Raw genomic sequence first — 72,089 nt, 5'->3', positions numbered from 1 at the left:
AAGGATTAAACCCAGGGTGGGACGTGGGCTCAGAAATCACACCACTGGACTCTGGGCACTAGGTCAGATTTGGGCCAGTAATAAGTATTCTTAACATCAAGTCCCTGAGTGTGTGGCCATAGCTGTTGAAGTACCACAGGGCCTCTGCTAGAAGGGCTGACACTTTCTGTGGATAGGGATCAAGTGGCCTTGCTGTGTTGAGGAGGCTGCGTGTAGAGGCTGGAAACTAGGCTGACCCTGGCAGATTGGAAGGTTGTTCATGGACCAAGCATATGGGCTTCAGTCTGCGTGAGCCACTTGGCATCATTACACAGCTAATGAGTGCTGTTTGTGAATGCTCCTTGAATGCGCATTGTAGTTGAATGAAAAAATTCATTCATGTGAATTAATGAGAGAGGGAGTTGGAATAGTAAGAGGCTGGCACAAGGAGACCCTCATCAAACTGCAGAATTAATGAATGACTAATACAAAAAGGATCACCAGCTGGAAAAAAAATCACTCCACGCACTCTAGTGAGAGGAAAGAATCATGAGGCTGTGGCATATGGCAGGGTTTGTTGGTGGGTCAGTGACAAGGTTTCAGTTTGGAGGATGACTTGAGTACACTGGAGACAAAATAAATCAGTACAACTCTCAACATTTTTGTGACAACTTGTCACATTGCATACCTATTTTACCTTTAAGATGACCTCATGAACTGGGCATTATTATCTATATTGTAGAGGCCAAGAAGCTGAGCATCAGAGATGGGTTGACTGACAAAGATCCCTCAGCTCTTGGACACCTAGAACTGTGCAGTTTGAAACAAGCCATGGTGAGAAGTATTCCCTAAGGCAGGGAGAAGAGGCTGGCTCCAAAGAAACAAGCCTTCAGCAAGGCAGGGTTCAGGAAGTCAATGTAGGTGGCTCCAAAGGCAAGGCTAGTGCATTCTGATTCTTGACAGAAGGTGGCTTTTCCTCTGCAGGATGTGGGCAAGTTCATCCCCAGGTGTGCATGACTTTGGGAAGAGGGTCACCTGGCTTATGTTTGAGGTAGGAAGAGACATGCAAGGATTACATTTATACCAAGTTTGCTACAAAGTAATAGATTGTGAAATCTCACAGCTCCAAGTGAGGTAAGCAATGTTCACTGATGCTCATGAAGAGTGACAATACATTTAGTATCTCATCTGTGCAACTTTCAGAAGTGAATGTTTGCATATTTAACAATTATCCTAGACCTCGGACATAGCCAAGGAGTGTCTACAGCAAGCAAGACCAATGGCACCATGGATCTGGGGTCTAGGTCTCCACAGCAGGCTGGGCGCAGTCTCAGGACTCCAGGATGCAGAATCCAATGGCAGAAGCCAGATGAGGGCAATGCACAGCACACACTATGGGCCCACACTGACCTCTTTCTGCAGGGATCATCCCCACTAGACCGTGGAACACTGTGAGGGGATAACTAAAAGGAAAGCACTGAACTCAATGTACATAAGAAAAGCTGCCTCAAATGGTTTTGTGACTTAGGCAAGTCAAGCGATCTGTTTTGGGTCTCATGTTCACCATCTGTAAAATAGGAATAAATAATTTCTTGCCTGTCTCCTATGAGATTGTTCTGATGTTTGAGTGGAGCAATACCTGTAAAGGTGCATTTTGAAGGGGCAGTGTGATGCACACGGAAGAGCACAGTTCACTCATTTCCACCACTGTAGCCACATGAGGGAGTGGGAGTGATATTTTATATCCTTCTGTGAGACTGTGAGCTCAGGGATAACATGAAAGAACCTGATACCCAGGTAGAGAATTTTGGGGAAAAAGGTCAGGGAGGGGAGGGCTGGCACAGGTGCTCTCAGGGTGATGTGTGGTCCTGGAGAGCCTGGTTGGAGCAAGGGCACTGCAGAAGCCATATTTGGGTATGTGGACGTCCTGGGTCTTAGGATTTTATACTTGAAGTATAAGTATACTTTATATTATACTTGTAATATGTGTTATTATAAGTACTTGTTTATTAACACATGTTTCAGGAACATTCTCTTCCTAAACTAGAGAGGACCCATGGGAGGTGCACTTTCTTCCTTTGGATTTTACAAGGACACACTAGAAAGAGCGATGGAAAACTTTCTAATCTGCAGCAGAGCCAGAATGTTCAGAGGTGAGGAACAAGTGGGCAAGTCAGACCAGGGTCTGATCCAGAAGTCATACCTGTCATTTTATCTAAATGAGAGTGAATGAGATGGGAAAGACCTTGTGTGTCCTTTGCTTCTAGAAGTAAAGGCAGTGAGGGTGCCAGCAATACATCCTGAGCATTTACATTTACTGACAGAAACCATACTTGTTTGTTATGCAAAAGTTCTGTAAAAGCTTAGATATGCAGTAGAAATTATTTAGGTTGAGACAAGTGGTAACAATTGTGGCTATTGCTAGAGGTCATTTCACTTAAACACCAAATGCTCTCCTGCCCGGGGCATCACGTTCCTTCTGTGTTAAGCATAGAGTGGACTGTTGGTGTGTTGATGAAGTAGAATTTATGCAGTTTTCCCTCTTCCAAGGTGCTGTCATCCATTGAAAGACTTTCTCAGTCAACCCTGTATGGAAGGAAAGTTGGAGAAATCTTGAAGAATAAAGACTTGCACAGAGTTGAGCAGCAGGTTCTTAGAGAAGGCAGTATGTATTACTGCTGTGTAACACATCACCACAAATTTAGCATCTTAACATCACACATTTATCTCGCAGTTTCTGTGGGTCAGGAATCCAGGCCCAGCTGGGCTGAGTCCTCTGATTCTGGCCCTGGAATAAGCCTGCAAACAAGGTGTAAGCCAGGCCTGTTGTCTCACCTCTCAATGAACAATTTTGTGTGTCAACCTGACTGGATTAAGGGACACCCAGATAGCTAGTAAAGCATTCGGGTGAGTCTCTGAGGATGTTTCTAGAAGAGATTAGCAATTGAACCAATAGACAGTGTATTTGTTGGAATTTTCTAGAAAAAACTGATAGTATATCAATATCTAGCTACAGACAGATATATGTGAGAAGAGACTTATTAGGGGAACTGGATCACATGATTATGAAGTCTGTAAAGTCCCACAATAAGCTGTGTGCAAGCTGGAGACCCAGGGAAGCCCATATGTAACTCTCAGTCCCAGGCTTAATGTCTGGGAATCCAGTGAGGTGGTAGGGGCTGGGGGATGGTTCTTGTGTGAGTTCTGGAGTCCACAGGCCAGAGAGCTTGGAGTTCTGATGTCCAAGGGCAGAAAGGTGTCCTAACTCCAGGAGAGAGAGCGGGATAATCACCTTTCCTCTGCCTTTTTCTTTACAATTATCTCCAGCTGATTGGACAGTGCCTACCCACATCCAGGGCATCTTCCCCACTCAGCCTTACACACACTCAGGAATAATGCTTTATTGGTGCTCTAGATATTTCTTAATCTAGTCAAAGTGACACACAAAATTAACCATCACACAGAGTAAAAAAGAATTGTCCTCACTGATGTGGGCTGGCATCATGAACAAAACAGAACAGAAGCCTGGGGAAGAGCGGATCTGCTAAGCTAAGACATGCAACTACTCCTGCCCTCCAACATAGGGTCTCCTGGTTCTCAGGCCACTGGATGCTGATTGAACTACACCATGGGCTTTCCTGGGTCTCCAGCTTGCAGAGGACAGGTCATGGGGCTGACTCCTCAGCCTCTGTAATCACAATTTCCATAATAAATCCCCTTTCATAAATCTACATATATATGCTATCAATTGTCCTTCTCTGGAGAACCCTGGCTAATCCACACCTGAGATCTTGACTGGGACAGGGCTGTTCCTTCCTCACATAGTATTGGCAGGACTCGGTTCTCTGTGGGTTATTATGTTGACCCCTTTGGTTTCCTGCTGGCTGTGGCTGCAGGACACCCTCAGTTCCTGGCCACATGGGCAGCTCACGGTGTAGCAGTTAGCATCACACAAGCTGGCAAGGGTGAGTGTCTGCTGTCAACAAGGATGTTATAATCGCATGTGAGTCAATCATATCTGTCACAGAAGTGGCATCCCTTCGACCCTGAGAGATCCTAACATCACAGCAAGTTACTCAAGAAGAGGGAATTGCACTAGGCTGTGAATACCAGTAAGCAGGGGCCACTGGGGCCATCTAGAGGCCACCTACTGCAGCCAGCCTGCTGGTCGCTGGTGATGCCACCCCCTAGCATCCAGGTCCTCATGTCACCTATTCCCCTAAGTGTGGGCAGGACTTGTGGAAAATTCAACAGTCCACGAAATATCAACCCTACAAAGACCACATGAGCTTGGAAGTGGATCTCTCCCCAGTCACATTTTGAGATGAGACCTCCAACTGTGGTCAACATCTTGGCTGAAGGCTCATGAGACCTCTTAAGGAAAAGAACCCAGGTGAGCCCAGATTTCTGCCCCTCCAGAAACTGCGAGATGATGACTGCAAGGAGTTTAAAGTTGGTATGTTTGTGGAAATGTGTCACACAGCAATAGACCACTAATGCATCATCTGCAATAATTCCTCCAATGGCAGGAACCACCGACAAAAGGTGTGTGATGCTGGGAGGATTTCTGGTACCAAGAGATTCAGATGCTGTGCATCTAAACTTCCAGGAGAGACTTAATGTAGAGATAAACCCTGGAGTAAATGAAAAGAGAGCACTGTAGCAAGTCTGTGCATAGAGCACTGGCCTATGTGATATGGTGATTAACAAGCCCATGTATTATGTGATATTATAGAATACCCCGCTTTTCTGTGGCTCTTGTTTAGTTTTGTACCTCTGAATGGTGAACTATGCACTTGGCAAAAAGTTTCTGGCATGTGAATATAAATGTCGAAGGCATGGGTTTGGCCTTTCCTTTCCTTGAAGTTTTCACTATTTATCAGCAGACATCAACTATCTGTTTGAGTTTGGCACTGGAGATGTTGACCTGAGCTGACCTCCTGACATAGTTTTTTCAGTGGGGGAAGCTTTCACCCTAAAAATGGCATCCCTCTAGCAAGGAGTCATGTGTCTTGAATCCTACTTTTGGCTCAAATCCTGGCATGGGGGTGCTATTGGCTGAGGAAAAGTCCTCCTTTCACTGCCTTTGAGATGTTTGTAAAGCCCCATGATCCTCCAGCCTGGCCTGTTTCCCCTGGGGGGCCTCCCCATGGGCAGGACATGCCATCCATGTGCTTCTCATGCCTGTTCAGGCTGCTCATGCAGGCCCAGGTGAAGTGATGGGTGAGGGAGCCTGGGAGGGATGGTGTGGGTCCTTATGCTTCTTGCCCTGGTGCTCAACAATTCTCCTGGGGACCCAAGTGGCCCCAGATGTTGGCATGCATCAGGAAGGATCCCAGAACAGCTGGGCTGGCCCCATCGCCTACCTCATGGGTTTCAGGGCAGTGAGAGCTGGCCAGTCACAGTCCAATGGCAGCCCAGCAAGGCTCAGCAGAGGGGTGGGTGGTGGGATGGCGGGGCTTGCAGGGCAGAGCATTCTGATGGGCCAGGGCCTAGTTTGAGCAGGGTTGCTCTGTGGGTCTATATCCACAGGCATTGATGTGACTTTGGCCAGTACCTCTGGGCTCCCTGAACATCAGGCAGCCTCTCCTCCTTTAGGGATGATGGACAGTTACCTCTGAGCAGGGCCATGTGGGGCAAAGCACAGTGGTGGTTGTGAAAATTTTTTAGAAACAAGATACTGTAATCACAACACGTGTGGATTTCCACTGCAGGAATACCCAGTGCCATGTTAAAAGACATGTGAATTGGGAGTTTATGTGGGTGTGGTATTGGCCTAATGGTTTCTCCCCATCTTTTTTGTCTACTTTTCTCTTTGTCCTCCTGCTTGCCATGAGCCTGAGGGCAGGGCCTGAATCCAGCAGCACCAGAACCCAGGTGGCCTGGCTCTCCAAGAAATGGAAAAGAAAGCTGGGTGGAAATATGGAGGATAATGGTAAAGGCCTGGATTACAACTGAGGGTATACAGATCTGAAGTGACCAGCGTCCAGGTGCTGAACTTGTAATAGTCCATGCTATGTGGCTCAGCAGTTCCAGCCATCAGCCATTCCTAGTCCCTGCTCTGCCCGCCTGCAGACCCCAGGCTCCCTGCAAGGCACTTTCCCACTGCCCTTGATCTCAGGGCATTCATGTCTCCCTGCTTTATTTGAAAACTATCCTGCACAGACCACAGCTAAGCACACCCCTACTATAAGAGTCCAGCTGCATTTCTCTCCAGCTCCAACTCTGGCCCTCACTCCTCATTCTGGTTTCCTGTCTTTAACATCTTAGCCTCTGCACTTGCTGTTCCTCTTGCCGAGCACATCCTTCCTCTCCATTCCACGTAGTACAGTCTTACTCATGCATCAAGCCTGAGCACAGGCGGATGGCCCCGACAACTCTGTGAGTTCCCACTCCTCTTAATTTCTATGTTATTAGATGACCAGCCCTCTTATTTTGTCCTCAAATGTAGTTGGACATGATTGATTTAAGCAATAGAGGCATTTGTCTGGCTTTGTCTCTGAGATTGCCATCTCCCTATAGACAGAGAGTAAATGTTGTACATCTTCCACGTGTCCCCACAGCTTGCATGGTGTTGGCAAGTAACTGAGCCTGGCATGTGCAGTGAGGTGGATGGGTGAGCAGGCCAAACACCATTCCCAGGAAGATGGAGAAGATAGGCAGGAAGGCGGCAAGGATGCAAGACAGAGAAAAGCTCAGGGTGAAAAAATCCTATCTAGGTGCAGGTGCTGGGGCTGCAGACCCTAGAGCTTCTCAAAGGCAACTTGATGTTTTACAGTCCCATCCAGTCTCCAGCATCATTGTGCGGCCTCAGCATCTGTGGTGTCCAAGCTACTTTATCCCTGGGGGAATATGGGCATCTCCCTGGGAGGGTGTCCACAGGAGGATATCAGGGCTCTGTGGGTGGCCTGGCATCTGGAGTCTGGGGGTCGTGCTTGGAAGGAATCAGATAATGCCTGGAATCCGGAGCTTGCCTCCTCCTTGTCTCTTAAGAGCTCCTTGGGACTTGGGCTCCCATTAAGTGGTTTTGAACCCCAGTTTTCCTGATTCTCAGATTCATCTGGCATGCAGGCTGGGTAGCTTTTCTGCATTCTGAAACTTTCTTCCCACTGGCAGTGAGTTTATGGGAGTGCTTCTGTGCTGCTGTTCTATTTTTTACACGAAAGGATGAGTGACACTTGGAGGACAGGGCACACAGACTGCCTTTGGGCCAGTTCCCAGGCAATAGAAGGTCACAGCTGGCTTTGGAGTTGGGAAGAGCTGGATTTCATTTTCATGTGGCCCTGAGTCTGTTTCCTTATCCAGAAAACAGAGAGAACAATAGAATCCAGCTAACAGGGCTGGAGTGGGGAGGGATGGCTTATAGCAGAGCCTACCTGGAGACAGGCATGGCTGTGCTGGAGTGGCTGAGGCCACCTCATTTCTCTGAGCCTCAGCTCTCATCTGTAGAATGCTGCATCCTTAGGTCTGTTCCAGCTCCATTCCAGTCAGTCATGATGTGCTGATGGGCACCTCCCTGGTCAGGCAACCATCTATGGCTCAGCAGCCCAGCATGCGAATAAGTGTGTCTGAGAGCTGAGTGGGGCAGAGCCCATGTGCTCCCCCTTCACCCCCTTACCCATCCCCAAAGGTCTCTGCACAGAGACAGGTAGCATATTTGGGAACAGAATAAAAGAGCAATCAAGGATTCTTCTGAGATCTGTGAATGAGGGTAGTAACAGTTATTAAGCTCCTACTGCGAGCCAGAGAATTCTAGGAGATGCTCCATGTGTGATAAGTAACAGGCCTCACAAGAGCTCCATGAAGGGCTGCGGTTGCCTGCATTCTATAGAAGTGGAAATTGAGATTTAGAAGAATTAGCTGATCTGTCCATGACACACAACTAGCAGGCAGAAGTGGAACCTGAGCCGACACCACCTGTGCAGACCTCAGGTCCTCTCACCTGCCCTCCCTAACCCAGAGGGATCTTCTTTTTTTCAGCAGAGCCAGCGCATGGCACATGTGGATGGTGGGTCTCGCCCCACATCCTCTGGGACATCAGCAAGAGACAGGAGTGACTTGGTGGGTGAGGGGCTGGCATGAACACCTAGCACAGTGTGGGGCAGGCAGGCAGGGCACCCCAGGACCCTGTGATGGGCAGCAGGGGCACAACTTCCTCAGTGCCCCGTCCATTAATTTATCACCCAGCCATCTTCCGAGTGTTTGCTGACAACGTGTCATCTTCTGGGCACCGTCTGATCCTCCTGGGTCTGACTGCAGACAGACTGTGCTGCCCTAGGAGCACGTGTCCCAAAGTAAGCCCATGGGAGAGGAGGGATGACACCAATTCTTGCCCCACTCAGCCTGTTCCTCCTTCCCCTGAACCCTGACCTGTCCCTCTCCCGGGGAGCCCCTGGCCTCCAGTCCCCTTCACCCAGACAACTCAGCAGCTCATTCTCCTTTCCAGGGCCCTCTGAGGATAAGCAACACCAGGCTGTGTGCACTGAGATGAGAACTTCTGACCCTTTCTCCTCCTTTCCCTGGAGATCTAATTTAAAAGGTCTGGGGCAGGAGCTTGGAGGTCAGTGCGTGGATTTCTGAAGGGCAGTGAAGAAGCCCTCTGAGCTTCTCCAGCAGCCTGCCTGGTCTCCTGTGCCTCTCCCCTCCTCTCCTCCCCTGTAACCATCCAGCCCTGAGAGGAGACAGAGCTCCCTCCCTGAGGTCACAGCCTCCTGTGCATGGGCTGGCATCCCCAGCCCTGAAGGACAGGATGTCCTGATGAGCAGAAACCCTCTCCGGGTCTGGGATGAGTGTGGCAGCCACAGGAGTGGGCCCTTGAGTGGGATGGGTCCTGGGAGGGGCTGTTCCCATCCATCCCTGCTGGTGAGGGGCAGGGGAGTGTGAGGCCATCAGGAATGGTCATGGGGGTCAAGAATGAAACCATACTGGACAGGGTGAATGCATGCTACTGCCCCATCAAAACAGGAGAGAAACATGTGGCCTGTATAGGGAGTGGGGCTGTGTAGGCAGGGAGGGTGGCATGGAGGAGCCAGATGCTTGAGGACCCCTCTTATCTAAGCATCCTGTGGTGCCCCCTAAATAGCTCAGTGTGGAATGTTCAATGCTTTTGACATTTCCCGGGAGGGGCTGGAACCGGAAAGGCTGACATCATGAGTTTTCTACATCCTGCATCCCTCCCTTGTTACCAAGCAAGGAAAACCTTGGCCACGTCAGGACTGGTGGAGTCATCAGACTGGGCAGATTCTCCTGCCTCAGCCTCCCGAGGAGCTGGGATTACAGGCATGTCCCACTGCGCACAGCTAATTTTTCTATTTTTAGTAGAGATAGGGTCTCACCATGTTGGCCAGGCTGGTCTCAAACTCCTGACCTCAAGTGATCTGTCCGCCTTGGTCTCTCAACTTGCTGTGATTACAGGCCTGAGCCATTGGGCCTCACCCCTTCTTTCCGGAGACTTTCTGGCATGCCCTTCCTTCTCCATCTCATTCTCCCTTCTCTTCTCTCCTTTCCCCCCTACCTCCTTCCCCACAACTTCTTCTCGGGAAGAGGACCCAGAGGGGACAGTGGCACCCTCCTCTCCTTTCCTCCTCTTCCAGCCTCTCCCTTCTGGTGTTTTGTGCTGTCCTCCACCCTCCTGATCTCCTCCCCAGGGCAGGCCATACTGGCTGATCTCACAGTAAGCCACGTGGGTCCAGCTGGGCTTCCTCTCTCCCGTGGGAAGGAACCCAGGGCCAGTGCAAACTCCGGAAGGTTCCCTGGAGGTGGAGGCTGTGGCTGGGTGAGCTCCAGGAGCAGGGGCACAGCCAGAGCCTGGGAGGCAGTGATGGCCCCTGGTGCAGCAGTGACTGGAGCCTACCTTAGGTCCCGCTGCTGTGAATCCGGTGGGGAAGAAGTCACAGAGTGGACGTGGCAGCGTGTATCAAATCACCATGGTTTCCAGTGTGCATTCTGTGCAGTTCCTACGGGCAAGAAAACGAGAGCAAACTTTAATTTGTGTCTAGGCAATTTCACACACACGAAAACAGTTAAAAGCCACTCGCTAGGCCCTGGGTTCCCAGGCTCCTTTCACTGCAATACTGAAACTAGACGTATCTGACAAGCAGTGCTCCTTCCTCCTTACCGCCGCATCTCGCCATATCAGTTCCCTACAGCTGCCTTAACAATGACCACACGCTGAATGGCTGAAGCAGCACACATATATTATCCTACAGCTCTGGAGGTCAGCGTCTAAAGGGTCTAAAATCCAGGCGCGCGCAGGGCTGGTTCCTGCAGAGGCTCTGGGGCAGCCTGGCTTCCTGCCTTCCTCTACCCTTCGGGTCCTGGCTCCTTCCTTGTCTCAAAGCCTGTGGCCCAGTGTCCTCCGATCTCCTCCCATCACAGCTCCGTGCTGGCTCTGAAGGACCAGCGCCAGGGCTCTGCGCTGGCCTGGGTGGTCCAGGGCCGTCTCCTGCCTGGAGGTCCTGGCACCGCCCCTCTGCCAGTCCCTTCCGACCTGGGGATGACCCCCCCGGGGCCGTGAACCCGCCTCGCCCTCCAGCCTGTGGGCTCCTTGCAAGGCAAGGGGTCCCCTGGGCCGGCAGCTCGCGGGGCAGGGTCCACCGTGGCAGGGCCCACCGTGGCAGGGCCCACCGTGGCAGGGCCGGCTGTGTGGCTGTGTTTTCCTATGACTTTCCCGCCGTGCTCTCCCCAGGCCTGGGTTCACACTCGGCCACAGCCCAGCTGTTTATGGCACTTTTATTATTTCGCTGCTATTCCTGGGGTGGGGCTGGTTGAGGATCAGGCCCACCTCTAGATGATAGGCAGCCACTACCGGTCTCGTGGGACCAACTCCAACCGCGGTGGGCAGCGTTGGAAACCACGGCCGTGGCTTCCTGCTCCCCGCGCCTGGCGCGCCCCCTGCTGCCCCGCAGAGCTGCCCACCGGCTTCAGACCCGTGGCTTCCCCGTGGGAATCGCGCCTCGAGGGTTCCTGCATCTGGCCTGGAATACGTTCAGGAGTCAGTACTGAATTGTTGAGGGCAAAAGCCCTAGAATTGTAACCGGTAGTGGGTTCACCTTGCCCGGTGCTTAGACAGAGTCATTTATCAAGATGGGGAATGGCGGTAGAGAAAGGCTAATTCACACAGAACGGGCTGTGCAGGAGATTGGAGTTTTATTATTACTCAAATCAGTCTCCCTGAGATTTCGGAGATCAGAGTTTTTAAGGATAATTTGGTGGGTAGGGGGGTGCCAGTGAATCAGGATTTCTGAATGGTCAGGAAAGGAAATCCTAGGGAGTTTAAGTTGTCCTCTTGTGCTGGGTCAGTTCCTGGGAAGGGGAACTGATCAATGACCCAAGACTAGATGAGCATGTTTATCTATCTGGGTGGTGCCTGCTGATCCATCAAGCTCAGGGTCTGCAAAATATCTCAAGCACTGATCTTACATTTTACAACAGAGATGTGATCCCCAGGAGTAATTTGGGGAGTTTTAGAATCTTGCAGTCCCCAGCTGCATGACTACTAAACCATAATTTCTAATCTTTTGGCTAATATGTTAGTCCTACAAAGGTAGTTTACTTTTCAGGAAAGAAGGGGGTTTGTTTTGGGAAAGGACTGTTATTATCTTTGTTTCAAACTATAAACAATAAACTAAGTTCCACCCAAAGTTAGTTCAGCTTACGCCCAGGAATGAACAAGGACGGCTTGGAGGTTAGAAGCAAGATGGAGTTGGTTGGGTTAGATGTCATGCTCAGTTGTAATTTTGCAGTGGTGGTTTCAGAATTACTGAGCCCTAAGTCAGTCCTGCACCCAGCTAGTAGTGACAGTGAAGGCGGTGTTGGATGTGTGTGTGGTGGACAGGCCACATTTCTCTGGAGATGCACAAACTGTCAGTGGAAGAGCCCCAGTTCCCATCAGAAAATCCAGATGCACCAGAATCTTCCCCAGCCTCCCAACAACCTCGCCTGGTGTTGGGGTGTAGGGGGCCTCACTCCTCTCTAAGACTGATTTCAGCCCTTGCTTGGGCACCCCCTGTGTAGACTTACTGCAGCCACACCCTGTAAAACAAAAGTTCCACTGGATTCTGCATCTCTTTTCAATTGTTGCCCTGTCTTCCTCTCCCCTTCACAGAAAGGCTTTCCAAAGCAGCTCTGGGGCTGCCTTCCCTCGCCACATAGTTCAGTCTTCGCCCCAGGCTGCTCTGGGGAAGCGATCACCTCCTCTATGCCCATGCAGGCATCCCTCACATTTCAGCCCTGGATCTAGGGGTCTCAGCCACAACCAAGGCTCCTCCCAGAATCTTCCATCCTGGGCTTGGGGCCCCATGCCCTGGCCCTGCTGGCCTCCCGGCTGCTTTGCTGCTTCTTAGTCTCTGTGGTTGACACACCTTTTCCTGCAGACCTCAGCAGGCCTGAGTTCCCCCAAGGCAGTCCTGGCCACTCTTTCCCTTCTCACACCTTCCTCCTGGATGGCTACCTGCTTCCTGCCTCCCCAGGCTTCACAGACCCTGCCAGCTGTGTCCCCTACTTTTGTATCCCAAGCTCTTCCCTCCAGTTGGCCTCCACGCTCTGCTGGCCCAGGTCCAAACACACCCCCATCACACCGCACCCTCCCCCAGAAACCTGTTTCTCCCACACAACACTGCACCCTCCCCGCATAATGTACCCTTCCCAACAATGCACTCCCTACCCCACAAAGCACCCCACACACACCACAATGCACCTTTCACCAACACACTGCACTCTCCTTCCGCCAAAATGTACTCTCCCTCCTCACAGCACACTCCACCCATCACAATGCATCCCCCAACACACTGCAGCCTCCATCACCACAATGCACCCCCTTGCCACGATGCACTCCTTCACCTCACAACCCCACAATGCACCCTCTCCTCCCCTAAGTCTTCCCCATTTAAGATAAATTATACCCATAACTACCTATTGCTCAAGTTTGCAGTCTAGAAGCCACCCATGCTGCTTCTCTCTCCTGAGCTCTGTCATGAAGTCCTGTTATTTATAATTAAAATATGTCCTGAAACTATTCAGGGTCTTCGCCCATTTTGCCACCAGTCAGATCCAAGCCTCCTTGTGTCTTGCATGTACCCTGGCAGAAGGACCCAATGCCTGCCTTCCCTTCCTGTCCCAAGCCCTGCCCAGCCTGTTGAGCACCGGCTTCCAGCTTGCCCTATTCTCTACTTCCCTTATACTTAGGACTCTCCTGGTCTACAAGGACCTGCCCAGTCTAGCTTCTCCCCGCCTCTGTGCCTCTCCACAGTGGCCACCCTACCTGCCTTCTCCTCCTCAACCCACAGCTCTTCCACCAGGGTCTTATCTGCAATGCTCTTTCCCTGCACTTTGGGGGTGTCGTTTCCTTCTCAGCCTTTGGGGTATGTCTTGAATGACACGCCCTTGGGATGGGCTTCTTCTGAACAAGATCTGCTCTCAGCCTTACTTCTCAGGGCCACAGATCCTGGTTCCTCCCCTGGATTTGAGGACTGTGCTGTGCCTGCTGTGCACTTAGTGATTGCCCCCACCCCCTCCCATGCAATGAAGCCATGCCAGGAACTGTGCCTCTCCTGCTCCTGCTGCATCTCTGGCAGCTGACATTGTTCCTAGAATAAAGCAAGTGGCCTGCACATTTCACTGACTAAACAAATTAATTTATTAAGTTCATATTGTTTCCATGGCCCTTAGCAAACATTTTATACATTTGTCTCATACATACTCAATGAAGAAACTGAAGGCCAGGGTCATTTCATATTACACACTCACAGAGCTCAGAAGAGGCAGCACTTGGGCTTGAAGTTAGGTCTGAACTTGGTTCCAGGTGCTGAGTGCAGAGCAAGAGCTGCCTATCACTCGAAAGGATGGCACACCACTGCAACTTCAACTCAGAGGAGCGCAGCTCCCCTGAGGCTACACTGGGAGAAGGAGTCAGGAGGGTTATTAGTGAGGCCAGCCTGAAGCTCAATGCAAGCTGGAGACAGTCCTGGACCTCAAGGTGAAGCAAAGAGGAGTGAGGGAAACAGAGGTGCTGAGGGGAGGATGGGGCTCTTGTGAACTGAGCAGGGAGAATGGGGAGGGGCCTCCTGGGGCTGCATGATCTCAAATGCCCTTGTGGTCCCTGACATGCACACGTCACCAATCTTATCTTCCTCTTTAGTCCTCTGTCATTTTCTACCTTCTGGGTAACAAAGATGTAATAAAGCAAGTCCAGGACTCAGTTGAGTTGAATGAGACATCCTTTGAGATAAATACCCCATCCCCCGCCATTTCTTCCGTGTTGTGTTAAATGACCTTTTAATCAGGCTGTTGAGTTGGACTCAACTCCTATACTGGGTCCAACAGACCAAACCAATATGGAGCCATTCACGCTAAGTGAAACTGAGCTTTGTCCTCATATGCAGGAGGGCTGAGCTTGAGGCATCCACTATGGCCAGTGAGTTCGAGCAAGGCTGGAACCCATGAGGCCCCACACTGCACTTCCGGTCTCTGCCCTGGATGCTGCCTGACCATGCTCCTGGCCAGAGTTCTTTGAACCTGTTCTGGTCCTGAGGGCTGCCTGATTCTAGAATCTTGAACAAAAGCCAATTAAGATCTTTAAGCTCAACTTGTTATAGTGCTATCTTTTGACAGTTGCTGCCACTGAGGTCGCACGTGTCTTGGGAACGTGTCTTCCATTTTCACCTTGCTGGGATGTCTCTTGTGGCTCCCACGAAAAACCACTGTGGTGGGTACTCCTCCACTTCCACCTGCTTCCCCCACAGCCAAGGCTGAGAGAGCAAACACAGGGACTGACCCTCACCTGCCATCACACGTGGCTCTGTGGTTAATGAAATTGTCACTAGTGATGGGCTGTCCGGACAAATGCTTGCACTTCTTGAGCAAAGAGAAAAGTGGTCGCTGGCCCACATGGAAAACTGCTCATGCTGGGGCAAGTATGGTGTTGAGAACTTCTGGAGAGAGGAGCCACCCGGGCACTGCTCCTGTCCTGAAGGAGCTTACAGCCCAGGAGGAGACAGGCCTCCAGCTGACTCCTCACATCATGCTAATCAACAGTGGTCCTCAACACAGAGCACACAGCCTCAGGGGGACATGCACAGGCGGCATGAAGACAGGGATCCTGCCCATCAGGGGATCAGCAAATGGCTCCCTGGTGCCAAAGACCAGAGCAACCAGGCTCACTCACAAGCCTCTCCAATCGCTGTGGCAGAGAAGAGAGGCCAGGATGTTAGAGGAGTCAGGCACTGTGAGAGATTCAGGATGAGGAGCAGGCACACTGGGGACTGATGCTCAGATGAGAGGAAGTGCCGAGCAGGAAGTCTACAGTCCAGGGGAGGGGGATTGTGGGAAACGTGAATTATCAGGAGGGCACCTTATTCCCATAAGAAGGCACCCCCTGCAGCTGTTTTTGGGAGAGTAGGTGGCCGGTTTGCCTGCATATCTGGAGGTAACGTGCATGCTAGTTAGGGGTATGGACCCTGGAGCTCCGAGGTCTGGGGTGGGGGCCCCCTCACTACTGGCCCAGTCACTGGGCCTCAGGTTTCCATCTGTAACCTGGGCACTGACACATGCCCCAGGATCTCAGCCCAAGAGATGAGAAGGTGCTCGGCTGAGGTGGCCCCACAGCATATGTCCCTCAGTGGCAGGAGTGTGTGACCCTGCACCCCATGTGAGCTCCCAGACTGTGCCCCTGTATGCTGCATGTGCTCTGAGGAGGGAGGGCAGGGCCACCTTGCAGAGAATCACATAGGCTCATAGATCAGCTGTGAGCCCCTCAGCAGAGAACTGCAGTCACCAACACAGAAGCACAGGAAGAGCTGCAAACTGGAGAACACGGTCTCTGTGAACACAGAGATGCTTGTGAACACGCCTGCACCTGCTGCCTCTCTCTCTTGTTCATTCTCTCCTTAACGTATTTGCCACTACATTAGAGAAACAAAGGCCATCTCAACTTTTCTGAAGACCTCAGATCAGCCCAACAGGGTCCCTTACCATCCTGGTGGAGCCTTTGTCAGACAAATTGAATCACTCCTTCATTAATAATGACAGTTCTCACAGGGAGAGTTCCTTGTGGAAGGCCAGCTGGAGAGGAGCCCACAAGATCACAAAAACAAGAGCTAGTAAGGCAGAAAAAAGTAGAAAATGCTCCAGACTGCCCAGCACTGCCTGACCCCAGCACTGCTCATGTGTCCGGAGCGCTCTGATTCCACCACCTAAGGCAACTAAAGTTGTCAGCCATGCACCGGGACTGCAGGAGGCAGAGGTCCTCCTGATCCTGCACCGTGTGGTTTTAACCGAGTCTCCTGGTGCAGGCCTCTCTCCTTCCCTGGTTGCTAACACACGCTTGAACTGGCAACCAGGCAGCTGGCTCTGTCTTAAATTCCATAACCCCTGTATCCCAACACACACAATTGCATAATTATAGTGCCTCTGAGGCTTGCTCCTCATGCAGATGAATTCACCCCCAGGGTCGGTTTTAACTGGGGATTAGCTTGTCAGTGCTTGGCTCTCCCTCAAGAACCACTGCCTGGAGGTTCCAGAGCCTCCTCTGTCAGCGTACTACCTCCTAGGAGGTAGCAGAGGTGCCTGAAACTCTAAGGCCAAGAGGTGGCCAGGCAGGGAGCACTTGGTCAGCACTCAGCAATCCATTACTACTGGGATTATTTCCACTCTCCATGGCAACCTCAGGCTTGGAAGTGGGCATGCAGATTCTGCCTCTCTGAGGCTCAGTTTCCTTCTTTCTAAAATGTGTTAAGAAACATCGTTTGGGGCAGGCCTCAGGGCAGCCTTGTTGAGACTCTCATGGGGTCCAGCCACAGCTCAACTGTAGGTAAGATGTGCTGGACACCAAGTGAGAGAGGAAGGCTTCATATGCCACTTGTACATTTTCAGAATGTGTCCATACGCTTGTCAGGACACCTGGATAAAAACTGTCTTCTTCCCTGGTGTTGGGCAACTGCAGGCAATGTCACCAGCACTGGTGACATCAGCTGGAGCAGCCACGCTGGAGTTTCTCCTTCCTGATGAGAGACCTCTTTCGCCTTTTTAGGGTAGTGAGTCATGAGCACACACAGGATGCCTCTGTGGTTGGAGGTGGCCAGGCTGGGACTGGCAGTTGAGACTCCCTGAGAATAGGAGGTGTCCCCAAACCCTAGCTCTGTCACACACTGCAACGCGAGCCAGGAAATTGCCTTAGCCTCCCTTGGCCCTAGTTTTCTCATCTATAAAATAGGAATAAAACATGTTAGTGAGTAAATTTTAAAAAATGCATGGAAAGATAGTTTTATGGTACGAAGGGTTGGTATATGTGTAAGCTTTCTTTCAGATACATACTTTGGAGTAAAAGTGGTGGCCATAGATTAAGTCAAGCTTGTCTAACTCATAGGCCACATGCAGCCAGGATAGCTTTGAATATGACCCAATGCAAATTTGTAAATTTTCTTAAAGCATTGAGTTTTTTTGTGTGTTTTTTAGCTCATCAGCTATTGTTAGTGTTGGTGTATTTTATGCACAGCCCAAGACAATCTTTCTTCTTCCAGTGTGGCCCAGGGAAGCCAAAAAGTTGGACGCTCCTAGGTTAAGTCACTTCAGCGTAAGTATTGCCCATTTGCTCCATACAGTGGCTGTACCCTTTTGTACTCCAATTAGCAGTATATGAGAATTCAACTTAAATGTCCAGTAACCTTAAATAATAGACCGTGGCAGATTCTTCAGTGGAAAATTTTAAGACAGTGAGAAATAATGGGCCTGTGAGGCTCTCCTGAGAGCAGCTGAATGGGGGCCAAAACTGAGAGGCAGAAGACACCCCAAGTCACCCAGCACACTGCTTTTCTTTCACAGATGAAGATACTGAGGACAGTGATCCCTGGGCTGCAGGTGGGACCATCAGGGGGATGGAACATGACTCTGTGGAATGCAGACTCCAGCCAGTGAGGCCTGCTCCAACTTCTCTAACCAGCTTCACTACCTGCAAGGGAAAGTGTGGGCTTTTCAGCTGTGCTCTCCAGATCTCCAGGCTATCTGTCCCTAGCCTGCTTTCTAGATCCATCTCCTGGCTGCTCCCTAATGCCCTGCACACCCCTCTTGCTGGTGCCCTAAGGCTGGCAGTGTGTTCCACCTGCTTTCTTCACAGTGTTCTCTCTTGGCCTGTGTATCATCTCTGCTGAACTTCATCTGCTGGCTCTCAGGACTATCTTGGTCATGCCCTCTTCAATTTCATTTTCCTGATACCTCTGTGGATTTTGTAATAACAGTCCTTTATTTTTTCAGCCTTTAGACGTAGTGTTTGTTTGCTCCTCTGAGTCTCCTTCTGAGGCAAGTTTCTTCATCCACACTTTATGGATGAGGGCACAGCACAGCAAGCTAAAGGCTCATCCTGAGGCTGTGCAGTGAGCCGGTGGCCGAGGCTGTTCTTCTGACTCCAGTTCTACACATACTGCTTGTCTCCAAAATTGTCCCAAGCTTCCATTTTAGTATGTGCCATATCACCTTGCTTGTCAGTTACCTGTGCATTTATCTTCCAGTTCTTTTTAAAAGCCTTGTGGGGAGTGTATTAGTCCTTTCTCATGCTGCTAATAAAGACTGGGGAGGCCTCAGGAAACTTATAGTCATGGCAGAAGGGGAAGCAAACATGTCCTTCACTTGGCGGTAGCAAGAAGGGCAGAGAGAATGGGGGGAAAGTCCCTTATAAAACCATTAGACCTTATGAGAACTCACTCACTAACATGAAAATAGCATGGAGGTAACTGCTATTATTATTAAATTATGTCCCTCCTATGACACTTGGGGATTATGGGAACTACAATTCAAGATGAGAATTGGGTCTGGCACAGCCAAACTATATCGGGCAGGAATCATTTTTTTACTCAACTTTGCACTCCTCCAGCTCTTCTCAGCGTTTGGTTTACAGTTAAGGTTTACTGTTAAATGTTTGTTCGCTTCCTAAATGGAATCAGTGCTCAGTATGTGTGTGTTTATGTGCACGCTTAGGTATATGTGCTCATGTATGTATTTGTGTGCACATGTGCATGCATAAGTATGTATATGTATGTGTGTGTGTATGTGGGTGTGTGTATATGCGTATGGATGCACACATTTGTGTGTTTATGTATGTGTGCCCGTGTGTGTATGTTGTATATGTGTGTGTGTCAGTGTTATTTGGTGGAAAGGGGAAATTAGGAATGACAAGGCAGAGTGAATATCTCCAAGATCCACGGCATGTGTTTGCATATAAACAGACACTGATATTTGAAAGCACTGAGGCTGGTCTTTCTTACTCCCACTCTCTCCTCTCCTGCCTTGATTCTCACATAAAGACAGCCACATTTGCAACATAGGCCTGCCTCCATCCCTCTGGCTCTTCCTTAACCCATTCTAAGAGGACCAAGCTCTTGATAGCGTAAACGAATCTCCATTGTCCATGGTGACAAGGATGTTTCTTGAGCAACAACCAATGATTGTCATGAAGTATGCTTGGAAGAAGAGAATAGGAGAGAGATAAGGAGTGAGACCTGCAGACAGAATGCACGCACATCCTCCTACTTGGTAACCTTCTTCTTTCTTCAAAGAGCAGCAGATACCCACTGCTTGGCTAGACCCTTTTATCAGTATCAGAGAGGTGGGTCCCAGCTGACAAAGTAGCTTCTAGACAATTCAACAGCATCTTTTTAATTCTACAACTGCTCCTTTTGATAAAGAAGGAAACAGAGAGTTATGGGACAATGTATTATACCACCCGTGTTACTTCAGCCTACAGAGTCCTGTGACAAGCGTATGTCAAGGTAGGAGTTTGGCAAATAGAAACACCTTTCATCAGAGCCTTTGGGATGGAGAAGCACGGGGCTGAGCTGAGGTTGCGGTGTTCCTCTTCACTTCCTCCCGGGAGCCACTGTTTTGTCCCCAAAGACAGGGACCAGGTCTTGAAGGCAAGGATGGGCATTACTCTATTTTTACATCTTATGGGGCACTGTGGTGATGGCTTTATATGCATTTTCTCATTAATTCTTAGAACATTATTCATAAAATTGGTATAATTAAACTATTTCTAAAGTTAAGGAAACAGATTTAGAGTGACAGTGATTTTATTGGTTGATCTAGCTAATAAACTGCAGAGTGAGAACTCAAACCCAAGTCTGCAGGGTTCAATAATGTGTGCTCCAGACATGCATTGCTGTGGACAACAATTACAGACTTCCCAGTTCAACTAAGAGACAAAGCTGAGCATGCAGCCTATAGGACACAGTGCTCATGACCAAGAGTTGGGAGAACAGAATCTTGTGTTGGCTCCAAGTAAATATCATATATATCTGTTGACTCACGGGACATGTGGCACCAGGAGTCCATGCAGAGGAGGCGTGCCTTCTTTATTTACAGGGTCCTGGAAGGAACACTTGCTGCAGTAGCAGGAGGAGTCCCTGAGCAAACCCAGACATTGCCAAGTGTCTGCCCAGGGGAGAATTGGTGCAGAGGGCCCCAGTGGTGCATCAAGCCTCCTCATAGCACTGAGGGCAATGTCTGAAGACAGAGATTTAGGTGAGCAAGAGAGAACAAGTCAGAAAGTGATCTTTCTCCCACGTCGATCCTTTTCCATTACAGTCTGGGATTCTTTCAAAACTAGAGCAAGAATGTGGCCTCTCTGTGAAGCTGAATGGTGGCTCCTTGTCTGCAGGTGCCCTGATGAGAGTCAGAGGACCCAGGCTGAGCCTGGGCTGTGCAGGAGCATGATAGATGCCTGAGAGAGGCACAAGGTGTTTCACCTGGCAGAAGCTGGCTTTGTTTTTTTTGCCTTAGACTCTCTTCTGTGAGGTTAAATCTTCAGCACTGCTGAAAAAGATTGATTGCCAGACAAATCCCATTCTCAGGCCATGAGCCAGTGTAGGCTCTGGAGGCTTAGATAAATCTATGATCCAGGGATCTGGGGTGTGGGGCTTGAGATATGTGTGCAAGAGCAGGCCAGGATCTGCAAAGACAAGAGAGACTTAGCATTATTCACCAGCAGCGAAATGGGCTACACATGTGAGGGGGCAGGAGCTTCATTGTCTCCATCAGACAAGGTTCAAAATCCTCTATGAAAATCACCAGTATTTCCTTCACTGTCTTCCTGCTTCCCAAAGGCCGACAGTCCAAAAATGCAGTTACTTGGACCTGATCCTGAGTTTTTTTCAGGCCTGGAGCTTCCTAAGATCACCAGGTAGGTCCTGCCTCTGGCCAGACCCAGACCCCAGGCTGGAGAATGTAGTTCAAGAAGTAGAGAAGCCCGGAGCTATGAGATAAGGTCACTCTAAAGCCTGAAAACCAGGCAATTTCACCCTCATGGAATAAGAACCAGTGTTAGGATCACAGAATCATGAATGTCGGAAGTGGAGGGAACCCAGGTTCAGCTCCCTGTGGATCTGGAGTCCGAAGATCCAATTTCAAGTCTGATTTCTGCCTATCACCAGTGGGCGACTTTGGCTGCATCCCCAGCCTCTCTGAGCCTCTTTGTCTCCACCTACAAAGTGAGGATGTGGTGCCCTCTTGCAGGCCCACTGTGAGCATAGGGCAAGTGCAAGTGTGGGTCAGCCAGAACCCCTGGCAGGGCCCAGAGGTGTCAGAGGGGTCTGGAGACAGAGAACCAGTGAAGGGGAGGATGCCCCAAAGCAAAGGGATGGAGACTTGGTGGGAACATTTGGAGGACTTGGGTTGAATGGAGAGAGGGATACAGAGAGAAAGGCATGATTGTATTTTAGCCTTAAGCAGCAGAAGAGCTGCTTACTGGGATGATCATTTTAAAAATTTGTCTGGGTAAGTCTTGGATAAAGCTCTGGAATTATCAGTTCCTGAAGCCATGAAAGCCCAATGTGAGTAGCTGAGTCAGGTCCTTCAGTCAGTGCATTGTGCAATGCCTTGTCAGAGAGGAAGAGGAAGAAAGTTACAGCTCTGGAATTCATCTGCAGTGTCTTCCTAAGGACGCAGATGCATTTTTAAATTAGCTTTTAGGCAAATAACCATAAGGGATGAAGCAATGAGGGGAAATGAACCTTATGAAATTGGCAGTGGCTCTCCGGCAGTGCAGCCCCTGGGACCTCAACGTCTCTGGGAGAGCTGGGATGAGCCGCAGTATTTTCCACTTGCTGCCAGTGACTGCCCCAGGCAATGCCAGGAGCTAGAATAGCACTGCAGGAAACACCAGGAGAGTCACTCTTTCACAAGCCAGAGAAAGACTGGAACATCATATTTGCAGTCTGGAGATTTTTTAAGTAGAATTTCATCTTAGCTTTCCCATACAGGGGAGTATTCACTCTGTCTTTTAAAGTTTTTGTAAAGAGAAACCAGACAATCTTCTCTCTGCAGTACCACATCCTTATAGTTAAATAGTTGTTGTGTTTGTTTGTATTGACTTCCTTTGGCTGTTGTCTATTAAAAACAGAGTGCAGATAAAAGATCATTCTTGGAGCCAAAATTTACTGGTTGCATGACCCACTTAAGTTTTCATAGGACTGGCCGGGCGCGGTGGCTCACGCCTGTAATCCCAGCACTTTGGGAGGCCAAGGCGGGCGGATCACAAGGTCAGGAGATCAAGACCATGGTGAAACCCCGTCTCTACTAAAAAATAGAAAAAAATTAGCCGGGCGCAGTGGCAGGCGCCTGTAGTCCCAGCTACTCGGGAGGCTGAGGTAGGAGAATGGCGTGAACCCGGGAGGCAGAGCTTGCAGTGAGCCGAGATTGCGCCACTGCACTCCAGCCTGGGCAACAGAGCCAGACTCCGTCTCAAAAAAAAAAAAAAAAAAAAAAAAAAGTTTTCATAGGACTTTCTGAACCTCAGTTTTCTCAACTGTAAAATTAGAGCACTGGCTTGTTTTATAGTGTTGGAGACCCATAAGAAATTTGTAAACACAAATGAGATAGACTTGTGTGCACAAGAATAATTAGACAACCTGAGTAACAGACAGCAGATGCCCAATGCCAAAGACTCACCCTGACTATAGGCAGTGAGAAGATGCAGACCAAGAATGGGTGCCTGGGTGGAGCTTCATGGAACAGGCAAAACTTGTACTGGTTGGAGAGCAGTTTGGATAGAGAATGATGCCAAATTAGCTTTGACAAGGGAGGTGCATGAGCAGGGTCTCTGAACCTGAGCTCACAAAGTTTAGGTAATATCTACCTCGTGGTGAGAACCTGGGTGACACAGTGGCCTCTGTATCCTGAAGGGACTTATGTGAGAGCATTCATGAAAATAAATACAGTAACAATTCTTCAGAGAATTGTGCATATTACATGACATGATATTTGTGAAGCAAATGGCACATGACAGAAACCCAATACACAGATGCTTCTCTCCTCTTACCAGATTGTAAGATGAGTCTGCCCTGAGTCCTTTCTTTTTCCCTGTTCTTAATGCGAGAGAGATTAGCAAACACTGCTCTAAGTTGAGGCAAGAGGCAGGGAGACAGATCCCAGCAGTGGTTGTCTCATCTCCCCAGAGCAGGGACACTGTCCCTGGCCACAGGGCAGCAATTTGAAAATTGGGGACCTGATATTTCCAGGTTTCTTTCCGGCATCTGGTCCAGGTATCTCTTGGAGACATTTCCATATCACCCCTGCAAGCGGCTGTGGAGCTGCGAAGACACTTTCTGGGTGCCTTCTGAAGCAGCATTTTGGACATGGTTTCTCTGTGCTGGAGAGCCTTCATTTCAGACCATGCGGAGGTGAAACAGGAAGGTGCTGGGTGGCTTCTGAGACATGTTCCCACAAGGAACTGCCCTGGGCCTAACAGCAGCTCCAAATCTGTGAGTCTATTCCGTTCTCGGATTAACTTCACCAGACCCTGAATAAACGGCTTTGTCCACCCTCCTCCCTCTTTTCTCCTCCTCTTTTCCTTGCTCTATCACCACCCCTCTACTCGCTCTTATCCTTCCCTTTCTTCCTTCTCTACCTTTCTTTCATTTAGCCTCCACTCCACTTAGATGCTTTCCCCCCAGTGTCTCTCCCTTCCCTTCTACCTCTATCTTCATCTCTTTCTCTAGTTTTCTCTCTACTTCTCTTTCCCTCTTCCCTCTGTCCCCAGTGGAATGGTTCAATGCAACTCAGCAGATACTTAGATAGCACACAGTACATGCCAGTCACTGTGTAAGTGCTGTAGAGAAGATAACAAATGAGATGTGACCTTGGCCCTCAGAGAACTTACCATGACTTTTCTTGTTTCCTGCCTTTGAATCTTCCTCTGTCTCTCCATGTGTTTCTGTCCCTCCCTCTCTTTCCCTCTCTACCTTCCTCCCTTCTCTCCTCTACCCCATTCTGTCTTATCTTTCTTTTCTCTCTCCCTCCTTCTTTTCTTCTTGTCTCCTTCTATTTTTCTTTCTGCTTCTTTTTTGTCCTTCTCTGTCTTTCTTCTGAAATGATGTCACCAGAGTCCCACAGTAAAACTAATCTTATAGGTTACAAGGTTGCATTATGCTAATCACATTGCTACAAACGAATATAATGCAAGCAAATGAATTTGCTACAAATGAATATAATGCAAGCAAAAAGTGTTTAACTGAATAAATTACAAAATAATGCAGCACAGGGTCTGTTTGATTGCTTATTTATAATCAGTATAAAATCTGTGGCAGTATAAGGCATTTCTTCTTTGATTATATGTGTGATTTCTATTGTTTTGCACATTGACAATGTTTTCAAATGAAGTGATCTCCCATCACTTCTCCCTTCTTCACATGAGCTGGTGGCAGGCAGGGCAGCGTATTGTCCCCTCTTCACTGCTGAGGCTCAGGAGGGTCAGAGGCCTGGCAAGTGGCTTGTTCCACCCACACAGCCTTCATTTCTGGCCCATCTGAACATCTAAGGTCCCAGTGCAGAAAAAAATTGAAAATCATCTTGAAATCACTGTGTGGTCAGCAAGAGCCTGGGGCAGAAGCTCATTTCCATCAATTTCTTTTGCTAACTCAAACAGCCAGGGCTGTGCTCACAGGGGCATTCTTGGCTCTGAAGTCTGGCAGAGGAGGCTGCAGAAAGAGGAGGGACTCAGGTGGGCAGGTGCCTTCTCCTCTCACTGTCTTTCCTTCTCTCCAGCTTTCAGAGCCCTGACAGGGCCCTGGCCTGTGCTGGCCCCAAGCTTCCTGAGGGTAAAGATGAAGGGGACTCCGGCCAAAGGCACCTCTGCAGGGTCAGACGCCTCTCCAGGTGGAGGCAGCAGCGAGTCCCAGCTGCCAGTGAATCCTCCTGACAATGCGCTCCTCGACAGGTGCACATTTTAATGAGCCTGCTGGGATTTGTGGCTGACACCAGTGCAGAAAGAAAGAATGATTAAAAGCCTTTGTCGCAGGCACAGGGAGAAACTATGCCCCTGGACAGAGAAATAGCTGGTTCATCTAGGCCATAATCCTGTCAGGCTCCTCGGGGGTGGCAGGTGATTGGCAGATGCTGGGGAGAAAGCAGTGGGGAACTGCAGAGAGGGACCATCCAGGCAGCCCTGAGCTCGACAGAAGGCCCTGCTGTGCTTGCAGCACCTGTGCCTCCCCATTTAGGGAGGGTCTGCAGGCTACTCTGAAAGCTCAGCTTGACCTCCAGATTTTATTGGATAAGCCCGTCTGCCTCTATCACCTGTCATGGAAAGAGTTGAGGTGGATGGAAAATTTTCAGTCTCAGCAGTGCCATTTGAGACATCAAAATCCCCTATTTTAATGACTCTTGAGGGGCAGAAATTACTTCCAAATATTTTTGCCTGGTATATAGGTTATATGTGTTCAGAGTAGGTGGAAAACAATTATTCCAATCCTTTATATGATACACCTTACAACTTCATGTACATGAACTTTGTACTAATCAGTTAATTTGCAAGTTAAAAGTCAACAGTAAATTAATGAAAAATTGTTATTGCATCAACTTTATATGTAACAAGCTGTTTCTGCCCTGGTGAAATAATGTAACAGGTACACAAAGCAGAATGTTTGAGAGAAACCTGAAGTATGAGGTGAGGTAGGTGGTCTGTGTGGAGCAGCCAGGCCAGGGCAAAAGAGCCCTGCACTGTGCCAGTCTACAAGCCCATCCTCAATCACTGAACAGACATGAGGCCTCCCTGAACATCTGCTTCCTTGCTGAGAAAATGGGGCAGATGCAGTAAATGACTTCTAGGGACTTTTCCAGGTCACAGTAACCACAGTGTCTGCTTCCCTTTTCCTGGCTCCCTGTACTATGAAATCCAACCTGAAGCCACTCCAGGAATCTAGGCTTTGCCAGGTGGCCTTCCCACCACATTCCTCTGGGTCTCTCCCATCCAGGATCTGCCAGGTGGCCTTCCCACCACTTTTCTCCATGTCTACCCCATCCAGGATCTGCCAGGCAGCCTTCCCATGACCTTCCTCCTGGTCTTCTCAACAGGTTGTGTACTTAACTAGGCTCTATCTTTGAGAAACCTATTAAAAATTTCTAAGCTTCTGATGGCCCCTGTCATGATTTCTACAATTTTTACTGGATTACGTCACTTTAAATATTCTTATTATTTTAAGGTCGTCTTAGAATAGAGAGAAGATAAATTCAGGAAATTGGTTTCACAATTTGGAAGTGATAAAGGGAGTTTACTGCTATTTTGTTTGTTTTGTTTTTAAATAAGATCTACCTAAGGTTGTTTAAAAGCTTATGGTAATGAACAAGTACACAGAGAGAATATGTGTGTGTGTGTGTGTATATATATATATATGAATGAAAAACTATCACCAAGAAGAAAAATATTAGAGAAATTGGGAAGGAATGGAATCTAAACCCTATGAGTAGGGTTGGCCATCTGTACTGTGGTTAGATATGGTTTCTGGAGTCTGATTTTGTGCCTCCAAATTTTAACTGCAGTGTTTAATGGCTGTGCAATCTGGGAGAAATTATTTCAACTTTGTGTGATTCATGTTTCTTTCTTTTTTTATATATATTATACTTTAAGTTCTAGGGTACATGTGCACAACGTGCAGGTTTGTTACATATGTATACATGTGCCGTGTTGGTTTGCTGCACCCATTAACTCATAATTTACCTTAGGTATTTCTCCTAATGCTATCCTTCCCCAATCCCCCGACCTCACACCAGGCCCTGGTGTATGACGTTCACCGCCCTGTGTCCAGGTGTTCTCATCGTTCGATTCCCACCTATGAGTGAGAACATGCGGTGTTTGATTTTCTGTCCTTGCGATAGTTTGCTCAGAATGATGGTTTCTAGCTTCATCCCTGTTACTACAAAGGGCATGAAATCATCCTTTTTTATGGCTGCATAGTATTTCACAGTGTATATGTGCCACATTTTCTTAATCCGGTCTATCACTGATGGACATTTGGGTTGGTTACGAGTCTTTGCTATTGTGAATAGTGCTGCAAATAACATACTTGTGCTTGTGTCTTTATAAATGATTTATAATTGTTTGGGTATATACCCAATAATGGGATCGCTGGGTCAAATGGTATTTCTAGATCTAGATCCCTGAGGAATTGCCACACTGTCTTCCACAATGGTTGAACTAGTTTGCACTCCCACCAACAGTGTAAAAGCGTTCCTATTTCTCCACCTCTTCTCCAGCACCTGTTGTTTCCTGACTTTTTAATGATCACCACTCTAAATGGTGTGAGATGGTATCTCATTGTGGTTTTGATTTGCATTTCTCTGATGACCAATGATGATGAGCATTTTTTCATGTGTCTGTTGGCTGCATAAATGTCTTCTTTTGAAAAGTGTCTGTTTATATCCTTTGCCCACTTTTTGATGGAGTTGTTTGATTTTTTCTTGTAAATTTGTTTAAGTTCTTTGTAGATTCTGGATATTAGCCCTTTGTCAGATGGGTAGATTGCAAAAATTTTCTCCCATTCTGTAGGTTGCTTGTTCACTCTGATGGTAGTTTCTTTTGCTGTGCAGAAGCTCTTTAGTTTAATTAGATCCCATTTATCTATTTTGGCTTTTGTTGCCATTGCTTTGGTGTTTTATTCATGAAGTCCTTGCCCATGCCGATGTCCTGAATGGTATTGCCTAGGTTTTCTTCTAGGGTTTTTATGGTTTTAGGTCTAAAATTTAAGTCTTTAATCCATCTTGAATTAATTTTTGTATAAGGTGTAAGGAAGGGATCCAATTTCAGCTTTCTACATGTGACTAGCCAGATTTCCCAACACCATTTTTTAAATAGAGAATGCTTTCCCAGTTTCTTGTTTTGTCAGGTTTGTCAAAGACCAAATGGTTGTATATGTGTGGTGTTATTTCTGAGGCCTCTGTTCTGTTCCATTGGTTTATATTTCTGTTTTGGTACCCATATCATGCTGTTTTTATTACTGTAGCCTTGTAGTATAGTTCGAAGTCAGGTAGCGTCATGCCTCCGGCTTTGTTCTTTTTGCTTAGGATTGTCTTGGCTATGCAGGCTCTTTTTTAGTCCCATATGAACTTTAAAGTAGTTTTTTCCAATTCTGTGAAGAAAGTCATTGGTAGCTTGAGGGGGATGGTATTGAATCTATAAATTACCTTGCAGAGTATGGCCATTTTCACGATATTGATTCTTCCTATCCATGAGCATGGAATGTTCTTCCATTTGTTTGTGTCCTCATTTATTTCATTGAGCAGTGGTTAGTAGTTCTCCTTGAAGAGGTCCTTCACATCCCTTGTAAGTTGGATTCCTAGGTATTTTATTCTCTTAGTAACAATTGTGAATGGGAGTTCATTCATGATTTGGCTCTCTGTTTGTCTGTTATTTGTGTGTATGAATGCTTGTGATTTTTGCACATTGATTTTGTATCCTGAGACTTTGCTGAAGTTGCTTATCAGCTTAAGGAGATTTTGAGCTTAGATGATGGGATTTTCTAAACATACAATCATGTCACTCGCAAACAGGGATAATTTGAGTTCCTCTTTTCCTAATCGAGTACACTTTATTTCTTTCTCTTGCCTGATTACCCTAGCCAGAACTTCCAACATTGTGTCTAATAAGAGTGATGAGAGAGGGCATCCTTGTCTTGTGCCAGTTTTCAAAGGGAATGCTCCCAGTTTTTGCCCATTCAGTATGATATTTGCTGTGGGTTTGTCATAAATAGCTCTTATTATTTTGAGATACATTGCATCAATACCTAGTTTACTGAGAGTTTTTAGCATGAAGGGCTGTTGAGTTTTGTCAAAGACCTTTTCTGCATCTAATGAGATAATTATGCGATTTTTGTCTTTGGTTCTGTTTATGTGATGGATTACGTTTATTGATTTACATATGTTGAACCAGTCTCACATCCCAGGGATGAAGCCAACTTGATCTTGGTGGATAAGCTTTTTGATGTGCTACTGGATTTGGTTTGCCAGAATTTTATTGAGGATTTTTGCATCCATGTTCATCAGGGATATTGGTCTAAAATTCTCTTTTTTTGTTGTGTCTCTGCTAGGCTTTGGTATCAGGATGATGCTGGCCTCATACAATGAGTTAGGGAGGATTCCTCTTTTTTACTGATTGGAATAGTTTCAGAAGGAATGGTACCAGCTTCCCTTTGTATCTCTGGTAGAATTCGCCTGTGAATCCGTCTGATCCTGGGCTTTTTTTGCTTGGTAGGCTATTAATTATTGCCTCAATTTCAGAGCCCGTTATTGGTCTATTCAGAGATTCAACTTCTTCCTGGTTTAGTCTTGGGAGGGTGTATGTATCCAGGAATTTATCTGTTTCTTCTAGATTCTCTAGTTTATTTGCATAGAGGTGTTTATAGTATTCTCTGATGGTAGTTTGTATTTCTGTGTGATTGGTGGTGATGTCTCTTTTATCAATTTTATTGCATCTATTCAATTCTTCTCTCTTTTATTTATTAGTCTTGCTAGCAGTCTATCAATTTTGTTGAGCTTTTCAAAAAAGCAGCTCCTGGATTCATTGACTTTTTTGAAGGGTTTTTTCTGTCTCTATCACCTTCAGTTCTGCTCTGATCTTAGTTATTTCTTGCTTTCTGCTAGCTTTTGAATGTGTTTGCTCTTGCTTCTCTAGTTCTTTTAATTCTGATGTTAGAGTGTCAATTTTAGATCTTTCCTGCTTTCTCTTGTGGGCATTTAGTGCTATAAATTTCCCTCTATACACTGCTTTAAATGTGTCCCAGAGATTCTGGCATGTTGTGCCTTTTTTCTCACTGGTTTCAAAGAGCATCTTTATTTCTGCCTTCATTTCCTTATTTACCCAGTAGTCATTCAGGAGCAGGTTGTTCATTTTTCATGTATTTGTGCGTTTTTGAATGAGTTTCTTAATCCTGAATTCTAATTTGATTGCACTGTGGTCTGAGAGACAGTTTGTTGTGATTTCTATTCTTTTACATTTGCTGAGGAGTGCTTTACTTCCAACTACGTGGTCAATTTTGGAATAAGTTCAATGTGGTGCTGAGAAGAATGTATATTCTGTTGATTTGGGGTGGAGAGTTCTGTAGATGTCTATTATGTCTGCTTTGTGCAGAGCTGAGTTCAAGTCCTGGATATCCTTGTTAACCTGTCTCGTTGATCTGTCTAATATTGACAGTGGGGTGTTAAAGTATTCCATTATTATTGCGTGGGAGTGGAAGTCTCTTTGTAGGTCTCTCAGGGCTTGCTTTATGAACTTGGGTGCTTCTGTATCGGGTGCATATATATTTAGGATAGTTAGCTCTTCTTGTTGAATTGATCCGTTTACCATTATGTAATGGCCTTCTTTGTTTCTTTTGATCTTTGTTGGCTTAAAGTCTATTTTGTCAGAGACTAGGATTGTAACTCCAGCTTTTTTTTTTTTTTTTCTATTTGCTTGGTAGATGTTCCTCCATTTCTTTATTTTGAGCCTCTGTGTGTCTCTGCACATGAGATGGGTCTCCTGAGTACAGCACACTGATGGGTCTTGATTCTTTATCCCATTTGCCAGTCTATGTTTTTTAATTGGAGCATTTAGCCCATTTACATTTAAGGTTAATATTGTCATGTGTGAATTTGATCCTGTCATTAGGATGTTAGCTGGTTATTTTGTTCGTTAGTTGATGCAATTTCTTCCTAGCATTGATGGTCTTTATAATTTGGCATGTTTTTGCAGTGGCTGGTACTGTTTGTTCCTTTCCATGTTTAGTACTTCCTTCAGGAGCTGTTGTAATGCAGGCCTGTTGGTGACAAAATCCTTCAGCATTTGCTTGTCTGTAAAGGATTTTATTTCTCCTTCACTTATGAAGCTTAGTTTGACTGGATATGAAATTCTGGGTTGAAAATTCTTTTCTTCAAAAATGTTGAATATTGGCCCCCACTGTCTTCTGGCTTGTTGGGTTTCTGCAGAGAGAGCCGCTGTTAGCTTGATGGGCTTCCCTTTGTGGGTAACCCAACCTTTCTCTCTGGCTGCCCTTAACATTTTTTCCTTCATTTCAACCTTGGTGAATCTGATAATTATGTGTCTTGGGGTTGCTCTTCTCGAGGAGTATCTTTGTGGCATTCTCTGTATTTCCTGAATTTGACTGTTGGCCTGCCTTGCTAGGTTGGAGAGGTTCTCCTGGATAATATCCTGCAGAGTGTTTTCCAACTTGATTCCATTCTCCCCATCACTTTCAGGTACACCAATCAAATGTAGATTTGGTCTTTTCACATAGTCCCATGTTTCTTGGAGATTTTGTTCATTCCTTTTTACTCTTTTTTCACTATACTTCTCTTCTCAGTTCATTTCATTAATTTGATCTTCAATCGTGATACCCTTTCATCCACTTGATTGAATCAGCTACTGAAACTTGTGCATGCATCACGTAGTTCTTGTGCCATGGTTTTTAGCTCCATCAGGGCATTTAAGGTCTTCTCTACATTGTTTATTCTAGTTATCCATTCTTCTAATCTTTTTTCAAGGTTTTTAGCTTCCTTGCAATGGGTTTGAACACCCTCCTTTAGCTTGGAGAAGTTTGTTATTGCCAACTTTCTGAAGCCTACTTCTGTCAACGCGTCAAACTCTTTCTCCGTCCTGCTTTGTTCCATTGCTGGTGAGGGGCTGCGATCCTTTGGAGGAGAAGGGGTGCTCTGGTTTTTAGAATTTTCAGCTTTTCTGTTCTGCTTTCTCCCCATCTTTGTGGTTTTATCTACCTTTGATCTTTGATGATGGTGACCTACAGATGGGGTTTTGGTGTGAATGTCCTTTTTATTGATGTTGATGCTATTCCTTTCTGTCTGTTAGTTTTCCTTCTAACAGCCAGGTCCCTCAGCTGCAGGTCTGTTGGAGTTTGCTGGAGGTCCACTCCAGACCCTGTTTCCCTGGGTATCACCAGTGGAGGCTGCAGAAGAGCAAATATTGCAGAACAGCAAATATTGCAGAACAGCAAATATTGCTGCCTGATCTTTCCTCTGGAAGCTTCATCTCAGAGTGACACCTGGCTGTATGAGGTGTCAGTCAGCCCCTACTGGGAGGTGTCTCCAAGTTAGGCTACATGGGGGTCAGGGATCCACTTGAGGGGGCAGTCTGTCCATTCTCAGAGCTCAAACACCATGCTGGGAGAACCACTGCTCTCTTCAGAGCTCTCTGACAGGGACGTTTAAGTCTGCAGAAATTTTTGCTGCCTTTTGTTCAGCTATGCCCTGCCCCCAGAGGTGGAGTCTACAGAGGCAGGTGGGCCTCATTGAGCTGTGCTGGGCTCCACCCAGTTTGAGCTTCCTGGACACTTTGTTTACCTACTCAAGCTTCAGCAATGGTGGACACCCCTCCCCCAGCCAGGCTTGCTGCTTTGCAGTTTGATCTTGGACTAGCAGTGAACAAGGCTCCGTGGGCGTGGGACCTGCTGAGCCAGGTGCTGGATATGTTCTTCTGGTGTGTCATTTGCTAAGACCATTGGAAAAGTGCATTGTTTAGGTGGCAGTGTCCCAATTTTCTGGGTACAGTCTGTCACGGCTTCCGTTGGCTGGGAAAGGGAAATTGCCTGACTCGTTGTGCTTCCTGGGTGAGGTGATGCCCCGCCCTGCTTTAGCTCACCCTCCGTGGGCTGCACCCACTTTCTGAACAGTCCCAATGAGATGAACCAGGTACCTCAGTTGGAAATGCAGATATCACCTGTCTTCTGTGTTGATCACCCTGGGAGCTGCAGACTGGAACTGTTGCTATTCGGCTATCTTCCAGGTCTTTATTTCTTAATATTCTCAAGTTTCTTATTTGTAAAATTAGTATAATGATGATATCTCACAGGGTTCTTATGAAGATTTAATGAACAAATATGTGTCATCTGCTTAGTGCAGTGACTGGCACACAGCAAGTGCTGCATAAATGTCAGCAGTTCCTCATAGAATGGAAGTCACTTCTGTTGTATTAGGAGGGTAGAAAATGTACACAGTACAGGAAGCCATAGTTTTGTTTATCTTCTGGACATGGAAGGAGTTCCTCTCTGATAACTTCTACATTCTCATGAGTTGAGAAGAGTATGGCCGATAAATACGTTGAATATTTCCATGTGACATTTCTTCCCTGTGATTTTTTTGAGAAAATTTGCTTATCAAGACAATGACCTTACTAGTTTGAAAGAATTCACTGACACCCAGCCAAAAGAAGAACAGGAAATGCTCACACACAGGGGGCAGTTAAGGGTGACATTTCTGGAGATGGAGATGGGCACACATATTTGAGATGTGGCCCACCAGTTTGATCAGCCATGGCTGCTGATAGCCACTGCCATGCTGTGGGTGTGTTTTCATGGCCCTGTCTGCTGTGAATAGGGGCTATTCCTAAAATAAGCTTCATGGGCCTGCCTACTGAGGGCACTTTTACATATCACTGGGACCAGAATCCAGGTGATGTGAATTCTTTGCCTGATCTCTGCCTATAAAAAACACTGTGGCTTATATCTAGGCCCATCATGTTAGTGATGTGACTCCCTTCCACTGCCTTGGCCCTGCACTTATGGTGCATTGTGACACATAAATGGATACTGCATCTGGGTGACGTGACTCTCTGTTTTGGGTTCTGCCAACAGGAAGCTTTGTAACATATCATTTGGCTCAGCACCTGTATGATGTTTCTCCTCTCTTGCCTTGCCCTGACCACATGGGAGATTGTGACATATTGCTAAACCCAGCTCCAAGGTTAGGTCACTTTCATACCTTGGTATTGCACATAGCAGCCATTGTGACATATATCTAGGCAAATTGCCTAGGTGAAGTGAGTCTCCTCTACTTCCTAAGCCCTGCCCAAGGGGCATATTTCGATATATCACTAAAACTAGCATCCAGGTGCTGTGACTCTTCTTCCAGGGCCTGCCCACAGGAAGGATTGTGACACCTCACTGGACAAGCACCCTCCCAGGTGATGTGACCTTCCTGCTTGCTGTCTGCCCACAGGTGATATTGTGCCGTATACCTGAGACCAGATAAGAGGACTAGTCATGACTCTTAAACCTGGAGCCAGGTCATATTCAAGATGGTGACTCTCACTTTTGGAACTTTCCACCAGTGTTATTGTGACATATACCTTTGCCCACCTCCTGGGTTATTTAACAATCCTGCCTAGGTGCAACTCACAAATGAGATTTGGACATTTACCTCAGCTGACCACCTTGGTGATTTGACTCTCCTCTCTTAACAATATCCTCAGGAAGGATTGTAACATGTCTCTGGACCCATCATCTAGGTTACCTGACTCTCCTCTCCTGTCTCTCCTCTTCTGCCTGGACACTGCCCACAAGGAGCATTGTGTCATATGTCTGGACGTACCCCCAAGTTATGCAACTTTTCTGCCAGGAACTTGCCTACAAGGAAAATATTGGAAATTTTCTGGCTCAGCATTTAGGTTATTTGACTGTCGTGCCTGTTTCATTACCACAGAGTAAATTGTGTCATATACCTCCCAGGCATGATAACGACTATCATATGTGGACCCCACAAATAGGAGTAATTTTGACTCTCATACCTTGCTTTAGAAACACGACTGATTAAATGTCTTTCTGGTAAAAACGGTCAAGAAGATTATAACAGCCTGAGATATTTTGTAAAGCCCTTGGCTTGTACAGAGAATGTCATGACAGAACCCAGCAGAAAGGTGAAATTGTGAGTCCCAGCACACCCAACTGACAGTAAGAACTGTCAGTGTCTTACATATATGAAGCCAACTGTCATTCATGGAGACAGGACATGCATGGTATTATAAATATCATCCCAGGAATTTTCTGCCAGTGTGATTGTGATATATATCTCTGCTGAGCACCTGTGTGATTTGACTCTCCAGACTGGTTAGAGCTGGCATATGTTATTGTGATATCTACCTGGGCCACACTCTAGGTGATGTGACTCTCCTGCCTGGGCCCTGCTCTCAGTGAGAATCATAACATATCACTAGATCCAGCACCCAGGTCATGTCACATTTTTGCCTGAGCCATGCCCACAGAAATCACTGTGACATATCACTGTGTCCACCATGTAGGTGACATAACTCTCCTCATTAGAATGGGCTGTGCACACAGTGGGGAATAGTGACATATGGCTGGGCCAGGCACACAGGTGATGGTACTCTTTTGCTGGGGCCATGTCCTAAAGAGGGCATTGTGACAAATCTCTTGGCCTATCACCTAGGTGATGTTCCTCTCCTGCTTTGGTATTGCTAACCTGGATAGTGACATATTACTAGGCTAGGCACACAGGTGATGGTACTCTTTCAGCAGGGCCTTGCCTCATGGAGGACATTGTAACATATCTCTGGGCCTATCACTTAGGTGATGTAACTCACTGCTCAGTCTCTGCCCACATGGAGCTTTGCGACATAAGGGTATAACCTGGACCTATTTGTTGTAATTCTCCAGCCTGGGTCCTGTCCTAAGGGAGCCTTGTGACATATCTCAGGACCCAGTATCAAGGTGATGTGACTCTTCTGCCTTCTTTCACCTCACGTGTTAAATTGTTTCATATACATAGGGAAGCACCAAGATGATATGACCATTCTCTTCTGCATAAGCCTTGCCTACTTGGGATATTGAGCCATGTATCTGAGCCCATGTCCTAAGTTATGTGACTTTTCTTCTGCCTGAGCCTTTACAATGGGGTGATGTGACATATTACTAAGCCCAATGCTTAGGTAATATGACTCTTCTTTTTTTTCCTGAACCATGCCCATGAAAAGGGATTTTAACATATTGCAGGACCCAGCACACGGGTGATGTTCCTCTTCTGCTTGGGTCCTGCCTAAAGAGAGAATTATGGCATATTGTTGGGCCCCCACCCTGATAATGTAATTCTCCTGCCTGTGCAAGAGCAACAGAATATATTTTTACATACCTTGGGCCCATTCTGTAGGTGTTTTTGCTCTCATCATTTGTCTGGGTTTCTTTTTTCCACATTTGGGATTGTGTCATATTGCTGGGTCCAGCACCCAGTTAATGTAGAACCTGCCTAGAGAGGGCATTGTGACATGCTGCTTGGCACAGCACCTAAGATGCGCTATCCTCCTGCCGAGTTATTTTCCTACAAATGGGATTATGAAATTTACATTGCTTCAGTTCACAGGCATGATGATCAAACTTAAACTAAGATTCTACCAATAGTAGGTATTTTGTCTCTCATCACTACACTTAGGGCAATAGCTAAGTTTATGAGTTGCATATTTGTACAAATCTCAAGAAGGTTACTACACTAACTCGTATTCTATAAACTCCATGGTTGGTCCACAGAGTTTCATAACAGGGCCCAGCAAAAAGTTAAGATCGTGACTCTTGATTGTACATGCAGTTGAGAGCAAAAGTTGTCACCATCCCACATTTACAAAGCCCACTGTTGAAGTCCTGAGTCTAACAAGTGAATAAAGAACAAAGATGGAATCGTGACTTTCATATGTGGATCTTGCTACAGTTGAGATGGTGACTCATTTCTGGACCCAGATCACAGGCATAATAATGGGTCTCCAATCTGAACCCAGCCTTAAAGAGAGATATGGACTATCATAACTGGGTTTAGGGCAGTATGTAAGATTGTGAGTCCATATGAGCATGTAGGCTTCAGAGTGGTTTGCAACTCTCATGCGTGTTGCATAAAGCCTTCGGATGTTGTCGAGTGTGTCATACAATGACCCAGAACACACGTGAGATTATGACTCTTATATACACACCAAACTAACAGTTAAAGATGTCACCTTAAAATATGAGGAGATTGTGTCATATCACTAGGGCTAGTACTCCTAGGTGTTGAGACTTTTTGGCTTAAAATCTTTCCCAAGAGTACATTGTGAAATATTGCTGGGTAAGAATCATAATAATGTGACTCTTTGCTTGGACCCAGTCAACAGGGGATATTATTACATATCTCTGGGCCTATCAGCTAGGTGATGTGTTTCTCCTGCCAGTGTCCTGCCCACAGAGGATGCTGTAACATATCGCTAGGTATAGTATCTATGTAATGTGACTCTCTTCTCCTGCCAGGATCCTGCTCACTGAAGAAATTGTGACATACCACTGAATGCAAAACCTATATAATATGACTCTTCCCTTTGTCCTGGACTCTGCCAAGAGAGGGACTTATAACATATTCCTGAGCCCAGCACGCAGGGAATGTGACTATACACTATATTTTTTTTAGCACTGTATACAGTGGGTATAATGACATTATTTGTGACTGTACTCAGGTGATATGACTCTTCTGACTGGGTCCTACCTACAAAGGAGATTATAATGTATCTTTGGCTCAGCAGATGATGATGACTCTTCTGTCTTGTCTCTGTCAAAAGGTGAAATTTTGGCATATACCTGGATGCAGCTCGAAATCACAATAATAACTCTTGTACCTAGATCCACCCAGAGGAGATATTTCAACACTCATAGAAAGTCTTATGGCCATGAGTAAAGTCCTAGATCTCCCACCTGTAAGAATTCTCAGTGCTACTCAGGCATATCATGTAAAGCCTGAGTGGTACAAAGAGTGTCATAACAGGCACCAGCAACCAGACACTATTGTGACTCTTGGATGCACACCCAGCTGACATGATTGTCATTCTGATACATGAACAGAGCCTACAAATGAGGTACTATACTCACACTCATAAGCAGTCTAAGCTTGAAATTGTTACTTTCATACAAGAATCTGATCCACAGGTGGTTTGGTGATGTCTGAACCATGATTCAGCAGACCTGTGGTGCTTTGACTCCCCTACTGGAACACAGTCTTCAAGTAGGATTGGGGCTCTTAAGCATGGATCTTGCCCATTGTTGAGATTGTGACTCTTGTACTTCTACCCAACTCATAGGAGGTGTGGACACTCATACCTGATGCCAGGACTTGTGCAGGACTGTGAAACTTATTCCTCAACATTTTCAAATATGTGATTGAGAAGTATGACTTTGCCCGACATCTGAGTATTTTGACTCTCGTTTCTAGGCCCAGAGCACAGTTGAAATTGTGACATATCTGCACCAAGTCCCTAAGCAGGCCCATATACACACTCATTGGCAGTGCAACAAAGGGCACTTTTACATACCACTAGTGTCAGCATCCAGTTGATGTAAAATCTTGACCTGAACCCTGCCTATAAAAAGCATTGTGGCTTTTAACTAGGTCCATCATGTAAGTGATATCACTTCCTTTACTGCCTTGGCCCTGCAATTATGGTGCACTGTGACACATAACTGGGTACTGCACACAGATGATGTGACTCTTTTTTGGATGGGGTTCTGCCAATAGGAAGCTTTGTAACATATCACTTGGTTCAGCACATAGGTGATGCTTCTTTTCTCTTGCCTAGGTCCTAACCACCAGAGAGACTGGGACATGCTGCTGAACCCAGCACCAAGGTTAGGCCACTCTCCTGCCTTGGACCTGCTCATAGGGGCCATTGTGAAATATATCCAGGCCAATTGCCTAGGTGAAGTTTCTCTCCTCTTCTGCCGAGCCTTGCCCACAGTGGGGATTTAGATGTGTCAAGGAAACCAGCATCCAGGTGATGTGACTCTTCTTGCAGTCCTGGCCACAAGGAGGATTGTGACATTTCACTGGACCAGCACCCACTCAGGTAATGTGACTTTCCTTTCTTCTCCCTGCTAACAGGTGATATTATGCCATATACCTGAGACCAGATCAAAGGCCTAATAATGACTCTTGTACCTGGACCTAGGACATGTGCAGGATGGTGACTCTCATCCCTGAAATTTGCCCCAGGTGTTATTGTGACATATACCTTTGGCCAGCTCCTGAGTGACTTAATAATCTTACCAAACTATAGCCCACAGATGACATTTTCATCAAGACTTTTTGTGATTTGACTCGTGTGTCTTAATAGTGTCCTCAGAAGGGATAGTAACATATCTCTGGACCCATCCTCTAGGTTATGTGACTCTCCTCTCCTGCCTGAACCCTGCTTCCAGGGTAGCATTTCTACACACTGCATCCAAATGACATGACTCTCTTGCCTGGGCCCTTTCAGCAGGAGGCATTGTGACATATCTCTGGGACCACGATATTGGTGGTATGACTCTCCTCCCCTTCCTGGACACTCTCCACATGGGGTATTATGCCATAGTGCTGGGTCTAGCACCCAAGTTTTATGATTTTTCTTTTAAAGCCTTGCCTACACAGAGAATATTGGAATATTTCTGGCTTAGGATTTAGATGATGTGGTTGTCCTGCCTGTTTACTAACCACAAAGCTGACAGTAAGTACTTTCACCATCACATATGGATGAAGTCAACTTTCATACATAAAAACAGGATGGATGAAGGCAACTGTCATACATGAAAACAGGACATGTATGGTATTGTAAATATAATCCCAATAATTTTATTCCATCGTCACTGTGGTATAAATCTTTGCCAAACATCAGTGTGATTTCACTACTCAGACTGGTTCCAGTCTACCTATGGGATTTTGATATCTACCTGGGCCAACACTGAAGTAATGTGACTCTTCTGTCGGGGCTCTGCTCTCAGTAATAATTGTGACATCACTGGATCCAAGCACACAGACGATGGTACTCTCTTGCCTGCGCCATGCCCACAGACATCATTGTGACATATCACTGGGTCTGTTACTTAAAAGGCATAACTCCTCTCTGGAATGGGCCCTGCACAAAGTGCAAAATAGTGACATATTCCTAGGCCAGGCACACAGGTGATGATACTCTTTTGCCAGCACTATGCCCAAAAGAGGGCATTTTGATATATCACAGGGCTTATCATGTAGTTGACATGGCTCTTCTGCTTGGGACCTGCCCACTTGAATAGTGACACATTGCTAGGCCAGGCACCAATGTGATGGTACACTTTTGCCAGGGCCTTCCTTTAAGAAATGCTTTGTGACATATCTCTGGGTCTATCCCTTAGGTGATGTGACTTCCTGCTTGGCCCTGCCCACATGGAGCATTGTGACATAAGGGTGGAGCCTGCACCTAGGTGATGTAACTCTCTTGTCTGGGTCCTTTTCTAAGGAGTACTTGTGAATATCTCAGGACCCAGGACAAGGTGATATGGCTCTTCAGTCTGGTGTCTGCCCACATATAACTAAAGAAGCACCTAAGTGATATGACTCTCTTTTTCTGTCTGAGCCTGGCCTACTGGTGACATTGGGCAATATCTCTGAGCCTGTGACCTAAGTAATGTGACTTTCTTCTTCTGTCTGCTCCTTTACAATAGAAAGATTATGACATATTGTTGAGCCTGGCACTTAGGTAATGTGACTCTTGTCTTGTTGCTGAACAATGCCCACGAACAGGACTTTTGCTGTATTTCAGGGACCAGCACTTTAATGATGAGAGTCTCCTGCCTGTACCAGAGCCAGGGAAGGTATTTTGACATATCTTTGGCTCATTCTGTAGGTGTTTTTTCTCTCATCACTTTGCTGGGTTTCTTCCATGTGTGATTGTATCATATTGCTGGCTCCAGCCCTCAGTTGATGTGACCCTCTTTCCTAGGCCTTGCCTAGAGAGGGCATTGTGACATATTGCTTGGCACAGCAACTAAGTGATGTTAACCTTCTGCCTAGTTTTTTGCCACAAATGGTATTATGATATATACCTTGCTTCAGTTCAAAGGCATGACGATCAAGCTCATATTGGGATTCAGCCAATAGGAATATTTTCTTCTCACCACCAGGTTTAGTTCAACAGGTAAGGTCCTTTGTTGCGTATTTGTACAAAGCTCACAGACGTTGACAACACTAACTCATATTATAAAACTTCTTGGATGGAACATAGAGTTTCATAACAGAACCCAGCAAAAAGTGAAGAGTGTGACTCTGGACAACACATTTGGGTGGAAGTAAAAGTTGTTACCATCCTACACTTACAAAGCCCATTGTGGAGGTCCTGAGTCTAATAAGTGAATACAGCTCAGAGTTGGAATTACGACTTTCATAAGTGAATCTGGCCACAGGAGGGATGGTGACTCATTTCTGAATTCAGCTCACAGGCATAATAGTGGTCTCATCCCTGAAGGCAGCCTATACAACAGGTGTTGACTGTCATACCTGAGTTTAGGGCAATATGTAAAATCGAAAGTTTATATAAACAGACCACAGAAAGGTTTACAACACTTATGCATGTTGCATAAAGTTCTCAGATGATGTAGAGAGTGTCATACAATGGCCAGCACACATACGAGATTGTGACTCTCATATACTCAAGTAGCTAACAGTTAATGGTGTCACTCTGAAAGAAGAGAAGATTGTGTCATATCCCTTGGCCTAGTACCCCAGTATTGAGATTTTTGGTTTAAATTCCTTTCCATAGGGCATTATTGCATATCACCGGGTCAGAATCATGAGACTGTGACTCTTCTGCCTGGGCCCTGCAAACAGGGGATTTTTTCACATATCTCTGGGCCTATTGGCTAGGTGATATGTCTCTCCTGCCAGTGTCCTTTCCACAGGGGACACTGTGACACATCACTAGATATAACATCTAGGTAATGTGATTCTCCTCTCCTGGGATCCTGCCAACTGAAGAAATTGGGACATACCCCTGAATGAAAAACCTACGTGACATGACTCTCCTCTTTGTCCCGGCCTCTGCCAAGAGTGGGAATTAATACACATTGCTGAGCCTAGCACCCAGGTGGTGTGATTCTCTTATTTTTTTCTTTAAACCTGCCTACACTGGGCATGATGACATATTACTTGAGTCTATACCTGAGTGATGTGGCTCTTCTGCCTGACTTCTGCTCACATGTTAGATTAGGACATATAACTAGGGAAGCACCTAGGTGATACGACTCTCCTTTTCTTCCTGAGCTCTGACTACTAGAGACACTGGGATATATCTCTGAGCACATAACCTAGGTGAAGTGACTCTCTTCTTCTTTCTGGTCTTTACGATGGGGGATCATGACATATTGCTGAGCCCAGCACTCAGGTTATTTGACTCTCCTTTTTTTTTTCCTCAAACCATGCCCACAAACAGAAATTTTGACTTATTGCAGGGTCCAGAAACCAGATAATGTTACTCTTTTTCCCTGGCCCTGAATATAGAGTAAATTATGTTATATTGCTGTGACCAGCACCCGATAACGTGACTCTTCTGCCTGTGCCAGAGCCACAGAAGGTATTTTAACATATCCTGGGCCCATTTTGTAGGTGTTTTGACTCTCATCCCCTGGCTATTTTTTTTCCCACAAGTGTCATAGTGTCGTATTGCTGAGTCCAGCACCCAGTTAATGGGACTCTAATTCTTATACCTTGCCTAGAGAAGGCATTGTGACATGTTGTTTGGTCTAGCACCTAAGTGATGTTACCCTCTTGCCTAGTTTTTTGTGCAAATGGGACTCTGACACATACCTTACTTCAATTCACAGGCATGATGGTCAAACTTATGTTGAGATTCAGCCAATAGGAGATATTCTGCCTTTCATTGCTAGGCTTAGGGCAATAGGTAAGGTCCTGGGATGCATATTTTTACCAAGCTCACAGAAGCTTACAACACTAACTCATAATGTACAAACTCCTTGCATGGTAGAGAAAGCTTCATGACAGGGACCAGCAAAAAGTTCAGATTAGGACTCTTGATTTGATTTCACCCAGGTGAAAGCAAATGTTGTCACCATCCCACATGTCCAAAGCCCACTGTTAAGGTCCTGAGTCTAATAAGTGAATATAGTACAAAGTTGGAATTGTGACCTTCATATGTGGATCTGGCCACAGGTGGGATGGTGACTCATTTCTGGATCCAGCTCACAGGCATAATAATGGGTCTCCTCCCTGAACACAGCCTACAGAAGAGATGTTGACTATTATACCTGGGTTTAGGGCAATATGTAAGATCATAAATCCATATGAGCATGTAGGCTTTAGAGTGGTTTACAACTCTCATGCATGATGTACAAAACCTTCAAATGTTGTAGAGTGTCATACAATGGCCCAGGAAACATGTGAGATTGTAACTCTCATATACATGCCCAGTTCACTGTTAATGGTGTCACCAAAAAAGACTAGGATAGTTGGCATATTACTAGGCCTAGTACCCTGGTGTTGAGACTTTTTGGCTGAAATTTCTTTCCATGGCTGCATTGTGACATATTACTGGGTTAGAATCGTAATAATGTGAGTCTTCTGCCTGGACCCTGCCAACAGGAGATATTATCACGTATCTCTGGACCTATAAGCTAGGTGATTTGTCTCTCCTGCCTGTGCCCTGCTCCCAGGGTACATTGCGAAATATCATTTGACTTAACATCTAGTTAATGTGACTCTACTCTCCTGCCTGGGTCCTGCTCAGCAAACAAATTGTGGCCTACCATTGATTGCAAAACCTAGGTGATGTGACTCTCCTTCATATTCTAGACTCTGCCAAGAGATGGAATTATTACAAATTGCAGAGTCTAGCACCAAGTTGGACTGACTCTCCTCTTTTACTTCCACCCTGTCTGTAGTGGGCTTGGTGATATACTATTTGAGGCTGTACTCAGGTGATGTGACTCTCCTGCTTGTCCCTGCTTACAGATAAAATTGTGACATATACCTGGCTTAAGCACACATGTGCAATAACAACTCACATGCCAGGACCCAGCCAGTAGAGATATGTTGAGTCTCATAGTCAGTCTCACGACCATGGGTAAAGTCCTGGGTTTTTCACTTATATAAAATTCGGGAAGGATTATAACACTTAGGTATATCACATAAAGCCTTAATGGTATAAAGAGTGTCATAACAGAGATCAGCAACCAGGTGAGGATGTGATTCTTTTATGTACACCAAGCTGATATGATTGCCATTCTCATGCATGAACAGGGTCTAGGAATTTGGTGCTAAATCTCACACATAAAAAGCAGTCAAAGGTTGAAATAATTACTCTCATACATGGATCTGATTCACAGGTGGTTTGGTAACATGGAACCATGATTCAGCACACCTGTGGTGCTGTGACTCCCTTAATGGAACATAATCTTCAGGTGTGTCTGGGCATCTTATACATGGAACTTGCCCATTGTTGAGACTGTAACTCCTCTACTTTGACCCAACTCATAGAGAGAGTTGACTCACATACACAAAACCAGGACTTGTGTGGGATGTGAACCTTATTTCCGAACCTTTCTGAGAGTGTGATTGGGACAGGTAACTTTGCCAGCAGGTGAATAATTTGACTCTCTTTTCTAGGCCCAGACCACAGGTAAAATTGTGCCATATGTGGAACAAGCACGTAAGCAATATATAATGCTTTCCTTGGCTCTTTCTACAAAGGGTACTTTTATATATCACTGGGACTCTCACCCAGGTGATGTGAATTAACTGCCTGAAACCTGCCTATGAAGAGAATTGTGTCTTATATCTAGGTATATCATGTAAGTGATGTGACTCCTTTCTATTGCCTTGGCCCTGCATTGTGACACATAACTCAGTACTTCACCCAGGTAATGTGATTCTCCTTTATGGGTTCTGCCAAAAGGAAGCATTGAAACATATCACTTGGCTCAGCACCTAGGTGATGGTTCTTTGCTTTTGCCTGGACCCTGACCTTGGGTAGATTGTGACATATTGCTAGGCCCAGCACCAATGTGAGGTCACTCTCCAGCTGTGGTACTGCACGTAAGGGTCTTTGTGACATATATCTAGGCCAGTTGCCTAGGTGAAGTGAATCTCCTATCTTTCCAAAGTCCTGGCCACAGAGGGGGTTTTGAGATGTCACTGAAACCAGCATCTAGGTGATGTGACACTTCTGTTGGGCTCTTGCCCGCAAGGTGGATTGTGACATCTCACTGGACCCATACCCACGTAGGTGATGTGACTTTCTCGCCTTCTCTCTGGCCATAGGTGATATTGTTCCATATACCTGAGACCCTAACAAAAGCCTAATAACAACTCATATGCCTGGAGCTGGAACATGTACAAGATGGTGACTCTTATTTTTAAATCTTTCCACAAGTGTAATTGTGACATATACTTTTGCCCAACTCCTGAGTGATTTAATAATTCTGCCTAGGTATAGCATACAAATCTGATTTTGACAAATACCTGTTCCAAGCACCTTGGTGATTTGACTGTGCTATCTTAACAATGTCCTCTGGGGGGATTGTAATATATTTCTGGATCCATCATCTAGGTTACATGACTCTCCTCTCCTGCCTGTACCCTTCTTCCTTTGGTAATTGTAGCCTTTCTAAACACTGAATCCAAATGATATGACCCTCTGGGCCCTGGCAACAGGAGGCATTGTTACATATCTCTGAGCCCATCATTTAGGTAATATGGCTCTCCTCTCCTGCCTAGACACAATTCACAAGGGGCATTATGCCATAGAGCTTGACCTAGCACCCAAGTTTTGTGAATTTTCTGTTAGGCCTCTGACTACAAAGAGAATACTGGAATATTTCTGGCTTCGGATTTATGTGATGTGGTTGTCCTGCCTGTTTAATACCCACAGAGTGGATGGTGACATATACCTAGGCACAGCTTACAGGGATGATAATGACTCTCATATATGGACCCAGCCAATAGGAGAAATTTTGACTTGTGTAACTAGGTTTAGGGACTTGAGTGATGTCCAGGATTCCCTTCTGGTAAAAAGTCACAGAAGATTGCAACACTCACACATATCTTGTAACACCCTTGGGTTGTGCAGAGAATGTCATTACGAGGTCTAGCACACAGAGGAAATTGTGTATTTCGTATGCACACCCAGCTGTGAATAAGGACTTTTACCATCACAGTTGGATGAAGGTAACAGTCCTACATGGAAACAGGATATGTGTGGTACTGTAAATCTAATGCCTAGAATTTTATTCCATTGTGACTGTGATACAAATCTTTGCCAAGTACCTGCGTGATTTCACTCTTCAGACTGGTTCCAGCATACCAGTGGGATTTTGATATCTACCCAGGCCAACTTTGAAGTGATGTGACTCTTCTGCCTGGGCCCTTCCCTCAGTAAGAATTGTGACATCTCTGGATCCTACACCTAGGTGACGTTACATTCTATCCTGCATGATGCCAACAGACATCGTTGTGACATATCACTGTGTCCATCACTTAAAAGACATAACTGTCTAGACCAGCTCAGATGGGGAGACCCTAACCCAGTTGTGCTAGAGGAATTAGAGACACACACACAGAAATATAGAGGTGTGGAGTGGGAAATCAGGGATCTCACAGCCTTCAGATCTGAGAGCCTTGAACAGAGATTTACCCACATATTTATTGACAGCAAGCCAGTGATAAGCATTGTTTTTATAGATTATAGATTAACTAAAAGTATGTCTTATGGGAAATAAAGGGATGGGCCAAAATAAAGGGATGGGTCTGGCTAGGTATCTGTAGCAGGAGCATGTCCTTAAGGCACAGATCGCTCATGCTATTGTTTGTTGTTTAAAAATTGCCTTTAAGCAGTTTTCCACCCTTGGTGGGCCAGGTGTTCCTTGCACTAATTCTGGTAAACCCACAACCTTCCAGCGTGGGCGTCATAGCCATCATGAACATGTCAGAGTGCTACAGAGATTTTGTTTATGGCCAGTTTGGGGGCTAGTTTATGGCCAGATTTTTTTTTGGGGGGAGGCCTGTTCCCAACATGTCCCCCTTCTTTGATTTGCAAAGTGATAACAACAAAGGCATTTCATCACAGTGTTCTTGCGGGAGTTGGGATCTGCATCTGCAGACTGTACAAAGACAAACAACACAGATTAACAGTGCAATCATTATGGAAATCACAGATCTTCTGAGTGTTTTTTTTTTCATTTTAATGGGTTACTAGCAGCTAATTTGTCTGCAGCTCCTTTAAGCACTCCAGTTCCTGGCATTAAGGTCAGGTGTGCCTGGGATGGTTTAAATATTTGTTTTTTAATTTTGTAACATCCAGAAACAAGTTTGTAGAGTGTCCTAGATTTTTTTTATTCTTTCATAAATTTTGATCTTATTAAGAACTGTTAATAGTTTCCACAAATCCTTGTGTTTAGCCCCTACAAAGGGCCATATCATTTGAGGTTGAAGTGCCACTATTCTGCCATGGTTCCAGATAATAGGAACTCTTGCCGTACTTCTTATCATTTCTACCATCTGTTCATTTTGTTCAGACCAGCCGAACATAGTGTGGCCGTGGCCTGCAGACTGAGAGGTGTAATTCAAGCTAAATATCCCCTTAGGAGACTAATCAATAATGATTCTATAGGAATTGCTGTGCATAACCTCTGCCTGTTCTGTAATGTAATCCTCCTCAACAAGTATGTTCATTATTTCTAACTGGGTCCAATCCTGTTTACAAATAGATTTTTGAGGGTGGTATGCCTCAATTACAGGAGCAGATTTATTATGGTAAATACTGAGACCAGAAAGCATGTGTAACTGTGTCATAGAGTGATTACATCTAGGCATTATTGCCAGCCAAGATTGATAAATATGCCCAATAAGTATAATTGTTCTCTGTGCCAGCCCTTGTTTAAGGAATGCTCATGGCAATGGTGATCATCAATATCATAGCTACCATTAAATTACTCATTGTGACTGGCTGTCCCACTTTTCTCAGGTTTTTCTTCTGCCATCTGTGACAGTTTCTTGATCTGTCCCCAGGTGGGTGGTTGTGTTTGATGGGTGTTGCTCATGACAGTTGGGGTCCTCCTTGGTGTCAGTCTCGACATGGTTGTAATTGGGGGATCCTCAGAATCCTCGTGGAATCTTTTCCTCAGCATCTGGCTCATGATAAGGGTTTAGGTGTCTTGATGGCATCCAAATTGGCTGTTGATTCAGTCTTGGAGAAACACAAGCATAACCTCTACCCCAAGTTATTATTTGACCTATTTTCTAACTTTTTGTTATCGGATTGCATTAGTTACCAGGAAATCAGTCATTTGATTCCCTTTAGTTAAAGGTCCTGGAAGAGGTGTATGAGCCCTAATGTGAGTGATGTAAAAAGGATGCATTCTACTCCTAACTGCTGTTTGTAATTGGGTAAATAAAGTCATAAGTTGTTTATCTGTGTGAAATCATAACTGAGCATTTTCAATTAACTGTGTGGAATGAATCACTTATGAAGAATCAGAAATCACATTAATAGGCATATCAAAAGCAGTCAATACCTCAATTACAGCTACAAGCTCTGCTTTTTGAGCTGAAGTATAGGGTGTCTGGAAAACTTTACCTTTTGATCCAGAACAAAAAGCATTACAATTACTAGACCCATCTGTGAAACAATGAAAACACTCAGTAGGCTGCAGGTTGTTTATGACAGGAATTGTAAATGCAAACTGTTCACAGTCTTGCTCAGCTAAGGGGATAGTAAAGAAACAGTCTTTTAAATCTATGACAATTAAAGGCCATTTTTTTTTGGAATTATTGCAGGAGAAGGCAATTGTGGCTGTAATGCTCCAATAGGTTGTATAACTGAATTGATGGCTCTTAAGTCAGTTAACATTCTCCATTTACCTGATTTTTTCTTAATTCCCAAAGCTGGAGAATTCCAAGGGGAAATTGTTGGAGGTATGTGCCCATTTTTAAATTGTTTAGTAACTAATTCCTCTGAAGCCTCCAGTTTCTTTTTACTCAGCGGCCACTGTTCTATCCAAATTGCTTTATCTCTTAATGATTTTAAAAGTATAGTTTCTGGAGGCTTAACAATGTCCACCATCAAAAATGATATCCTAAACCTTGGTGGGAACTTTGTCTATCCACTTGAAGCAGTTCTTTCAAACCTTGCAAATTTTTTCCTAGTCTAATACTAGGGACTTAACCCATTTCATGCATCATATGTTGACTTTGAGGGCTATATAATTGTTCTGGAATTAGAACTTGTGCTCCCCATTGCTGTAATAAATCTCTTTCCTATAGATTTATAGGTACAGAAGTTATAATTGGTTGAATAGTTCCAGGTTGTCCATCGGGCCCCTCACAATGCAAAATATAGCTACTTTGATATACTTCAGGGGCTTTACCAACTCCAACTATGTTAAATTGAGTGGGTTGAATTGGCCACGCGGACAGCCAGTGCTATAGAGAAATGATTGAAATGTCTGCTCCTGTATCTATCAAAACTTTAAATTTGTTTTCCTGAATAGTTATTTCATAGGTAGGACATTTATCAGTAATTTTATTTACCCAATAAGCTGCTTTGCCTTGTTTATTCGTGCTTCCAAATCCTCCTGTTTGTTTAATTTCACTTTTCCCCATTCCACATGCGGCACAATCAGGAGTTGTGCTATGCGCTCTCCTGGCTTTGCTTGCCAGGGAACAGAAGTAGATATAACAGTTTGAATTTCCCCATTGTAATCTGAATCAATGACTCCTGTTTGTATTTGTACCCCTTTTAAATTTAAACTAGATCTCTCTAGCAAGGGTCTACAGATTCCTATTGGGAATTGTCCCCGCCAGCAAGGGTCCACAGATTCCTATTGGGACCTTTTGCAGGGGATCCCCAGGCAGAAGGCTCACAACTTTTGTGCAGCATAGAATTATGTGGCACTATGTGGCACTAGCATAGAATTACTGTGGCACTACTGGCTGTGGCAGGGGACAGATATTGTACAGGGGTGAAGGAATGGGCTGAGCCAGAAATGGCCATTTGGAATGGGGCCCAGGATGGGCCCCTCATAGCATTTCCCAAAATCATATTCCCATCTTTATCAAACTTAGAATGACACTGATTAGCCTAATGTTTTCCTTTTCTACATTTTGGACATATTTCAGGCCCAGCAGTTTTCTTTTTTCCCCTATCGGGTGGCCTGACTCACTGATTTTTTCTACATTCTATTTTAGTATGAATAGCTTGTTCAAAATCTTTGAGTAATTTAAAAGGAAAAGGCTCAAATGTAGCTATAATATTTCCCTGTCGATCTGGGAAGTGTATTCTAACAGGGAACTGCCAAGCCTCTATATCACCCTCTTGTCTAGCTTGCTGGATTCCTGCCTGAATAGAACTGAGAGTGGTTGCTTGAGGCACCACTCAAACAGTCACTGGGGAAACTACTTTTTCCCAGTGTCCTCCAGAAAAGAAAGATCTGGAGGGTCAGGCCACTCTTTTTCTTCAAAATAATAACGAGGGGGTGCAGAAGGGTAGGGATGAACCTCTTCTTCCTTCGCTGCTTTAACTTTACCTAGCAAACAAACCTGCTCTATTACTTTGCTATACTCTCCTTCCTCATCATCATCAGTGTGAAAAAGTTCCAAGGTGGAATGAACCAGAGCTCACACTTGTCCCATTGTTACCCTGATGCTTCCCAGTTCCCCTTCTTACCATTGGAATTCCTTAAGAGTACTCGGGTGTCCTCCAGCTTGTTCCACATTCTCCAACCGTCACTCTGGTGACCCTTTGACCTGGATTCCAGCCCCCACAATGGACGCCACTTGCCGAGACCAGCTTGGTCAGGGAGACCCTAACCCAGTGGTGCTAGAGGAATTAGAGACACACACACAGAAATATAGAGGTGTGAAATGGGAAATCAGGGATCTCACAGCCTTCAGATCTGAGAGCCTTGAACAGAGATTTACCCACATATTTACTGACAGCAAGCCAGTGATAAGCATTGTTTTTATAGATTATAGGTTAACTAAAAGTATTTCTTATGGGAGATAAAGGGATGGGCTGAAATAAAGGGATGGGTCTGGCTAGTTATCTGTAGCAGGAGCATGTCCTTAAGGCACAGATCGCTCATGCTATTGTTTGTTGTTTAAAAACTGCCTTTAAGCAGTTTTCCACCCTTGGTGGGCCAGGTGTTCCTTGCACTAATTCTGATAAACCCACAACCTTCCAGCGTGGGCATCATAGCCATCATGAACATGTCAGAGTGCTGCAGAGATTTTGTTTATGGCCAGTTTTGAGGCCAGTTTATGGCCAGATTTTGGGGGCCTGTTCCCAACACATAACTCTCCTCTCTGGACTGGGCCCTGCACAAAGTGCAAAATAGTGACATATTCCTAGGCCAGGCACACAGGTGATGATACTCTTATGCCAGGGCCATGCCCAAAAGAGGTCATTTTGATGTATCACAGGGACTATCATGTAGGTGATATGGTTCTTCTGTTTGGATGTGCCTGCTTGAATAGTTACATATTGCTAGGCCAGGCACAAAGGTACTCTTTTGCCAGGGCCATGCTTTAAGGAAGGCTTTGTGACATATCTCTGGGCCTATCACCTAGGTGATGTGACTTCCTGCTTGGCTTTGACCACATGTAGCATTGTGACATATGGGTAGAACCTGCACCTAGGTAATGTTTCTCTCTTGCCTGGGTCCTTTTTTAAGGAGGACTTGTGACTATCTCAGGACTCAGTACTAGGTGACATGGCTCTTCAGCCTGTTTTCTGCCCACATATTAAATTGTGACATATAACTAAAGAAGAACCTAGGAGATATGACTGTCTTCTTTTTTTTCTTAGATGGAATCTCACTCTGTCACCAGGCTGGAGTGCAGTGGCCCCATCTTGGCTCACTGCAACCTTTGCCTCTTGGGTTCAAATGATTCTCCTGCCTCAGCCTCCTGAGTAGCTGGGACTATAGGCATATGCCACTGTGCCCAGTTAATTTTTGTATTTTTAGTAGAGACGAGGTTTCACCATGTTGGCCAGGATGGTCTCGACCTCTTGACCGATATGACTGTCTTTTTCTGCCTGAGCCTTGCTTACTGGTGACATTGGGCCATATTTCTGAGCCCATGATCTAAGTGATGTGACTCTCTTCTTCTGTCTGGGCCTTTACAATGGAAAGATTGTGACATATTGATGAACCCAGCACTCGGGTAACGTGACTCTTGTTTTGTTGATGAAAATGCCCACAAACGGGACTTCTGCTGTATTTCAGGGCCCAGCACCTGGGTGATGTTACTCTTCTGCCTAGGTCATGCATAACATAAAGAAGTAATTGTGGCAAATTGCTTGGCCCAGCACCCTAATGATGTGACTCTGCTGTTTGTGTTAGAGCCACAGAAGGTATTTTGACATATCTTTGGCCCATTTTGTAGGTGTTTTGTCTCTCATCACTTTGCTGGGTTTCTTCCAGATGTGTTTGTATTGTATTGCTTGCTCCAGCCCTCAGTTAATGTGAACCTATTTGCTAGGCACTGCCAAGAGAAGATATCATGACATATTGCTTGGCACAGCAGCTAAGTGACGTTAACCTTCTGCGTAGCTTTTTTTTACCCACAAATGGAATTATGACATACTAACTTATATTGTATAAACTCTTTGGTGGTAGAGAGATTCATAACAGGGCCCAGTAAAAAGTTCAGATTGGGATTCTCTGTTACATACCCAGGTGAAATTAAAAGTTGTCACCATACTACATTTACAGTGCCCACTCTTAAGGTCCTGAGTCTAACAGGGGAATATGGTAGAATGTTGGAATTGTGACTTTTACATGTGTATCTGGCCACAGGTGGGATGGTGACTCATTTCTGGAAGCAGCCCAGTGACATAATAAGTGGTCTTTTTTCTTAACCCTGTGTATAGGAGAGATGTTGACTATCAAATCTGGGTTTAGGGTAATATGTGAGATTGTGAGCGCATACAAACACGTAGGCCTCAAAGAGGTTTCCAACTCTTATGCAGGTTTTATACAGCCCTCAGATGTTGCAGAGAGTGTCTTACACTGGCCCAGCACACATGTGAGACTGTGACTCTAATATACATGCTGAGCTAAAAGTTAAAGGTGTCACCCTCAAAGATGAGGAGATTGTGTCATATCACTGGGCCTAGTACCCAGATGTTGAGATTTTTTGGCTGAAATTCCTTTCCATGGGTGCATTGTTACATATTGCTAGGTAATAATCATAATACGACTCTTCTGCCTGGGCCCTGTCAATAGGGGATATTATCACACATCTCTTGGCCCATAAGCTAGGTGATGTGTCTCTCCAGGCTGTGCCCTGCCCCCAGAAGGCATTTTGAAATATCACTGAAACTAGTATCTAGGTAATGTAACTCTTCTCTCTCGCTTGCATCCTACTTACCAAAGGAATTGTGACATAAGGCTGAATGCAAAACCTAGGTGCTATGTCTCTCCTCTCTATTGAAGAGTTTACATCTGTGCTGCATTCTGTTTCATTACTTTGGTGTTCTACCTTTATACCTGTACCAAAGTGCTTTGATTACTGAAGGTTTGTTTTATGTTTGTAAATTGTTAAATGTAATGTTTCCAATATTTTTCTTCTTTTTAAAGATTGTAAGGCTTTTCATGTTCCCTTGAGATCTTATGTAATTGTGTAGGTTTTTTTTTTCTATTTTTAGAAAACTAAAATTTAAAATTGAAAAAGGGCTTGTTGAGTGTGTGGGTCACTTTAAGCAGCGTGGAAATCTTCACAATATTATATCTTCCAACCCTTGAAAAAGAGCTTACTGAAAAGTGTGTTGTTGGCTGGGCATGGTGGCTCATGCCTGTAATCTCAGCACTTTGGGAGGCCAAGGAAGGTGCATGGCAAGGTCAGGAGATTGAGACCAACCTGGCCAGTATGATGAAATATCATCTCTACTAAAATACAAAAAATTAGTTTGGTGTGGTGATGCACACCTGTGGTCCCAGCTACTCGGGAGGCTGAGGCAGGGGAATCTCTTGAACCTTGTGTGCTGTTTAATTTTTGCATTTTGCATTTTTCAACTTTTCTTCTGTTACTGATTTCTATCTCCATTCCTTTTGGGCTATAAACATTGTCTGTAAAATTTCAGTTAAAAAATTGTTAAGGCTTCTTTTGTGGTGTCACAGGTGGTCCATCCAGGAAAATGTTTTATGAGCTATTGAAAATAATGCGTATTCTGTTGTCTGTATACATTTGTTAGGTTTAATTATTGTACAGTCCATTCAAGTTTCTTGTTCCTGTATTCATATTTTATTGTGCTTTATTTATTACCAAAAGTGGGATATTGATGTATCCTTCCATTATCATATTGCCATCCATTTTTGCTTCAGTTCTGTCGATGTTTGCTTTATGTGTTTGGGAAAAATGTCATATATTTATAGGTTCTCAGTAAATGAACCCTCTTACTATAATTGAAGGTCCTACTTTTTCTCTTGTGAATTTTGACTTAAAGTAAAAAATATGAAATAAGACAGTTTTCAACTAATAAATTGTTGCCTCTTCTTCTCTCATCTGGTTAACACTTGCATGGAAAGTATTTCTCATCCTGCCATTTTCAGTCTTTTTTTTATTAGATCTGAAGTGAGTCTCTTGAAAACATGAATAGTTAGATCTTGATATAGGTCATGATATAGTTAGCTTTTTATTTTCATTTTGAAGGATACTTTTGCCGGATATAGTATTCTTGCTTAGACTTTTTTTTTTTTCAGTGTTTTAACTATGGCTTCCTACTCCCTTCTTTCCTGAAAGATTTATGTTCATAAATTTACTGGTAATCTTGCAGAAGCTTGCACATAAATAACACATCTCTTTTTTCTTCCTGCATTCCACATTCTCTACTTTTTTGTGACTTTCAATACATTGCTTATGTTGTGTCTTCTTGGAAATCTCTTTGTGTTAATCTTAGTTGAAATTTGCTGAACTTCTTGATTTACTTATTTTTTTTTACTAATGTGGAAGTGCATATTATTCTTTTTTGTACTCATACTCCACAATTTTTATTTCTTTTTATGCTTTTTATTTTATGGTTTGGTTTCATTTTTGTTATTTCATTTCGTTTTCTTTATTTCCATTTACTCATTAAGCATCATTGAGATGGTAATTTTGATTTTTTAGGGTAACTTATTTTTTCTTTTAAAAATAGATCTAGCTCAAGCCTGTAATCCCAGCACTTTGGGAGGCCGAGACGGGCGGATCACGAGGTCAGGAGATCGAGACCATCCTGGCTAACACGGTGAAACCCCGTCTCTACTAAAAAAATACAAAAAACTAGCCGGGCGAGGTGGCGGGCGCCTGTAGTCCCAGCTACTCGGGAGGCTGAGGCAGGAGAATGGCGTAAACCTGGAGGGCGGAGCTTGCCGTGAGCTGAGATCCGGCCACTGCACTCCAGCCTGGGCTACAGAGCGAGACTCCGTCTGAAAAAAAAAAAAAAAAAAAAAATCTAGATTTTAATTCAAAGTGTCTCAGGTAATTTTTAAATCTTCATTTTTTTATAATTGATTTCTGGATATTCATTTTTATCTTTGAACCATATTTTCTTTATATTTTGTATATGTTGTAATCTTAGGTTGCAATTTGTATAATAAAAAGCCACATATCAAAATCTTTATTAAGTGGCTTTTGTCTGTGGAAATATGATACCAACTTTTTAGGGTAGAGATTCTTGGAGTCTCTCAAGCCTGTTCTATGGGCATTGTCTCTGGATTTGTGTATTTTTTAGTTAAAAAATATTCTGATTTTTTTTCTTTCTTCTTTCTTTTATTTTGAGTTGGAGTTTTACTCTTGTTGCCCAGGCTGGAGTACAATGGCATGATCTTGGCCCACAGCAACATCCACCTCCCAAGTTCAAGCGATTCTCCTGCCTTAGCCTTCCAAGTAGCTGGGATTACAGGCACCTGCTGCCACGCATTTAAAGTCATCATAGGATAAAGAATGGCTGTGGAGGGTAAATATGAAACACTTACAATACACTATATGTGGTTCTTGGCATTTTGCTCACTTAGGGTCCTGCAAATGCTTATCTGGTTCTTAGACTTTTCACAAAGGCATTTTTGTCCGTATATTTCTGTTAGGTTTATATGTCTATAAAGGAATTAGAGGCTGTGGTATTTTATTGTCAGATTCCTCATATGCTTTGTATAATTATATACTTGTAAAGTGTATTCACCTGAGTCCAATGAGGGAGAAATTTTGTTATGTTTTTTTCTTCAGTTGGCGTTTTTTCATTTTACTGCAAAGATATTGCTGGAGCATGACATAAAAGATTCATTTCAAAAAGTGATTCTGATAAAATATGGAATGACTACCAAAGTGTGAGTAATTACAAGAGACAGAAAAGTTATAATGGCCTTCCTCAATATTTGTCAGCTACCCATAACAAAACCTGTAAATGTAATAAATATGTCAAAGTTTTTGACTTGTGCTCAACTTTCACTGAATGAAAGAAAATTTTTAGCATAGAGAAATGCTACAAATATGAAGAATGTGGCAAAGACTGTAGGTTGTTCTCAGATTTTACTCTACAGAAGAGAATTAATTATGCAGAGTGATGCTACAAATGTGAAGAATGTGGCAAAGTCTTTACAAATTTCTCAAACGTAACTGAACATAAAAGAGTTCATCCTGGAGAGAAACCCTACAAATGTGAAAAATGTGGCAAAACTTTACCCTCTCCTCAACCCTTATTAGACAGAGGAGACTTCATCCTGGAGACAGACCCTACGAATGTGAAGAATGTGACAAAGCCTTTAAGTGCTTCTCAAATATTACCAATCATAAGAGAATTCATACTGGAGAGAAACCCTACACATGTGAAGAATGTAACAAAGCCTGTAGATGGTAATTCATACTGGAGAGAAACCTTTCAAATGTAATGAATGTGGAAAAGATTTTACATGGTTCTTGGCCCTTAGTAAACATAAAGGAATTCATGCTGGAGAGAAACCCTACATCTGTGAAGAATGTGGCAAAGCCTTTACCCACTCCTCAACCCTTATTAACACAAGATAATTCATATGAAAGGGACACATTACAAATGTGAAGAATGTGGCAAAACCTGTAAGTGCTTCTCAGACCTTACTAATTATAAGAGATTTCACAGTGGAAAGAAACCATACAAATGTGAAGAATGTGGCAAAGCAATTTGCTCATTCTCACACCTCATTAGACATCAGAGAATTCATACTAGAAAGAAGCTCCACAAGAGTTTAAAATGTGGAAAAGCCTTTAACAAGTCCTCATACTGTGTTCAATATCAGAGGCTTAATACTGAACAAATGCAGTATAAAGGTAATGACCATTGAAGAACATTTAACTTAACATCTTGAAGGGTCTCTAAGAACTTGCTTTATAATCTGGGTGCTTTTGTGTTGGTTGTACATATAGACCTTTACTATGCCCTTCTTTGTCTTTTTCTTAAAAAATCTATGTTGACTTAAAGTCTGTTTTGCCAGCAACCAGGATTGCAACCCCTACTTTTTTCTGTTATATATTTGCTTGGTAGATTTTTCTTTTTCCCTTTATTTTGAGCTTATTTGAGATAGGCATCTCGATTACTGCATACCATTAGATCTTGATTCTTTATTCAGCTTGCCACTCTGTTTTTTAATTGGGGCATTCAGCCCATTTACATTTAAGGTTAGTATTCATACGTGTGGATTTGACTCTGTCACTGTAATCTTAGCTGGCTATTTTGCACAGTTGTTTACATGGTTGCTTTGTAGTGTCTGCATTGTACTTCAGTGTCATTTTGTAGTGAGTGGTAATAATCTTTTTCTTATTTAGTACTTTCTTCAGAAACTCTTGTTTGCTAATCTGAATAGGATCATATTTATTTTTTACTTGTGAAGCTTACTTTGGTCAGATATGACATTCTGGGTTGAAATTCTTTTTTTAAGAATGTTGAATATTGGCACCTAATCTCTTTTGACTTGTCAGATTTTGGCTGAGAGATTTGTTGTTTGTCTGACAGGCTATTTTTAGAGGTGACCTGCCCTTTCTCTCTAGTTGCCTTTAACACATTTATTTTTCTTTCATTTTGACCTTGGAGAATCTCATGATTATGTGTCTTGGGGATGAACTTTTCATGGGATATCTTACTGGGGTTCTCCACATTTCCTGCATTTGAATGTTGGCCTCTGTATCTAGGTTGGGAAAGTTCTCATGGATGATATCCTGAAATATGTATTTCAAGTTGTTTTCATTCTTCTCATCACTTTCAGGCACTCTCTTTAATCATAGATTTGGTTTCTTTACATAATCTCATGTTTAATAGAGGTTTTGTTCATTCCTGTTTATTCTTTTTTCACTATTCTTGTCTGTCTTATTTCAGAAATCCAGTCTTGAAGTTCTGAGATTCTTTTCTCTGCTTGGCCTATTCTGCTGTTAATACTTGTGATTACATTAAAAAGTTTTTGTATTGTGTTTTTCAGATCTATCAGGTTGGCCACATTTTTCTCCAGACTGGTTGTTTTTTTACTGTCAGTTCCTGCAATTTTTTCCCTTCCTTGAATTGGGTTGCAACTTACTTTTGTAGCTCAATGAAGTTTATTTCTATCCATATTCTGAATTCTACTTCTGGCATATTAGGCCTCCCTGGAAACGTTATTTGGTCATTTGGATTAAAGAAGTTACTCTGGCTTTTGGGGTTTTCAACATTTTTGCACTGATTTAATCTCATCTTTGTGGGCATATCTTTGAGGTTGCCAACCTTTGAATGGTTTTTTTTTTTTTTTTTTTTTTTTTTTTAAATCCTATTTGATGGTCTTGAGTATTTGATTGTGGTATAAGGTGCATTCAGCCAACTGGCTTTGTTCCTGGGGGATATTTTTTTTGTGGTGGTGGTGGGGAAGCAATGCTCAGCTCGCAACTCAGAGGCTGCATACTCTGGGGGACTTGTATTGAGCCCCAACTGTCTTCTCTGACTCCTTGATATTTGGAGTCTGCCACTCTGTGGGACTAAAGTGCCACCACTAAGCAGAGTGCTAGTGGATATGGGGTTTCTGCCTGTCTTTGGGCATTCACCTCAGTGGCAGGAGCAAAGCAGCTGGAAGGGGAGTGGGGATACCTGCTGGGGACTGTGTGCAATGTTGCACTAAAGGTGGTGTTGGCTTGGGGCAGGGTGCTGGCTAGTGAAGATTTTGTTGCCTTTTTATGCCATCCCAAGAAGGAGTGATTGTTTAGAGTCTGGAAGGATACCCTGTTCTCTGTAAAGTGTTAGGAAAAAGGTAGGGGTGGGGTTTTCTGGCTCTCTGCCCACCAAAGCTTCATCTGCAATGGCAGTCACTGAAGATGGCAGGGGCATACTGCATTCCCACTTGCTGGTGGGGCAAGCAAAGCCAAACCCTCCTTTGCAGACATGTGCCAGCAAAGTAATGTGGGGAACTGCCCTGGTGTTAGGGCTTCCCCTTCAGTGTGGGGAGGAATCATGTGGGTTGGTGCAGTCATATGGGCTGCCTTGCTGGAGCACTTCAGGGATCAGGCATGGCCCACCAGTGCAGATGCTATAGTGTGGGCTCTCAGAGTACCTGAGACTGCCCTGTTAGCATCTGTAGCCAGACTGGGCCCCTGGGAGAGGCCAACAGACCAAGGAGTGCTCAGTTGGACCAGGTTCTTCTGAGTTGCAAGACCATCCTGCAGAAATTAGGTCCAACAGTTCCCCTAGGGCTAAAGTCTTTTATTGGAGAAAGTTGAGCCTAGAGAAATGGCCATCACAGGCCACACTTAACTATAGATTCCCTTGTGCCAAACCCTCTGGGCACCACGTGAGCTGGTTTTCTGCCCCACCTTTTTGCTTGTCTTCTGGGGGTTGCATCTCAGAGAGATGTAGGTCAGCAATCCCTCAGTGCAGTCAGCTCAGGACGGAGGATCTGTGCTTTTGGCCAATTTAGGCATTCATTGCCTAAATTGGTGACTCTCAATTACACACCCAGGTGAAATTAAAATTTGTCACTGTCCCACATTGACAAAGCCCACTGTTGCAGTACTGAGTCTAATAGGTGAAAACAGTATAAAGATGGAATTTTGACTCTCATATGGGCATTGGGCCACAGGTGCAATTGTGGCTCATTTTTGGAGCCAGCTCACAGGCACAAAATGTGTCTCATTCCTGAACTGAGCCCAAATGAGAGATGTTGACCGTCATACCTAGATTTAAGTCAATATTTAAAATTGTGAGTCCATATGAGCGTGTGGGCCTCAGAATAGCTTGCAACTCTCACACATGCCGCATAACGCCCTTGGATATTGTAGAGGGCTTCATACAATTGCCTAGCACACAAGTGACATTGTGACTTTCATACACACCAAGCTAACAGCTAAAGGTATCACCCTTAAAGATTAGGAGATTGTGTCATGTCACTGGGCCTAGTACCCAGGTGTTAAAACTTTTCATTTAATTGTATCCCATGTGTGCATTATGACATATCGTTGGGTCAGAATCACAATAATGTGATTCTTCTGTCTGGGCCCTTCCAACAAGGGATATTATCACATATATCTGAGCCTATCAGCTAGGTGACTGGTCTATTTTTACTGTGCTTTGCCCCCAAGGGACATTGTGACATTGCAGGATGTAGCATCTAGGAAATGTGACTCTTCTCTCCTGCCTAGGTCCTGCCCACAAAAGGAATTGTGGCATATCACTGAGTGCAAAATCTAGGTAATGCAACTCTCCTCTATATTCTGGAGTCTGCCAAAAGAGGGGATTATTACATATTGTTGAGCTCAGCACCTACGTGGTGTGACTCTCCCCTTTTTCTTCAACTCCGTCTACAGTGGACATGGTGCCGTATTACTTGAGGCTGTAACCAGGTGATGTGACTCTTCTGACATGGCCCTGTCTGCAAAGGAGATCATAATATATCCTGAGCCCAGAATCCAGATAATGAGACTCTCCTGCCTTGTTTCCGCTCACAGGTGAAATTAAGTAGCCTAGAGCACTGTGACCCTTAATGCTTGGCTCATGCAGTCTTCAGAGGAATTTGAAAAATGGCAGGATGTTGGTGGGGGTAGAGAAAGAGCTGGTACAAATGACAAGCTGCATGTGAAATAATTGGAGGCAGGAAGAGAGTGGGACCTGCTTCGAACAGGACACCCACTTCCTTGGTACAGCAGCACAGTTAGGCCAGTTCTCTGATTTGGGCCTTGTGCCAAGGAATTAACAGGCCCACTTCTGCTCCATCTCAGGTGCTGAACTCCTTGGTTCTGGAACTAAATGTGAATTCTGAACTCTGGAATGCCAGTGGGTTTCACATGCCAGTGGAGTGAGGAGGCCCAGGTGGGCCTAAAAATGTGGCTGTTGGTTGGCCTACCACACGTCTGGTTGCTTCTGTGCCTATGCTCACAAGGAAGAGGGATCTTCTTCCTCAAGACAAGCCCAGGGAGGTCTCAAGCAAGCCCAGGGAGGTCTCAAGCAAGCCCAGGGAGGTCTGTGGCTTATGGGAGCCAGTGAAAAAAAAAAAAAAAACGCCATGCCTCAGTCCAGCGATTTTGTCCCTCCTGGCTTGAGGCTTTGGGGGATCAATTTGCTGATCAGAAAAATGGACAATGAAATCCCCTTTGACTGGCTGCTCACCCCACTTTTAACAGGCCACTACACAGTGCTCACCCTGCAACTCCTGGTACAGCCTGAGCTTCAAGATCCTGGGGCATCTCTGGGTTGGGTTCAGGGCCCTGAGAAGGTCCTCTCCCTCAGGGACCCCCAATGCCTACCCTTTTGTGCCCACCTGACAGCTCAGCATGTCTACTGTATGACACCCTTATTGCCTGCTCTTGCCAAGTCCATGTCTCCTTGGGGTGGCTAGGGGCACACGCTCCCTGAAGCCCAGGTGGCCTGTCCATCCTTCCTCCAATGCACAGCCTCAAGCAGGTGCAGGTGCCCCCCAGGTTTCCTCCTAAAATGTGATCTCAGGGGGTCGTAGCAGCACATTCTGCTCTAACTTATTGACTAGTTAATAAGTCACTAAATGTGAGAAGATGGGTGTGGACCTTGACACTCTTGATTGCCTTCCTCTAGTGGGGCTGCATTGGGGGTTGCCATCCTGAATTGTCTGTGGAAAAAGCTAGCAGGTGAGGCAGGACTCAAAGGCCGGGGACAGGACAGAGCACCTAGGCTGGCCTCTCCCAGGGCCCTCTGAGGCCCCTGCAGGTAGGAGGGTGCAATGGAGCTCCAGGCCCCTTTTCTAGTGTGGTGCTGATAATGCCTTCCCGGACCACCAAGAAGGCCCTATTCTTTCTGCAACCACCACCCACTGATCTCTAGGAGGTGAGCATCCATTTACATTTGTGGACATGGCCTTCTGCTTCATTTCCATTGGCTGTTCTCCTGGAAGAAATGCCTAGGGAATCCTGGGCCTGTGGTGGAGTTTCTCTAAGTGCCAGTCTCAAGAATACAATTAATAGTATTTTGTGCACATTACTATCTCAGGGTTACTTTTGCCCAATAATGTGTAAAAAATAAATATTAACATTTTTATCCTTTACATTATTTTAATCAGGTAATCATATAAACCTTTTATTTTCCTGAAATTTATTTTCATGCCAATCATCAAATTGTGGGATTTTTTTGTTCAAACTGTTACCTGTTTTAGAGGCAAAATCTTAAAAAATATTATGCTAAACAAATAGTAACAGGTGAGAGCAATTTGTCTAAAATGTAATTAGATTTCTTAAATAAGTAAATAATTTAAGTAAACTTAGTTTATATTATTTGTATGAATTATTTTACAGCTTATCCTCAATGTTAAAAAATTTTAGCTAGATATGCAATTCAAAATTGACAGATTTTTTTAAATAGGCAACTTAAAAACATTTTATTGGACATGTTGGGCAATATAATTCTCAAATATTTTACCTCAGAAATTAACACACTTGACAATTGATATTCATAGTATCTATGAAAGTAACATTATGAACATGTTTTTATAGGTGCCAAAAATTTAGGAGAAAAAAAATTTATTCTGTTCTTCAGTAGTAAAACGTAAGATTTTAGAAATGAGATTAAATGTACTTGCTAAATACCAACAAAAACCGAAACAGATTCATTGACTAGTAGAACATAATAAAGAGATTTTAAGACATTCAGAATCTGCTTCAGTATAGAAATAAGGTCAAAAGGCTCTTGTAAAAGAATCATTAAAAATGTACAGAACAAACCTATCATTTATATTATTATTATTTTTAAATCATCTAAGTCATAGTCAAAAAAACTACCAGTCTTACTGGGTTTTATTATGGGCAAAACCCAGGGTTTTTTAGGACCTGACGCAACATAACCACTCTTTATGCATCAACAATTGCCCAAAATCTACTGGGAACTGAAGGCTGATCCTGCCAGTTCCTATGAGGATAGCCTTGTACACACCCAATTTCGATTTAGGCTTGTTTCTCACTTTTACCTTCCAGTAATGTCTGCCAGAAGTATACTTCTGAGAGCCCAGAACAGCAGGGTAGGTAAAAATGAGTATAATACAGAACAGAGATAATAAATTTGCTTTCAAAATCTTTGAACTTTCTGGTTTGCTGGTGAGTTATCAACACTGGTAAAATTATCTGTCTCATTCTAATATTTTTCTTTTCTTCTCAAGTTGGTACACAACCATAAACAAATATGACTAATTTCTGTATAAATCTGTTACACCTAAAGTTTATTTTACAGTGATGCATCTGCATATTTAAATCCATGTAAATCAAACGTAAAAGTCTGTATATGTTTAGCAGACCAGAGAAGTCATATGTTCAACAAATATAATAGAGTAAAATTTTGTAAACAGTTGCTTAGAATTCAGAATCATATAGTTCCATTACACTCATACAATCTTCATTACAACCATCACAATAACCTGTAGTTACAATAAAAACAAAAACGTAAGTTGTAGGAAGCATATTGTTTAAATCATTTAAGTTAAACACCACTGACAAAGGAATCATTACAGAAGTTATTCCACTGTCACCCAATAGTATATTGTTACCATCCGTTACGTACAATCTTGGGTAAGATGGGATAAGTTAACATCAGTTGCAAGATACACATTCAAAGTAAAATAGCCTTAACACAATAGCAACAATTTTGGCTTATTAAAACAAATTGAGTTCACACTTTGTCATTAAAAAGGCATTTTGAAATTCACTGTATTTTAATTACCTTAATTTGCAAAAGGTAATTTCCTTATAAAATTTAAATTACTTCTCTTACTATATGCAGAATATTATCTTGATCACTTTCCACTCTCCTATCATCGTGTCACCTATGATACTGTTGTAAATCAACCACTAAGTGGCTTTTCCACTTAGAATGTCTTCATGTATCTTAGATTTCAGTTTTCTAAATCTTCTGTAAGAAAGTATATAAATCTGTCCATCTAGTATAGCAGAACCTCTCATCACTCTGGTGTGACAACCATTGACCATGTTCTTTCCCATAAATTCTAGAAATGAAGACATAGCAACAAATGTAAGACGTAAATTACACCAATATTTGCGTTTGAAAATATATTGAATTCTTTTAATATAAAAAAGTAGATTCCTTTTAGAGGAAAGTGCTCAAGTTTGCTGACTGAAAGCAGCTAGACTGCGTAGTTCTCATAGAGAGGAATGCAAGGTGTGCATAAATATAGCACTTTCAAATGAAACTTCCAGCTACTTCCATTGGGACTAATTTAAAAAAATAAGTTATGGAGAATGGAGTAAACAAGGCAGGACAACAGGCCACCTGGGAACAACATGGAGCCAAGGGAAGCTCCCCACCCAGTAAAGCAGTGAGTGCATGCGGACCCTGGGAACCCACGATTCTCCCACAGATCTTTGCAACCCTGAGATGAGGAGATACCCTTATGAACCCACTTCACCAAGGCCTTCAGTTGAACACACAGAGCTACATGGAGTCTCAGTAGAGCAGCCACTCAGGCCTGTGCAGAGATTCAAGAGCCGTAGATACTCTGACTTTCAAGGCTTCTCAGAAAAAGTAGCTGCAACTCCAGCAAAGCAGGAGGTTACTCCCCTGTACATACCCACAGGAAAGAGGTGGAATCCAGGGGGCTGAATAGTGATGGTCTGTAGGACCCACTTCCACAGTGCTTCACAAGGTATGGCCTGCTGGCTTAGAATTCCAGCCAACCATTGGTAGGAGCACTGCACCTCCCTGGGATGGAGCTACCAGAAAGAGGAGTGGCCTACCGTGTTTGTTGCTTGGGCAACTTAGGCATTCCAGCCTTCAGGCTTTGAAGAGTCCAAGTTAACTGGGGGCAGAAAGGATCTCCTAGCACAGTACAGGTGCTCTAAAAAGACATGGCCAGACTTCCTGTTAAAGCAGGTTCCCAATCTCGTTCCTGCACACTCGAAAATACTTCTTAACCAGGGTGTCCAGCTACCACCTTTCCATCCTTTTTTTTTTTTTTTTTTGAGATGGAGTCTGGCTCTATCGCCCAGGCTGGAGTGCAGTGGCCGGATCTCAGCTCACTGCAAGCTCCGCCTCCCGGGTTTACGCCATTCTCCTGCCTCAGCCTCCGGAGTAACTGGGACTACAGGCGCCCGCCACCTCGCCCGGCTAGTTTTTTGTACTTTTTAGTAGAGACGGGGTTTCACCGTGTTAGCCAGGATAGTCTCGATCTCCTGACCTCGTGATCCGCCCGTCTCGGCCTCCCAAAGTGCTGGGATTACAGGCTTGAGCCACCACGCCAGGCCTCCATCTTTGGTCAATGGAATTTTGAAACCTCTTTGGGATATAGTTTCTAGAGCAAGAGTGAGTTGCCATTTTTGCTGTTTTTGTGACTTAGCTATTCCAGTCTTCTGGCTTTGGAGAATCCAAATAAACTGGGGGTGCAAGTGATACTTCTGCACAACATACCTGTCCTACAAAAATGTGGCTAGGCTGCTTTCTTAAGTCGATCCCTAATCATGTTCTCCTCACTGGGTAAGACCTTTCCAAAGGGGCTTCCAGCTACTTCCTACAGTGGCTTTTGACTTGTAGACAAGTCTATACCTCCCTAGGATGGAGCTACCAGGGAAAAGGGCATGCTGCCATTGTTGCTGTTTTGCAGCATTCACTGATGATCACTTTAGGTATTGGAAAATCTGAGGTGACTAGAGACTGCAGTTGACACCAGCATACTGCAGCAGCCCCTCAGAAAAGTGGCCAGACTGTTAAGTGAGTGCCTGCCCTCATATATTCTCACTGGGCAGGTTCTCCAGGCCTGAGCCACTAGCCAAACATTATATGGCCAAAACGCCCATATAATGGACCCAGGATATGTCAAAATACCTTCATCGACTCCGGCACAGGCATGAGAGTCACATTATCAGGATGCTGGGCCCAGCAATATGCCATAATCCTCTCTATATGCAGGACCCAGGCAAAACAGTAACATTATCTGTTTGCTGGACCATGCAATAGGTCAAAATTTCTGTTTGTGGGCATGGTTTGAGAAAAAAAGGAGAGTCAAATAACCTGAGTGCTGGTCTCAGCAATATGTCATAATCCTCCGAATGTAAAGATGAGGCAGAAAAAGAGAGTCACTTCACTTAGGTCATGGACTCAGAGATATATCCCAGTGTCCCCAGTAGGCAGGGCCCAGGTAGAAAAGGAGAGTCATATCACCAAGGTGCTTCCCTAGTTATATGTCACAATCTAACATGTGGGCAGAAACCAGGCGGAAGAGCCACATTACTTGGGTATAGCCTCAAGTAATATGTCACCATACCCTATGTAGAAAGGTTTAAAGAAAAAAAGAGAATCACATGACCTGGGTGCTGGGCTCAGCAATGTGTAATAATTCCCTCTCTTGGCAGAGTCCAGGACAGAGAGGAGAGTCATGTCACCTAGGTTTTGCACTCAGTGGTGTCTCACAATTTCTTCAGTGGCAGGATCCAAACAGGAGAGGAGAGCCACATTACATAGATGCTGTATCTAGTGATATGTCACAGTGTCCCCTATGAGCAGGGCACTGGCAGCAGAGATATAGCAACTAGCCAATAGGCCTGGACATATATGAAAATATCTCCTGTTTGCAGGGCCCAGGCAGAAGAGTCAGGTTATCATGATTCTGATCCAGTGATATGTAACAATGCACTTACGGAAAGAAATTTAAACAAAAAAAGTCTCAACACCGGGGTACTAGGCCAAGGGATATGAAACAATCTCCTCGTTGTTAAGGGTGGCACCATTAACAGTTAGCTAGTTGTGTATATGAGAGTCACAATATCACGTGTGTGCTGGCCATTGTATGACACTCTGTACAACATCTGAGAACTTGATACGACATGCATGAGAGTTGTAAACCTCTCTGAGGCCTACATGCTTATACGGACTCATGATCTTACATATTGCCCTAATCCCAGGTATGACAGTCAACAGCTCTCCAATAGGCTGGTTTCAGGGATGAGACCATTATTATGCCTGTGAGCTGGGTCAGAAAGTGAGTCATCATCTCACCTGTGGGCACATCCACTTATGAAAGTCACAATTCCAACTTTGTGCTGTATTCACTTGTTAGACTCAGGACCTCGACAATGGGCATTGTAAATGTAGGATGGTAACAACTTTTACTTTCAACTGAGTGTGTAGTCGAGAGTCACAATCTTAACATTTTGCTGGGCCCTGTTATGAAACTCTGTACCACCCAATAAGTTTTTATGATATGAGTTAGTGTCGTAAACTTCTGTGAGCTTTGCACAAATATGCAATGAAGGACTTTAGCTATTGGCCTAAACCTAACCGCAATAGAAGCTTGATCATCATGCCTTTGAACTGAAGCAAGGTATTTGTCATAATCCCATTTGTGGGCAGAAAACTAGGCAGAAGGTTAACATCACTTAAGTGCTGTGTCAAGTAATATGTCACAATGCCCTCTCTAAGCAGCGCCTAGGAAAGAGGGTCATATTAACTGGGGGCTGGAGCCAGCAATATGATACAACCACATGTGGAAGAAACCCAATAAAGTGATGAGAGCTAAAACACCTACAAAATGCGCCAAAGTTATGTCAAAATACCTTCTGTAGCTCAGGCACAAGCAGGAGAGTCACATAATTAGGGTGCTGGGTCAAGCACTATGCCACAATTCCACCTTTATGCACAACCTAGTGAGAAGAGTAACATCATCCAGGTGCTGGGACCTAAGATATGGCAAAAGTTCTATTCGTGGCCATTGTTCGGCAACAAGACAAGAGTCACATTACCTAAGTGCTGGGCTCATCAATATGTCACAATCATCCCATTGTAAAGGCCCAGACAGAATAAGACAGTCACATCGTTTAGGTCATGGGCTCAGAGATATGGCCTAATGTCACCAGCAGGCAGGGATCAGGTACAAAAAGAGAGTCATATCACCTAGGTGCATCTTTACGTATATGTCACAATTTATTATGCGGGCAGAAACCATGCTGAAGAGCCACATCACCTGGTCCTGCATACTGAGATATTTGTAAGTCCCCCTTAGAAAAGGATTCAGGCAAGAGAGTTACATCACCTAGGTGCAGGTTTTACCCTCATATCACAATGCTCCATGTGGGCAGGGTCAAGCAGGAAGTCACATCACCTAGGTGATGGACCCAGAGATATGTCATAAAGCCTTCCTGAAAGCATGGCCCTGGCAAAAGAGTACCATCACCTTTGTGCCTGGCCTAGCAATATGTCACTACTCAAGTGGGCAAGCCCCAAGCAGCAGAGCCATGTCACCTACATGATAGGACCTGTAATATGTCAAAATGCCTTCTTTTGGGCCTGGCCCTGGCAAAAGAGTATGTGTGGCCTAGGAATACATCACTATTTTGCCCTGTGTACAGGGCTCATTCCATAGAGGAGAGTTACGTCTTCTAACTGATGGACACAGTGATATGTCACAGTTACGTCTGCAGGCATGGTGCAGGCAAAAACGTAACATCATGGTGCAGGCAAAAATGTAACACAAGTATGTGGCTCTTCTGCCTCATTTCTTCCCACATGTTGCACTGTGACACATTCCTAGGAAAGCAGCTAGGTAATATGACTCTCCTCATCTGCCTGAGCCATGCCTACTGGGGGCATTGGGACATCTCTGTGCCCATGATTTAAGTGATGTGACTCTCTTTTTCTGCCTGGGCCTTCACAATAGGAAAATTTTGACACATTGCTAAGCACTCAAAATATGTGACTCTCCTCTTTTTCCCAAATCATGCCCATCAAAAAGGAATTTTGACCTATTGCTGTGCCCAGCACCCAGATGATGTTACTATTTTGCCTGGGTTCTGCATCAAGTGGAAATTATGGCATATTTCACATTGCTGGGCCCAGCACCCTTATGTTATAACTCTCCTGCCTGTGCTGGAGCCACCGAAAATATTTTGACATATCCTGGGCCCATTATATAGGTGTTTTGGGTCTCATAACTTGGCTGAGTTTTTTCCACATGTGGGATGGTATCATATTGCTGGGTGCAGCATCCAGTTAATGTGACCCAATTTCCTATACTGCCTAGTTTTTTGCCCACAAATGGAATTATGACATACACCACGTTTCAGTTCCAACTCATGATGATTATACTTATATTGGGATTCAACCAATAGAAGATATTTTGCCTCTCATCATTAAGCTTAGGTCGATAGGCAAGGTCCTGAGTTCCGTATTTGTACCAAGCTCACAGAAGTTTACAATGCTAACCTATATTGTACAAACTCTTTCGTGGTAGAGAGATTCATAACAGGGGCAGCCAAAAGTTCAGACTGAAACTCTTCATTACACACCCAGGTGAAATTAAAAGTTGTCACCATCCCACATTTACAAAGCCCACTGTTGAGGCCCTGAGTCTAACAAGGGAATACAGCACAAAGTTTTATTTGTGAATTTTATATGTGGATCTGGACACAGGTGGAATGGTGACTCATTTCTGGACCCAGCCCACAGTTATAATAATGGATCTTCTCCCTTAACGCTGCCTGTAGGGGAGATGTTGACTATCAAACCTGGGTTATGTGTCACAATGCACTGTAAGTGCAGGGCCAAGGCAGTAGAAGGGATTCACATCACTTACATGATGGACCTAGATATAAGACACAATTCTCTTTGTAGGCAGGTTTCGGGAAGATAATTCACATCACCTGGGTGATGGTCCCAGTGATATATAAAAGTACCCTTTGTAGACAGAGCCAAGGAAGGTGTTATATATTGCTTAGGTGTTTGTTCCATATATTGCACAATTTCATCTGTGGTCTGGGCCTAAAAAAGAGTATCAGATTATTCATGTGCTGGGCAAAGTTACCTGTCCCAATCTCACTTTCAGAAATGTTCAGAAATAAGTTTCACATCCCACACAAGTTCTGGTTTCGTGTATGTGAGTCAACTCTTTCTACGAGTTGAGTTTAAGTAGAGGAGTCACAATCTCATCAAGATACATGGCAAGATCCATGTATAAGATCCAAAATCCCACTTGAAGATTGTGTTCCAGTAGGGGAGTCACAGCACCACCGGTGTGCTGAATCATGGTTCAATGTTACCAAACCATCTGTGAATCAGATCCATGTATGAGAGTAATTATTTCAACCTTCGACCACTTTTTATGTGTGACATTTAGACCTTATTCCTAGGTCCTGTTCATGTGTGAGAATGGTAATCATGTCAGATAGTTGTGCACACAAGAGTTGCACTCTTATGTCATTGCTGGTCACTGTTATGACACTCTGTACCATTAAGGCTTTATATGCTATACCTGAGTATTATAATCCTTCGTGAACTTTACACAAGTGAAAAACCCAGGACTTTACCAATGGCTGAGACTGACTATGAGAGTCAAAAATCTCTACTGGCTGGGTCCAGGTATGAGAGTTATTGTGCATATGTGCTTAACTCACGTATATGTCACAATTTTATGTGTGAGCAGGGACAAGGTAGGAGAGTCACATCACCTGGGTGCTGAGCCAGTGCTACAGTATAATCTCATTTGTAGGCTGGGCCTAGTCAGAAGAGTCACATCACCTGGGTACAGCCTCAAATAGTATGTCACCAAGCCCACTATATACAGAGTAGAAGAAAAAGATGAGTCACTCCACCTAAGTGCTGGACTCTGCAATATGTAATAATCCCCTCTCTTGACAGAGTCTAGAATATGAAGGACAGTCACATCATTTAGGTTTTGCAATCAGCGTTAAGTCACAATTTCTTTGGTGAGCAGGACCCAGGCAGGAATGTAAAGTCACATTACCTAGATGTTAATCAAAATGACACCTCACAAGGTCTTCTGGGGACAGGGCACAGGAAGGAGACACAAATCACCTAGCTTTCAAACCCAGAGATATGTGATAATATCCACTGTTGGCAGGGACCTATCACCTACGTGCTTCCCTAGGTATATGACACAATCTAACATGTGAAGAGAGTTACAACAAATAGGTGCAGGTTCTACCCTTATGTCACATTGCTCCATGTGGGCAGGGTTCAAGCAGGGAGTCACATCACCTAGGTGATAGGCCCAAAGATATGTTATAATGTCCTCCTTGAGGCATGGCCCTGACAAAAGAGTACCATCACTTGTGTGCCTAGTCTAGTAATATGTCACTATTCAGGTAAGTAGGACTAAAGCAAGAGAGCAACATCACCTGTGATAGGCCCAGTGATATGTCACAATGCCCTCTTTAGGACATGGCCCTAGCAAAAGAGTACTGTCATCTGTGTGCCTGGCCCAGCCCTATGTCACTATCTCCCACTGTGTGCAGGGCACTTTCCATGAGGAGAGTTATGTTACCTAAGTGGTGGACACAGTGATATGTCACAGTGATTTCTGTGGACATGGCTCAGGCAAAAATGTAACATGACCTGGGTGCTGGATATAGTGATATTTCATGATTATCACTGAGAGCAGGGCCCAGGCAGGAGAGTCACATCAGCTAGAGGTTGGCCCAGGTAGATATCACAATAACATATGCCAGCTCTAACCAGTCTGGAGAGTCAAATCACACAGATGTTCGGCAAAGATATAGATCACAATCACACTGGCAGAAAATTCCCGGAATGAGATGTACAATACAGCAAATGCTCTGTTTTTATGAGTAACAGTTGGCTTCATATATGTGAGACAGTGATAGTTCTTACTGTCAGCTGGGTGTGCATATGAGACTCACAATTTCACTTTTCTGCTGGGTTCTGTTATGATACTCTGTCTACAAGCCAAGGGCTTTATAAAATATACAAAGCTGTTATAATCTTCTATGACCTTTCTTTTACCAGAAAGAGATTTAATCAGTCATGTTTCTAAAGCAAGTTATGAAAGTCAAAATTACTCCTATTGGAGTAATGACTCTCATATGGGGTTCACATA

At 44.5% G+C, this 72,089-nt stretch overlaps 1 pseudogene; it reads left to right on the top strand.

Moving 5' to 3' along the window:
• Nucleotides 1-21,305: 21,305 nt before the first annotated feature.
• On the top strand, nt 21,306-57,113 carry LOC103237680 (uncharacterized; annotated as a pseudogene).
• The last annotated feature ends 14,976 nt before the right edge of the window (nt 57,114-72,089 follow it).

Source organism: Chlorocebus sabaeus, chromosome 8, assembly GCF_047675955.1.
Source record: "Chlorocebus sabaeus isolate Y175 chromosome 8, mChlSab1.0.hap1, whole genome shotgun sequence".
In the NCBI taxonomy this organism is placed as follows: Eukaryota; Metazoa; Chordata; class Mammalia; order Primates; family Cercopithecidae; genus Chlorocebus; species Chlorocebus sabaeus.
Note: the sequence above shows the minus strand (reverse complement) of the source record. Positions and strands in the feature narration are given on the sequence as shown.